The sequence below is a fragment of the Pholcus phalangioides genome, unplaced genomic scaffold (assembly GCF_987345545.1).
Source record: "Pholcus phalangioides strain wild (caught in Gottingen) unplaced genomic scaffold, Ppha-v1.0 ptg000003l_1, whole genome shotgun sequence".
NCBI classification, from domain to species: domain Eukaryota; kingdom Metazoa; phylum Arthropoda; class Arachnida; order Araneae; family Pholcidae; genus Pholcus; species Pholcus phalangioides.
Window position 1 is genome coordinate 42,072,774 of NW_028301596.1, and position 72,089 is coordinate 42,144,862.

General features: G+C 37.5%; 6 non-coding genes across 6 annotated transcripts; all 6 read right to left on the reverse strand.

The window, feature by feature from the left end:
* Positions 1–38,119: 38,119 nt before the first annotated feature.
* On the reverse strand, positions 38,120–38,191 carry TRNAA-GGC (transfer RNA alanine (anticodon GGC)). The gene has a single exon. It is a non-coding gene; the product is annotated as a tRNA-Ala (tRNA).
* A 227-nt stretch (positions 38,192–38,418) lies between these two features.
* On the reverse strand, positions 38,419–38,490 carry TRNAA-GGC (transfer RNA alanine (anticodon GGC)). Its single transcript has one exon. It is a non-coding gene; the product is annotated as a tRNA-Ala (tRNA).
* A 527-nt stretch (positions 38,491–39,017) lies between these two features.
* On the reverse strand, positions 39,018–39,089 carry TRNAA-GGC (transfer RNA alanine (anticodon GGC)). The gene has a single exon. It is a non-coding gene; the product is annotated as a tRNA-Ala (tRNA).
* Positions 39,090–39,916: 827 nt separating this feature from the next.
* Positions 39,917–39,988, reverse strand: TRNAA-GGC (transfer RNA alanine (anticodon GGC)). Its single transcript has one exon. It is a non-coding gene; the product is annotated as a tRNA-Ala (tRNA).
* Positions 39,989–40,216: 228 nt separating this feature from the next.
* On the reverse strand, positions 40,217–40,288 carry TRNAA-GGC (transfer RNA alanine (anticodon GGC)). The gene has a single exon. It is a non-coding gene; the product is annotated as a tRNA-Ala (tRNA).
* A 227-nt stretch (positions 40,289–40,515) lies between these two features.
* TRNAA-GGC (transfer RNA alanine (anticodon GGC)) lies at positions 40,516–40,587 on the reverse strand. The gene has a single exon. It is a non-coding gene; the product is annotated as a tRNA-Ala (tRNA).
* Between the last annotated feature and the right edge of the window lie 31,502 nt (positions 40,588–72,089).

Consider the following 72,089-nt stretch of genomic DNA (forward strand, 5'->3'; position numbering starts at 1 on the left):
CACGTGACACGCATTGTCCAAAGGTTCTTCGTCAATCGCCAGATTGAATTGCTTTCCTGGCCAGCTCTCTCTCCGGATCTTTCGCCGATAGAAAACATGTGGTCCATGGTTGCTCAACGATTGACCCAGATTACATCCCCAGCTGCCACACCAGATCAACTTTGGCAACGCGTGGAAGATGCTTGGTCTGCTGTACCCCAAGAACACATCCAAAGTCTCTTTGAATCAATGCCGAGGCGTGTGGCAGCGGTGATCTCCAACAATGGCGGCTACTCTGGCTACTGATTTTGGCAGGAACCACACTTCACAGAAGTCTATAAATTTAATCATTTGATGCTTGGTCAACATGTTATCCACAAACTAAATATTGTTGCGATATCTCTTGTCTTTCTTGGTGTTGCAATTTGGGTGGCCAGCAGTGTAATTATAAGTATTAATTAATTAGAGTCAGGAACTAATAAGTTCATAACGGTTAATTTATTCACAAAAAACTGTCTTTGACTTGATAAAACTCCGAAATGGATACGTTTACCAGCGTATTACCAGTCTTTGGCTAGATATAAATTGCATTAAATATTAACTAAATTAAATTTCAACAATTGCGATCAATACCAAACATTAAGGGTTAATGGATTGAGCATGGAATTTTTAATAATTTTTTGTTTGTTTAGTATAAAACTAATTAGTTATAAAGTTTATTTCATTTCCGAGCTTTTAGCCAAAAAATACGGTATTTTATACACTATGTACTCGTCCCTTACACACTAAAATTATCTCTTCTTTCAAATAAAAAGTCGTTTTTATCAAAGGAAAACTCAGTTTTCTCTATTTTTTTTCCGTAAATATATATAGCAAGAATAAGAATCCGAGTTCTCTTATTTACAATTTGATAAACAACAGAATCTGACATCTCTTTGTCTCCACGGTTTTAGAATTAAATTTAAAACCTTTGTATTTTTTTTCCCTCGAACTCTGTACAAAGGAATCATTTCCACAGTGAAGATTCTATTTTTTTTTCCTGTTTCCAGAAATGTAATAAAAACTGACGAAATGCACAGACACACAAACACAACCCCATGTTATTGGAATTCCAATAGAAAAATGTGCGTAGGAATATTTTCTTTCCGTTTCCACACTGAAAAGATTTCAAAGCATTTCAAGGGAACATGAATTACTAGTATAAAAGATCTCGAGCAATTTTCACGTTTTATTTAATTCGTTTTAAAGGCTCCCGAATTTTCTCAGTTTGGTTTTATTTTGTTCCCTGGAATCTCAGTCTTTACTTTACGGGAATGAAATCCTCCTCCCACTTCGCATTTGATTAAAACTTTCATTCAAGTGTAAAATTAGAGTTTTACTTCTCTTTCTTTCGATCTCCGGGACTGCTTTCTCGTTCTTCAAATATCTTTTTAAAAGCTTGGGAAATTCTACAGCGTAAAATCCGGGACTTTTGAAGCAGTAACCTTTCATGTTCATTAAAAAATATAAATCACACCCACACATACGCATACAAAGGTTGATTTTACATTTACGTATAAAAGGAAGAGAATCTACTCGATAAAAATAAAAAATAAAAAAAATTCTAGCGCGTATATGTTTGAATTTTAAACCTGAATAATTTCTATCAGTTATAATTTTTTGTTCTCTCTCTTTCTCTGTGTGTGTGTATTTCTCTTTATAACCATCATTTGCTTCTTCACGTATGTATTCGGAAAACAGAGAGAGAGAGAGGAATATCTCCTTCATTCCGAGGGGAAAAACGTATTCTGGCGTGAATATTTAACTTCAAACAATTTCCAATTAATTTTTACACCGGTGGATCTGTCTTCGAAGAATCCAATTAAAAAGGCTTGTTTACTTTGAAACTTTTGGAAATTAGCCCGATTCTGCTATGTTACGTCGGGTGGAAATGATTGCTGTATTGAAGCGGAAATTTTCTGGAATTAGGATTTCGGTTAAATTTCACTTTTTTTTTTTTCTAATCATTTTTCGGGCTGTTGACTTGTGAAAATAGCTATGAATACGGATGTTTTACATGTTAGTAGAGAGAGAAAAAAAATGAATTTAATTGTGTAGATATTGAATCAATGGGATGATGGTCGAGATATGATTTTTAGTAGCGGTGGGGGTAATAGATTTTAATTAAATTGGTTCGTGTCTGGAATGGTATCCAACTGAAGCTTTACGTTGATGGAATTGGTTGGAAAATGTTGTAAAGAATGGAAAATGGTAGTTGCGTGAGATTTTACAGGCTATCTTAATCGCCCCATCATAGTTTTTCCTGATTTTTCGTCAACGATGGCTCTTTTGAACTTTATTTTCCCTCGGGGAAGCCCCTTCCCCTAGCATCATCCAGTAGTGAAACACTTTCAACTTATTCAATTGATATTTTCAGTAAATGTATAGTCAACCAATATTTTACAGGATGATTCTAAATGCATGGGACAAACTTTAACGGGATGATAGAACGCGCCTAAACAAGCATTTTTCATCATGAAATGTGTGCTGGAATATGAAAGTGCGTAAGGTGAAAACTCTTTAATAAAATGCATTGATGACACATCAATGATACAAATTTTGAAGGTGAGGTCCACAAAAGGGACCCGGGACGATTTTCACCTTTTTTTGTTTTTTCACGCTGTAATTGATCATATGGGGGGGGGGGGCAGTGGAAATCTGGTTGGGGGCCCACATAAGATCCTGGCCTGGGGGCCCTGTTCCAGGATGTGGGGGGCCATGGGTGTCTTATATCACTTCTTAAAGTTTTTCTCATGAGTTTAGAATCCCCTTGTATGAATAGGTTGGCTTTTGAACCTACTATATCCAATGGCTATAAGTGATTATACCTTCTTCAGTGACGTCACGAGCTTCGCGCGGAGACCTTCGGCTGTAGGTGGTGTTGGTAGAGTGATGTTTCGGGTAACACCCGCCCCCGTCGCAATTCTTGATAATCACGCAGCTCAAGTATTTATATTATACTCTCGAAAATGTAGTACTATTTCTCATCATATATATGCCCATGATATCCCGGACGAGCCATTTCGTTAAGATGGTCCTGGTTCTATAAATAGGAAATTCTCTTGATTGAGAAATTAATCGCATCCCCCCCCCTCCCCATATTCAGATCAAATGACTCCGCCGGCCACATTTGGTCCATCGGGTGATAGATTGAGCGTACAGTAGAACCTCTCAATAACGGACACCCATGGGACCATAACTTTTGTCCGCTAACGGGGAGTGTCCGCTATTGGGGAGGTACGACAAACAGTACAACCTCGTTTATACGACGTTTAGCTTCGATCACAATTAATTCCTATGCATTACTATGTGCAAAAGTGATACACCGATGGGCTGTGCATAATCATTAATGGTCTCGATAAAGAAAGCTCGATTAAATTGCATTAAATTTATCACTTTTACCGGTGATTATGCATAATTCCAAAATAAAGTTGGAAAGTTTGATAAAAATATGGAAAAAATTATAACTTCTCTTCATTAAACCAATTTATTATTTTTACCCGTACATGATACGTGCACTGCACATATTGTTCAATAAAAATGAAATTAAAATAAGTGTGAAGAAGAAAAAAACGTTCATAGCAACATTATCAGAAGTCAGCATTCTTCACACGTAACAACATGTGCAAACAAAATAACATTACCGTTCGGAATCAGCATCTTGAACGATAATTATGTCCAGTTAATCAAGTAATTAATTGACGGATTATCATATCTACCAATATGAGCTTGAGATTATACATAATCACCGTTGAAATATGATCAATTCTCGATTTACAAGCATAAATTCACAAATTAGTGTTTACTTGATCGAGAGTATCCGCTAAAATGCGGAGTGAAATATATTATAGCCCTATTCCACGGGACCGAGGATCAGAAAAATATCCGTTAACGGGGAGTGTCCGTTAAGAGAGATTCCACTGTATATGTCTTAAATCACCCAAGGACCGCAAGTGAGTCATGTGACCCCATTTTGAGAACCACTTGTCTATCATATATTTTCTATTACGCGTAAGTGCTAGTACGCGTAATGAAATCTTAGTTGTCCAAGAATTCATCACTCGTACACCGAAAATATTTGTCTATAAAACTAACGATTGATAATTTTTCCTCTCATATATGCAAAATACATGCAAATAAATATTGTCCTTACAAATTCCCATTTCCCTACCAAAAACCATTAATGTCGTCAATAAACATTCAACTGATCTCCTTCCCATAGAAGAAGGGGAAAGAAAACGAAAATTCCTGGAGTTTTTAAGACATTCCTTGGCGACACCGTAATAACAATAATAATAGCTCACAGCCGTATGAGTATATTTCAGACAAGAATACATACATGGACACACAATTCCATGCATAAATATAAATATGTAAAAAAAAAACAGGAAATAAAAATGTTTGAATATTGAACATGGGGGGAAAATGAAAGAAATCGCTACACCATCCACACTGCCATGTGTCACGGAGGCGCTTCCGAATTTATAGATTTAGATGTATGAAGCATATATATACACACACATATCACATAAATTTCAATAAAATGTATTGAATCTGTCTCCCAGATGCGTTGTGTGTGTGTGTGTGTGTGTGTGTGTGTGTGTGTGTGTGCGCCCTCCCCATTGCTCTAACAAACGACATATATTGTGCGCCCGGGCGTTTACTTTGGCAGTCGCTCCCTCAGTAATCTCACTTCCCTCATTTTTTTCTTTCATCTGGGAGGAATGGGAGAGGGCGCCGCGCTACCACTCCCTTCACCGCCCTATCCGAAATCTGGAAAGATTTCATAACTCCGAAAAATCATTCGTAAATACATATATATATTTAAAGATATTTATTTATAAATACCCCCGTTAACGTGGACAGGGGGGGAATAATAATAATAATAATATCGTAAGGGAAAAAAATCCTGTATGTTCAGGAATGCGTGGAATTTTTAAAAATACATACGTATTACGAATCTATTTCATTTTTTTTTTTTCTGTCACTGGTATTTTTGGGGTTTTATGTAAGAATGTGTCTGTGGGATTTATTTCCTACATATATCACGGGGCTATTTATTTTCTTGTTTTCGACTCGGTATCCAGTTCTACCGAAAATATATAAATGGGATTGGTATTAGCCCCGTCACTTTAGGATACGGCAAAAAAAAATAAATAATGGGAGGAAATATTTGATATTGTGTAAAAAAAAATGAAGGAAATTATCATGTTTTTTTCCTGATATGTTAGGATGTACGAGTGTTGAGTATTATACGCAGAGGTGGGGTTTGAAAACATCCAATATTCACTTTTTGATATGGAAAGTACGAAATTCCAAATTACTTTGTTCGTATATGGCAAGGTTTAATTGTTGGGCGTCTTTGATTTTGGAATCGTAATAGGTGTTCGAAATGGCCATTATCATCATCTGCCGTAAGCTGCAGGGGCTAGAGAAATTTATTTGGCCAGTCAGGCATTGTAACTTGAAATTATACATGCCCAAATTAGTATTTTATATGCCAGTGTCGCGGCACAAGTGGTTCATAAAGACGTATGAGCGGGGAGGGATTTACGTGCTTCATGTCGGGCAATCCATTTTTCCAGCTGTGATTACACTGTATGAACTACGTTCTGTAATGTGTCCAGTGGGACACATTATGTGCGATTTTACGTGCGATTTCGATGTTTTCTTGTAGTGCATCTAGTGTGCAGCCGTGTCGGAAAATTCACTGACAACAATTCACCGCCATGCAATTCACCGCTAAGAAAATTCACCGACCAGTAATTCATCGACGGAAAATTCACAGCAAGGAAAATTCGCCGACCAACAATTTACCGACAACAGGTTTACACGAAGACACCGAGTCCGTGAGCGAGTGAGCTACTGAGTCCGTAAGCGAGAGCGTGAGTTAGTAAGTGAGTGAGTGGCGAGTGGGTAAGTGTGCGAGCGAGTGAGCGAATGACTGACCGGGAGAGCGAGTGCGTGAGTGAGTAAGTGAGTGAGTGAGTGGCGAGTGGGTAAGTGTGCGAGCGAGTGAGCGAATGACTGACTGGGAGAGCGAGTGCGTGAGTGAGTAAGTGAGTGAGTGAGTGGCGAGTGGGTAAGTGTGCGAGCGAGTGAGCGAATGACTGACTGGGAGAGCGAGTGGGTGAGTGAGCGAGTGATTTAACGGGCCAGTGGGTGGGCGAATGAGTGGGTGAGCGAGTTACTGAGTCCATGACCGCTTGAGTGGGTGGGTGGGTGAGCGAGTTACTGAGTCCATGACCGCTTGAGTGGGTGGGTGGGTGAGCGAGTTACTGAGTCCGTGACCGTTTGAGTGGGTGGGTGAGTGGGCGAGTGAGGGAGTGATCGAGCGAACTGCTGAGTCCTTGAGCGAATGGTTGAGCGAGTGAAATAGTGAGTGGGTAAGCGGGTGAGCGAGTGGTTGGGTGAGTTGATATTCTTAAAGCCCTTTTGCAAATATTAAACCAATCACAGAGAAAAAAGTAAATCGGCAATGTAAACATGTATAGGCAGCTTAGCAATAGGAAGGGTCCATTCGGCATAAACAATTCGGATAGGGTTTCAGAATACTGGACATAACGTGACCTCACGCCAACTCCACTGCATAATACAGGGAAATCTCGTTTATACTACGTTAAAGACACCGAGTCAAAACATCGTATGAATGTGTCGAATAACTGAGACATTTTTTTAAACGACTTTTTCCTTCCCCCCCCCCCCGGACACACAAAATATTATGCTGCGAGAAATACTAATCCCAACAGAAAGCCCGAAGTGCGGCTTATTCGGTGAAATTAAAATTTCGAACGTCCCTTTCTACGAGAAATGCAAAGCTCGACAGAAATTGCTAAGTGTGTCGTATATACGGTGGAACTAAAATTTTCAATTCGACTCCGTCGGTATTTTAAATCTGTTGGGATTTTGACCTGTCGGGAATATGACCCAGACCCATGTCCTACTACTGATACCGAGTATACGAACTCGGTAGCTCGCTCGCCCAACCACTCGCCCACTCACTTATCTGCTCAAGAACTCAGTAGCTCGCTCTCCTACTCATTTGCCCACAAATAGCTCACTCTTCAACTCACGCACTCTCTTGCCCACTCACTCGCCCAATCGCTCATTAGCACACCCACTCGCCCGCTCGCAGACTCAGAAGCTCACTCACCCACTCATTTGCACACCCACTCTTCCGTTCATTCGCTCACTTGCCCACTCACTCGCTCACAGACTCAGTAGCTCGCTCCCGCACTCATTCGCACACCGACTCGTCCGTTCATTCGTTCACTTTCCCACTCACTCGCTCCCTCACTCACTACTACACTCGCTCGCTCACGGACTCGGCAGCTCGCTCGATCACTCCCTCACTCAGCCACTCACTCGCTCCCTCACTCACCCGCTCACGGATTCGGCAGCTCACTCGATCACTCCCTCACTCCGCCACTCACTCGCTCCCTCACTCTCCTGCTCACGGACTCAGTAGCTCGTTCGTTCACTCAATCGCACTCTCATGCTTGCACTCGCTCGCCCACTCTTCCGCTCGCTTAATCACTCGTTCGCTCACTCGCCCGACCAGTCTCCCACTCACTCGCTCCCTCAGTCACTCGCTGATGGAGTCAGTTGCTCGCTGTCCCACTCATTCTCCCACAAACACGCTCATTCACTCGCTCACTCACTCGCCCACTCCCTCATTCACTCACTCATAAAGTTACTCGCTCACTCAGTTACCCACTTGTCCACTTCACTCATTCGCTCACGGACTCGGTCGCTTCGTGACGAAATGTTGTCGGATAATCGGATAATTGGCATGGCGGTGAATTTCTCGTAAACCGTGTACAACTATAGTTGCTAGGTTTCTCCAAAGAAAAACAGTTCAGTCAAACCGGGATGATGAACCATATCCCACATTCTTCGAGTTCATTGAATTTTCATAAGACTGTGCAGGTTTTTTGAAGTCCAATAGCATTCACATGATCGTGCAGTAAGAGAATCCCAATTATTATTAGTATTTTTTCAATACGCTAATCGTTGTTTTTCAACTTTGAGATGCGATTGCGTGTTCGTGCAAATTGATTTGCGTTCTGTATCGCGTGATATCGTGTGGTCATATTCTTATTATATTATTCTCGGACACTAAAGGTTTGAATGTCCATTTCGGGAACCACCTAGCGTTAGATTATAAGTGTTTTGAAAATCCACAGTGCTCCTTACTAGTAATTTTCGGGTGTGTATACCAAGAAGTAGTTCGGAATAGCGTCAGTATAATTAAACTGATCCTACTCAGCTTAAATATACTGATCCTACTCAGCTTAAATATACTGATCCTACTCAGCTTAAATATACTGATCCTACTCGGCTTAAATATACTGATCCTACTCAGCTTAAATATACTCACACTTCTCCGACCTGACACTTGTAGCGGTCCGTTGTGGTGGACGTATTTCATTGAAACTTCGTTATGTACGCTATTTGGACTACGGGAGAAAAGATAACTGCGATGAAAAAAGAGCCTCTTTTTCACCTGTTGGTGAAAAATTCAAATATTTTTTATTGAATCTTTATTTCCCCCTTGGTTCGTATGTTCTACCTTACTAAGTTTCTTCAAAATACTTCCATCATAATGGGAGCTTGATACGTCTGAGTAAATTCAGTTCATTTATAAAATGAATACCACATACTGGCTAAGGTCGTCGACCACAGAAAATCTATCCAATGACCATATTTGGATCGTTGGTAGCCGCGTTCGGCTACGAAGGAGTTACTAGTTCAGAATATATGGGCTGAGAATGTATGAGCAGGTCCTTTTTTGGACTGGTGGTGATAGTTGTACGTAAATTTTCAAGAGTTCTCCGGTGAGAGAATTATTATCTTTACAAAAGCACATCGTCAAACACCACACGCAATACATTGACATCGGTAAATTGTATATTTATTTATTTGCCGCAGAATTTTAAGAATAAGTTACGGTATTCCATGAGTCTGAAAATGGGAAAATTCATTGTCTTCATCATAAAATGAACATTTTTTTCCCAACTTCTGAATATCGACAATTCAATAAATACTCAACCTACGAAAAATTGTGTCTTATCCTAATGTACAAAAATTCATTTTATTTTTTATATAATATTAAAAATTTATATTCGTCACAAGTGAAACGTTCAATTCAAAGATTTCCCACCAACAACACACACACATACCTACAAAATCTATTTCTGAACGCTCTTTGATCACACAAACACCCACAGTGATCTAAGAAAAACGGACAGAAAAATTCCGATATCCTCCACCATCATCTAAAATAAATATAAAAAAATTTATCTCGTCTTTTATCTTTTTTTTTCCCGTTCGCTTAAGACGAATTTCAAAGAAAATTCGACATGGAAAAACTCTTGCGTCACAAGAAATTCATCTCTTCTTTCTTCAGCAGTTGCAGATTAAATGAAGGGTTACTCGTAGGAGAAGTCTTCAATGGGGGGAAAAAAAAGAATAAAATGAATAAAATACCAAGATTCTCGCAAAAATACCGCTATAGTATTTCTTTTCTCGTACGGCAAAAGAAGCGGTGGAGAAAAAAAAAAATGGCCCCATAATTATTCTCGGTAAAAATAAAGTTCCGCGCCATTAGGATTCCGAAACAGAAAAAGCCAGAAAATTTTAGAATCTTTATATATATATATATTTTTTTTTTAAACTATATCGTAAAGTTAATGAAGCATACACGTACACACAGGATTTGTTCGTCCCAACATCTTGAAAGACGCTACAATTTTAAGGTTGTTTTCTTTAAATGGCGCTTTAAGACCAGATAACTAGGACCATTGCTCTTTGCTAACCGCTGTTTCTCTCTCTCTCTACATCACTGTACATATATATCCACAATCAAATCCATGCAATTCAAAAGTTTGTCTACCATTTTTTTTTTCTTTTCCTCAATCTTTGTATTGTATGTTATTACTTTGGACGGGAAATGGACTTTCTTTTTTTGGTTAAGAGTGTACGTTTTGATAGGTATTCTTCTCCTCCTGTTGAGAATGTTTACTCTTTTCTGATGAAATCCATCACTTTTGAGAAAAAAAAAGTGCCATTAGATCGAGCTATTGGCAGTTTTCTTTTTATGCTTCTTTGAAAACATGTCGAAAACATGTATTATCTATTATAACCTTGGATGTATCTACTCGTAGGGATGTTCGAGGTCACATTAAAAAATAATATGTTAGGTAATAAGGCTGTTTCATACTGGAAATTTTTGGAATTACAGTAGAATCTCGACTATCCGGCCTCTGTATTATCCGGCATAGTTCGAAAACAATAATATAAGTATTAATACAAAATAAGTAATAATATAACTTTACATTAATGAATTACAATATCACACGTTTTCACGTTTGTGTAATCATTTGTCAGTAAAATGCATTAAGAAAAAATTTTTTACAACTTAGCCTACGTTTAAAGTTTATGTTTTGTTCATTAAGAAAGTGTGTGTGTGTGCATTTGTACTGCGCAGATAGGGCTATATAATAAGAGCTTTTCATGATGCGCCGGAGTCAGTTCCACTTGACGTCATGCGTGATGTCATTGCTCAAACAGAACCGAGTGTGCCTGCATTGCCACCCCGTCAATTACGATAGTTTGTAATCGTTGTACTGACCATTTCACTGAATTATTTCGAAAATTATTTTTTAGATTAAATCGTACTATCGTAAAATTTGTTATCATTATATCGGGGTCCGACTATGTTCATCACACATAGTAGACTTTTTTTTATATATTCATCAAATTCAACTATTACACACGCATAATCACAGATAAAGGCGATAAATTTGAAGTGTTTATCAAATTTGATCATTTTTGTCGAACCACGGTCACTTCCTGCACACGAGGGCTAATTAGACCGGGACCTACAATTTATCGCCGATTCCGAACGGAAGGCTTGTTTTTTATACTTCGCCGAGAGGTTGGTGCGCTAATCCCTCGATTGGGGACTCCCTGCGGTAGCAATTTTTTGCTGCGGTCAAGTCGCCGTTTCATGTTGTACCCCTGTGTCACCGGGAAGTTTTCCGACAAGGACGAACCGGGTATCGAACTCGCGACACCTCTAAACATCCTTTGGTACTTTAGGTGAGTATCTTACTGACCGGGCTACAGCGCCCCTATCAAATTTGAAGTGTCATCAAATTTGAAGTATATATATAAAATTTGTCAACAACGCTTGGTTAATGGATAACCGCCGGTAAAGATGATAATGCTTCGGTATTTTTCAAACTTACCGACTACGCTTGTGTATATGCAGAATCCCCGCAAAATGTTATAAAATTATCAAACTTTCCAAGACGATTGGTAAGTACGAATAATAGCCGGTGATTATGTATAATAACCGATTTATCAAATTTACCCTAAACACATTTTCCATTTCTCTATTTCTTACCACTACTCGTCCATAAGTATAAAAATAAATAAATAAACCTTGTATATCTTATGTTACGTGGAAAAAAGACGCAGAAATCAATGTCCAGAGAAAACGATCCACTTTGATCATGACAGTACACGAACACACAACTGAAATCATCTCGGTGAAGTAAGTACTCAAAAACATCGAAAGTCATCTCTATGTATATCTCCATCTCAACTTATATATATATATTTCTTCTCTTCCATATCCATTCAGAAACAACAACAAATGTTTTTGTTATCCGTTTTTCTCCCCCGTAGACCGAACGCTAACAGGCCATAATAAAAGGTAAAATGCCTTTTCTCTAAGATTATCTCAAGTAAATAAAAGCAAAAAGAGTATAGATTCGATCACAGGAAAAAAAAAAAACCAAAAAAAAACGCTTTTTGTTCCGTCTTTATATACAGACGTATATATACGTTCAATCGAAATCGAATGGGACCCCCATCAAGACATTTTGGAACGCCTCATTTGTACTTGGCTGGGCAACCCCAAATGGTCATCTTCATTTCGAGAACGAAGGAGCGGTTTTTTTACCTCTTTTTTTCTCATTTTCTCAACTTAAAAAAAAACGGTTTTTCTTTTTTCTAACAAGAATCGGATCTTTCTATGGCGGGGGATGGAAATCGAAATGGACGCTTCGATTCATTACTTCCTTAAAAGAAAGATTTCCCTTTACCAGAATAATCATTTCCAGTTAACTTCCATTTCCCCCCTTATTTTTATTTGTATCTGTATCGACTTTATATCCTTGCCTTGTTATGTCTTTTCTTTGCAGATTAACGACAGAAAAGAACAGTTGATTGCCGATAATTACGGAGATGGCACGTCGATGATCAAATTTTTCTTCGGAGCGTATGTTTGGAAACACGTCGTAGTTTATTTCGGTTCGATTTTTTGTTTTTGGTTTTTTTTCAGGGTTTTTAGGTCTCATTCTGTCTCTGTTGAGGCTATCGGTTCGACAATTAAGTTTTGATTTCTTACTTTAGTTAATTTTTTCTTTCTACTGTGTTTATTACGCTGTGGTTTCTGATGTGGCTTCTGATGTGGCTTCAGATCAGTTGTTCATTTTAGCCATGATATGAAAATGTCTCACTTTTTTTTGCATGTAATGCATAGCTGCCAAGTCTCCTGGAAAATCCGGGAGGCTCCCAAATTTCTACTCTATCTGCCGGACTCCCGAAAAATTCGCATATCTCCCGAATTTCGCCCGTGATTGTAAAAAGTTCCCACAGTTTTGTTATTCGTTTTTTAACAATTTTCCAACTTTTAGGGAAAACGTAGACGCGTATTTTTTTTTTTCCTTTCCCCTTTTGGGGAAAAAATTATTCCTAAAATTATAAAGAATTCCTAATCCCTAAATTATATTATTTATTCGTAAATCCCTAAATTATAAAGAATTCACTTGAAAAAAAAATTAATTTAATTAATTAATTTAATTAATTAAAATTTGCTGCTTCGTAAAGTGTTGTGTTGCCATTTCGTCAAATCCCAAAAAAAAATATTTCATTTTTTGGGAGAAAACACAAAATTCACCAATCAGCAAGCGTCAATCCGGTCTTTCGAAATCCAAAATTGGCACGATCGCGTGCATCTGCTTCATACATGTGTCCCGTTTCGGGCCCGACAAAAATTTTTGACTTTGCGACATTCGAGATTTTTGAGAGTAATTTAGCCTCTGATAAATTTAGCCTCTGTAATTTAGCCTCTGGTTATACTGGTTAGCCATGATTGGCGATGGCTAGCACGGTTTCACGGTTTTTGCAACGGGAAAATATCCCGAAAATTTCCCTTTTACTAATGAAAAATTCCTAAAATATTATATAAAAATAATATAAATAATAATATAAAAAATATTTTAATAATATAAAAAATATAATATAAATAATAATATAAAAAATATTTTAATAATAATACAAAAATATAATATAAAAATTCCTAATAATAACCACCCCTTGTTTTACACACACTTAAAATTTTGGAGTGAAATTACACTTCAAAATATTTTCGGCTAACACGGTATTGGACAGAACGTATCGAAAATCAGTTTTTGTCCTGAATTGACCATAATTATATTCACCGTAATTCATTCTACAGCCGACGTCCGTTATGGGAGTCATTCAAGTATTACGTTAGCATCGATAGGGGAGGGATGGGATTTCCGATTTGCTGTCTTCTGTTGATAAGAGGGAGGGAGGGGGGTGTTAAATGACGCTTACGTCATCAACCACCCTTTATAAAAATATTATTCCATTTATGGGAAATATTCTTAATATAATCTTACTCAGTGTGCGAAAAACGGAAAAACCTTTCACTGGATTTTGGGCACCTCCACGTTCTCCCTATTCATAAGTCCACTACAGAGTCACTTAAGTGATCTCCAAATGTACCGCGGATCCTTCACGTGACCTAAAATGTGTCCAGTAAGCTCAAGTGCTCTTGAAATCAGTCGCGGTTCACTTAAGTAATCTGGGAATGTGCCTCGGGTAACTTGAGTGATATAGAACTGCACACTGGGGACCGCATAAGTGATCTAAAAGTGTGTCACATGTCACTCAACGGATCCCTAAATGAGCCACGGACTGTCCTGGTACTGTGTTTCGGGCCACTTAAGTGCACCTCGGGCCTACTTGAGTAATCTCAAAATGTGCCACGGGCTGCTTAAATTCTCTTGAATTGTGCCATGGGGTCGCTCTATTGATCCGTAAATGTGCTAATTAATTTTATAAAATTAGGTTTAAGGTGGCGGGCCACATTAAATAATCCCGAGAGCCACATTTTGTCCTCGGACCATGGGTTTAGTATACATGGCTTAGAGAGTGGGTCGCAATTAATTTCTCCCGAGGTAGGGTGCAGAGCTGACGAAAATGGCTAAAAATCTGCTGACGTAATACTTCAACACCACCCCCCCCCCCCGCCTTAGTTTCATGGGAAAACCGTCTTCACAATCAGAGGTCGTTGTATTGAACGTTTTACAAAAATCACGAAATTTAGCTTCTCCGGGAATTATTATATGACAGGAATTTTAAAAGAAATCTTTAATTTTTTGTCATACCGTGGCAATAAAAATGAATGTGATTGAAAAAAAGAAATACATAATACAGTATGCACACTGTGCTTACAAAAATACTATGTAGGGTCAAAACCTACATTTACTTTTTACTACATGCAGCAAAATAATAAGCATACTTACCTGTATATTCTCCCGAGAAATTGGAGGGAGGAATCGACTGAATAATTGCGTAATAAAATTTAGAATAAGGTAAAAAAAATACACCGCGTAGGAAGTGGGAGTAAGGGGCAGGTCATAAAATAAACAGAAGTACAGGTAAGCAACGTTTCCCTGATAGCGTTAGTTGGTTTTTCTTAAAACTTCTCTTCCACCTGGTTTTTCTTAAAAAGTGACAACACTTTATCTTCAAACTGTCTATGTTTCACACACTTCCTTCTCCATGCATCGAAGGTGAAGGCCGAACTCACCCAAAGAACACTACGGATTTTGTCGATATCTTTCCTAAAAAATTGGGGCCGCAGATTTGCGTCCGGTCGCTGTAATGGATTGAATACAGTATTTACCGGTCGTTATATTGCGTAAAAATCACATTGTGGAAATGAGGAAAAAATGGGACTGGTTTTACAGGTCATTATAATGGAATTGTCTCTTTAATGGACGGTCGTTTTATAACGAGTGTCGATTGTATTAGCATAATTCATTCACTCTCGATAGGACGTTATTCGTTATAGAGATAATATGGCCTCTCCACTTGTTAATACAAGATCCCACGATAAATCTTATATGTAATATGTTATTAATTATTAATATTTCTTTATAATTCTTTCATACCATAACTAAAAATTTGCAAACTGTTCCCATAATAACACAATTCATATTGCCCATCATAAATTTGCGTCATTTTTCTTCAATATGTGACAAATTATTAATTAAATCATACGCTAATCATTTGTTGCTCGCTTCTCGTTACTCGTCACTCATCACTTATTTGATGTTATTTATGTCAATACAACTTTATTTTTCGTTGCTTGTACTCATCACATGTTACTCGTTTCTCGTTACTCATACACATCACTTATTTCACGTTGACCTCTTACTCATCAGTTATTTCATATTTATCGTGTACATCACTTGCTACTCATTTCTCGTTGCTCTTACTCATTTCTTGTTCTTCATCACTTATTTTACGTTGTTTTTAATCCTTTAAGGGGTATTCTCCTGATTCGCATGATAACTGAAACAGTGGAAATCACTAAAACTTCTAGAAATCACCACCTATTCTCAAGAAGAATATATATTTTTTCGATTGCGTGAGCTGATAAAAGCTTACTCCCTCCTCCCCCCCCCCCCCACAAAAAACCACAAAATAACAATAATAATGAAAACAAGAAAGTGTGAAAAAACTATCGTTCCCTTATTTATGCTATAATCATAAAGGTATTCCTCGAAAGGAAATGAAAAACATCCTTTCTCTTCCCCCATTCTGTTATATAACTTCGAATAAAAGCTGACTGCACCCACTGGCAGTTGATTGACATGGCGGTGGGTGGGGAGAAAAGCATGTTATCAGGAGAAGATAACTTACAACGATGTTTGGGCTCGGGGATGCCGAAATGAGAGCGTTCCCCGAGATATTCCGTGATCGCCGAAATAAAGCAGATCAAGTTAGACGAGATGTATATGTATCGGGATTGACGCTGTTACTCATAATTTGTCACTACATTTCTCGATGCTCGTACTCATCACCCATTCTTATTATGCATTTAAATAAACTCAATGTGGATTTATTCAATTTAGAAAAAAAACTAATTGAGTTATGAGCACAAACATAGTTACACTGACCAAATATTTGGGCAGACATCTCTACCCAAAAAATTATAAATCCAATTTCATTCGAAAAATTCCGCTCAATTTTATTTGAAACTAACATATCAATTCCCCTCTGGTAAGTTATTAACTTACTGTTCGAAATTTTAGATGACATCAACTTATTGCACCATAACAACCTAAAAATACGCCACAAATTTATAAAATACCTCAGGATTACGGTATTGTATGCGGACTTTACAAAGGAGAGTCAAAAGTTATTTGAACATATAAAATTTAAATTATTGTCGGTAGGAACTGGTCCATAGCTTAAAATATAAGCCTAGGCCGCGGGGCAGTTCTAGCATGGAGGAGAAATATAATAAAGAAAGGCTTTTATACTGAGGCCACGAGCGATTATACTCCTATTTTTATATTTCACTACCACCGTCATTACATGAAATAATTCGGAATTATGCAGAGAAGCACGGGGTGGGGGGGGGGGGACTTCGCCGGTGATGAAATTAGCCTTGGAAGTAACTCAATAGCTTCACAGCATCGGAGATGGTGACTGTCTTCCCTTCTTCGGCTTCTATGTAATTCAAATTTATTTAAATTTAATGAGCGTGTGTTAGGATTTTCTCGATCTCTTTAGGGTATTTCGCATTAAAACCTCAACCAACGCATCTCTAGTCTCTCTCTCTCTCTCTCTCTCTCTCGTTCTTGTAAAAGGTGTTTTGTGCAACACAATATCTCTCATTTCCCGTACCATTAGTAAATTTAACGAGAATGTGTGTGGGTTTCAGAAAAGTTTTTGACACGAATTTACTTAATAAAAGCTTTATCGGATTATGTGCGTTCAGCGTTTTGGCTCGTTCTATACTATACCGTAGCAGCAGCACGTGACAAACAACGTGAATTACATATAATTTTTGCGGATGTTGTCGGTTCGTCTCTTGTTCCGCGGGCAATATTCATCATGTTGAGTAAATTAAAATGCATTTCATTGATGCATGTTGATCAGTATTTCACGTATTTAGATTTATTCGAATGTTTTAGGAGGGAAAATTCTGGAACAGAGATGTTTATCGAATTTTATTGGCAGTAACTCACGCGTATTGCATTATCTATATCTCCTCGAATATTCAAATGCCGTAAGGAAATGTTCGGTGAAATTTAAAATTTTCGGTTAGAATGGAAAGAAAATTTATTTGAGACGTATTTCTTTGAACGTAATTCACTCGATTCCCATTTTCTTTTTCAGTTTGAGTAATTTGAATAAAATAAAATTTTTAATTTTTTTTTAATAATAATGTATATATATATATATTTCCAATTTTTTGAAGAATATCTTTTTTTTTTCAAATTTCAAGAACTTCGTTTTTTTTTTTCAAAATGTGATAATTCTATTATTTTCATTCATTAGTTTATTTGTTTCAATTCTTTTTGTATTTCAATTTTTTTTTTTACCAAATAACAATTTTTTTTCACAAATTATGTTTTCAAACTACAATTATATGATATTGAAATTATAAATTTAATTTTTTTAATATTTTTTTCCTTCAAGTTATAGCATAAATAAAATCATCAATATGAAAGAACGGCGTTCATATTGATGATTTTATTAAATTAAAGGGTAATAATTTTTTTTTTTTTAATTTGAAAAAAAAAATCTCTTCACCTGGTCTGTCATATTCTAAACTGCGAGTAAGTGTCATGGTCGGTGAAAATTACTTCATCAGGTATTTTATCGTTTCTTTCTAGAATTTCTTCGTTTGCAACGTAATTTTTAACTGCTAAAATGGCCGTTCACTACATATTTGTCTTCATAAGTACGATCGTATTTCTGAAAAAAAATTTTGGGACTTTTCTTTCTTTTTTGAAAATACGGGAACACGTGCATTGGGCCGTTTAAACACCAAATAGCTTCTGTTATCGAAAAACAAATCCATGACCAAATGACACGTGTGTCGCACCTGCACTTTGAAGATCACGATTTTAGATTCAGCTTCTGAAGGAATGAAAAAGCTCACGCGCGTGGATTTGGAAGACAAGTCCTTTCCGAGAATAGTGTTGTTTGAAACCCACGCCCACTGTCGGGATGAACATCATTTCATGTTGTTTCCTCATTCTTTGTTTCTAATGATCAGAAAACAGCAATAACTTTTTTTTTAATCAATACGCTTGTAAGAAAATGCTTGCTAAATAGAATTAATTCTGAATGGCTGGAATGTAATTTAATAAGTTAATATTTTAGTGTTAAGGGTCACATACCTCTTAACATGGGGAAAAATTAAAATATCATTAAAAATACTGTTCAACCATTAATTTATTAAAAAAATTTTCACATTTTTATGATTAAAAATGCTATCTTATGCTGATATAAAATTTTACATGTCTGAATTCTAAAATTTTCAAAAAATAAATTAAAAACAGCTTGCGCGCATGATAAAATGACACAACAACAATGTAACCATACAATATTAAAATTAAAATGAAGAAAATAGTTCATTTTATGAAATGAACTACTGTATTTTGTTTGTTAAGTAGTATTTTTAATGATATTGAAATTGCACTAGACTCATTCTTATTTAAAATTTAAATTTTCAAAAATTGAAAAAAAATAAATTTATATTTCTTATAAACCAAATATTTATGAATGAATCTGAAATCTTTTAGTTCATTTTAGGAAATGAACCGTTTCCTTCATTTTAATTTCAATAAGGTATGGTTACATTGATGTCGTATCATTTTATCATGCCAGTGCAAGCTGTTTTAATGGGGTTATTTTTTGAAAATTTTTAAAAATTTATTATTAGAGATATGTAACATTTTATACCAGCATAGAATAGCATATTTAATCAAAAATATGTGAAAAAAATGCTAATAAATCAATGGTTAAATAGTATTTTTAATGATATTTTAAATCCCCCCATGTTAAGAGATCCCTTAAATGTGACTCCTTAAACGATAATACAGTAAAACCTCCTCTTAACGGACAACTCTCGGATGCGATCACACCTCTTTTACGGCCAAATGATAATTCCCCTATATATAATAAAAGTATGCTTTTCAAACCCTTGATTAACGGTCTACCCCCTCTTTTACGGTGAATTTCTTTGTCCCACCGGTGTCAGCAAAAAAGAGGTTTCACCTGTATTTTTAATAATTTCTTGTGCGTGCGTGCGTGTGTGTGTGTGGAAGGGGAATGCTTTTCTTTTGAAGAAAAAAATTACCGTTGGTACTGCCGCGAATCCCCAAAATTATGTTTTCATATAATCTATGTTCTGTCACGGACAGGAACAAAAATAGGTAATCGCGATCTATATTGATCACATTCATTAACTTCACCGAATTCTTTCTACCCCGAAAAATTGACTAATAATATTAGAACTCGAAAAACGGAAAGATGAATGTAGTTAGGAAAAGTAAATCATTCTTAAAACCCCCATAATGCACAAAATGAATTCCTGATGAGCCCAAAAAAAAGCATCAGTCAACAGTCTATTAGTGGTTAAATAAGCATAGCGTGCATGAACGAATCTCGAGAAACACCACGCAGCCACAAAAGAAGCCGGTTGATAAACTGACCGGATATCATCATCAATCATTATAAAACTTTGCGCGGTCGAAAAACGGAAAAGAATTATCGGCAAAAATCTCACCATCCCCCTACGGGAAAGTCGAACACCAGCAACCTCCCGTATACACAGTAGTATAGTTTCCTCATTCAATATCATGTTATGGCCAAAAGTAAAGGTTTAATTTCACCGCTGCCGCGTGATTATCTCATTAAAATAGCTCTCCGAGAAACATCCACAACCTCTCTTATCTCCAAAAACTAGAAATATATAAAAAAAACTGTGCTTAAACTTTTATATAATGCAGTCATACAACACTCTTTTGAAGGCTATTACGTTTAAGCAGGGAGAAGCAATCTTTGTCCATTACAGTAATGGTTCCGAAATATAGTGAGTTTTATATCTACACACACACACCAAAATGTAATTCTTTAAACCTTAACCGTAATCTATAAGTAAATCCTGTGTACTCAGGAGCCTTATAATACGAATGTTGCGTGATAGAATACATTTTTTTTCCCCAAGTAGAGGAAAATATGAGAGACAGAGAGAAAGAGATCAATTTTTCACAATTCGGAAGTTTTCGTGCAACTCTGAAATAATAAGAATGCATAGGAAAAAAAGGGGGGATATAGACGTATAAAATGTGTGTGTGGGGAGGTATAAAAGATATATAACTACATAAGAGCTAAAGAGTTTCACTTAGTAACAACATTTCCTGCTGTTTAGCGGTGGAAGGGAACAGTTGAAAAATACTTTCCATAATGTTGCATCATTTGGGAATGTTTTAGCTTGATGGTCATTATGGCCATCGATTTCGGGTCCGCAATCAGTTTGTTTTCTCCTTCGGAAAGAGAGTATAAAAGAAAAAAAATATATAAATAAAGGCTTTAGAGATTAAGGTGGTTGCCATCGTGCTTAAGAGGCATTGCCCGAAAAAAAAAAATTGGGGTCCTTAATACCTTCTTTATGGGCAATGGCTTCCGTCATGTCTGTATAAATTTTTTTTTTCTTTTCTCTTATGTGTGTATTTCCTAAATGTTCGCGTGCTATGCATGCACTTTTTTTTTTTACCTCTTTGCGTGCATTTTGTTCTTATTTCGGCGATCAGTTGATACGTGAATCAATGGCTGTTGAATAGATTCCCCCCCCCCCCCGATAACCTTACATGGTTTTTATAGCTTATAATGCTAGAATAAAACAATTTATAAATCACAGTTTCTGTATCAAAAAAGCGATATTTTCACGCTCTTATCGAATTAGATGATTGTGAAGTGTGTATTTGTATATTGTCACCAGATAGCCGGTTGAGTATCAATGTCTTTATTAGATGATTTGTCTGAGAGAGTATTTTTTTTTTTATTTTAATGGCGTGATCCTCACGTATTCCGTAGAGATTCATACAGATTTGGATTCTGTATATTCATGGTTTTCTTGCAATAAAGTTCGAAGACCCACTTTTGCCAAAAAAAAAAAGGGCATCGTAGTTTCTGGATGGTAGTAACGTATCGTTTCACGTCATTATTTCATGGATTCTCCTTTGACTAGAGCTCGTCTTAGCACATGGACATTCTTGACTACGGCTGGGGGATCTGATAAACTTGCTATGCAACAAACATTAATCGTGTTGGGTTTTCAGGCAGGGGGATTAGTGCATTTTCTGGAACCGGTACCGATCCGCAGGAATTCCCTAACGGTCCTCGAAACATTTCGCCAAATTCTTAAAGTCACTACATGATTAGGAAGCTGTATTGTAGAATGTTGAGGGAGAACATGCTTTTGAAATTTCTATTCATATGAGGAAAAAAAATTGGAGGAATCGAAGAGAGAAGTTGATGCAGAACAACACTGAAATCACGTATACAAAAATTTCCATCATAGAAAAGTGCACTGAAGTCATGATTGTTATTAAAAAGATAAAGATGATGAGAGAAACAGTTTAAGAATCCTCGCACACCATCCAATAATTCACTAAAGTTTAGAAGAAATTAGAATTCTAGCCGAAAAGTATATACATTTCAACCCCGGGATTAGCCCGACTCACCTTCTTCTCATGAGCTAAATTTAAACATGAGATAACAAGAATATAGATATTTATGATACATGAATAAAATGCTTAAGTCAGAATGATAAGTCCACATGTTGCCTTGAACACTGATGAATGATTTTTGAATTCTATCTGGTTTTCCGCTCCGATATTTTTGTGTAGAAGAGAAATACGCTCAAAAATCGCTTGAGGTGGGGAAGCTATGTGCTAAGATCTTGCTGAATAAATGAACGTCAGAACTTTGCCAGTGCACTTATCCCGTTGCCGAGATCTCTTCCAGCCCAATTTCGTGACAGAGCCCGGAATACTTTATTTTGAGACGAAAAAGAAAAAAGGAAAAGAAAATATAACAGAAATACAAAAGTTTTACAACAAATTTTTCCTGACAATTGGGTACTGCCGCGATTAGCAAATATTTTTGTGGTGGTTACAGACGAGATGGGGTTGGCCGTTGGAGAAAAGTTCCGGCATTTAGTTAAGAAGGATGAATGTACATATATTAGAATGAAGGTATATTTTTGAAGCAATTGAAGGAGGAGAGGCATTCCATCTCATCTGTTATCTTACACTTGTCATATTACAGTCAAATCTCGATAAGTCGAATGTGCAGCAGCCGACAAAAACTCCGAGTTATAGTTCGACTTATCGGAAATTTCGATTTTTCAGAGTGGTAAAAAGAAAAATTTATAAAAATAACAGTGCTTTTAGTAAAACACACACATTTCCTACAACTGGAAATTAAAAAATTCGAAAAAAAGTTACTCTAATTTACTAATATATAATTTATTGAATGGAAATTTTTAGAAATATACTAGCCGTACATACCGTATTATGGAAACAGACTCATACATGAAACTCGTATAAATGAAATGACTATATAAGGAAATTTTCTGTCAAAAAATGCAGCGCTTTTTAACTGTCTATCTCTTCTTTCGTGAGAAACTCATACACATTTTGTAAGCATAGAAAAAAATGAATCTGCTAAATTCCATTACAAAATGTTGAATTCTATTACTAAATGCTAAATTCTATTGCTAAATGCCAAATTCCCTCTATTAAATATTCAATTCAATAATATAATTCATTATTGAATAAATATATACAATGTGGTGGTCGAGTGGTTATAGTGACGGACTCGCGATGCGAGGATCCGGGTTCGAACCCCACAGTGGTGGTCGGCTGAAGTTGGTTTTCTGTGGTTCCCAACTTCAAGGCGCTAATGCGAGCCGATCTCCCCGTTAAAAAGTCTCGCCACAGAGAGCAACAGTCCTACAACGATAAATCATTCAATCATAACACTTCACTCATAGTTAGAAAAAACTGGTGGCAGATGGCAGCACTACACATAACAAACATTACCCAGAAACAAACTTTACGTCAGGTTGCACTACACGTACACGCACATTCCCACATGTACCGATTCATTGGGGGGTTCCGCGGGGGGGGGGTTGCATTTGTGGTGTAGCAGTAGTAGGTAGGGCCTCCAAAGAATGGCTCGGGGATCCATGATGTCTTAAGTCAGCCACCTCGTTGGGCAATTTGCCTGTTGTGGCGTTGTATTTGTATTTGTATTTATTTGTAATACAATGCTGAGACTCTGATGCCACCTATCAAATAAAAACAACACTATCTCTTATAAACTCGATTAGTAAAATTCATTTTCAGTTTAATCCAGTGCGCAGCATGGAAATGAATATGTGGTATGATAATACCTTAATACATTTCTAATTTTCAGGCTGCATTCCGATTTAACAGAAGGTTCGGAAAGTTTCCTCCTTTTTCTTCACCTATTCGCAAATGATTTCTCCTATTTACGCCGGTCCGTGAAATTGTTGACATACTTTCATGGGTGCACTAGTAGAAAAAGGCCGAAAAACACTGGTAAGCGTCTTGCCTGTGAGTTGTTCTGCTGGTGAAATGTATCTGGGGTTCCTAACTCAGTTATAGAGTGGGTTGTGGGATGCCATCTACGTATCTTCGAGTGGTAAGAGTTCCTAAAAGCACTACTAGAGGTGATATGTTTTCGTAGTACACGGATCTTTATACTCTCTCACCCAGCTCTTGGGGTCTTGTGTGTCGCGTCGTTCCACTTCGACAGCTGGATTGTCGTGTTGAATAGATTACCCTCTTCTGCGCCGTACTTTATACCATGATCATCTTGAGCAAAAGAGAAGATGCATTTACTCACTCAACACGAACATTACCAGTTGACACCACCAAGCACTCGCGAGCACGACATTAGGTCCAGGTGCTGCATCGAATCCATCCGTTTGCATCCATCATTTTTTGCTGCATCTAATCCAATGTAGTGCTAGGAACGTAACTCGGTTAGACCCAGGGCTATATAATAACTTATATTTCATGACGCGCCGGAGTCGGTACCAGCTGACGTTTCGGTTGCCGTTAACGGTTCCAGATTCGAGCCCGGGGAAGAATATAGATAAGATATTTTCCCTAACGAGCTTGAGACGACCATCTATAGATGGCGTCTTCATTTCCAACCCAACTCATTAATAGCAGTACATTGTTGTTTGGTGAAGAGTAGCTGGCATAATATGTGCGTGTCATCACTGCTCTGACATTAACGAAGACTAATCCTGCTTTGCTAGCTTGTTAATTACCATAGTTTGCAATGGCTGTTTTGCCCATCTAACTGAACTATTTCTAAAATTTTATTTTCGATCATTGTCAATGTATCTGCGTACTTCATTTTGGTATATATTCGTCTTTCGGCCATTTTAAAATATAAATTGATAATTTTTATTTTTTCTATGGAAACCGTTTCACCCACATTTAATTCAGTTTTTTTTCACAAATTTCCCCCGTTTTTTGAATTTGAATATCTTAATGAATATTGCACTTAGAAAGTGACATCAGGAGAGACACGACAACTACTTTCTAAGTGGGTTTTGGGATATACGGGTATTGTATAAAAATTAATTTTTTTTATCAACTATACAACCCCTTGAAACATGAATGCCATATCTGAGTACTACACGTTATTTGAAAACTTTTTCCAACTGGAAGTATGCCTCTAGGATCGACGATTCGCCAGTAAAATTCCATACACCCCATTTGCTATGCACCCTGTATAGCCCTGGGTTATACCACAACATGTATGACAGTATGAATGAGCTCAAGACAATTTATCCATCTGTGAGTTGGACGGCCTCGCATGTTACAGTACGGACAATGATTGGTCTATCGGCCATCTATCTATAGGCAACCACTAATAGATGGCACCTTCATTTCCGACCCAACTCTATCGGTAAATGAGTAATTATTCTATCTCTAATCGGTATATATAAGTAAATTGTGTTGCATGGCGATATGACCGGAGTTGGTGTGCGATAAACCTTTCTGGTCATAGTGCCACTAAAGTCCGGGTTGCGTTTTTTCTCACTGTATACTTTTTTTTTTTTTTTTCCTTTTCACCTCAGGGAGTTAAGCCGTGGCTTAAAACATTATGAGTTTTGAGTAATAAATATAGTGAATATGAACTTCGAGGACTTTCATCAGAGGGCAGCACTCAAAGTTGAACTTTCTGATGGTTTTTAATGTCCAGGAAAAAGTGCCTCCGGGGAAGTGTGATTTATTGCATAAAATTAAGCTACAAAATTATTTAAAAAAATACATTTATATGGGAAGTTAGACATACCCTGCATTTACACACACAGCTTGACTGAAAGAAAGCGAAAAAAAAAAAGATTTGCTGGCATTTATGTGTAAATGCATTTTTTTAGCATTAAAAATGCAAAAGCATTTTGAAAATTCCAAGAAAATGAATGTTCGTGTCTGAAAGGGTTAAAGTAGTGCCTAGTAGTACAGACAACGATCTTCTATCAACATTTAGTTTCGATCCAAAGTACTTTAACAGCTCACAATTACGTAGAAATAGTTTTAGATTTCCTATTTGTTAACCTGAGATCGATCGGAGGTGCCACGAGTTAGTTTGGGAATAAAATTATATCTACTGTGTTGTAATGGTGAGAGGATTACCAACCATTATGTCATGGATGTCCATGACGTTTTAGTGTTCCCCATTGTGAAAAGAATTACAGTCAAACCCCGCTGTAACGCCACCATCCCTTCAAAAGAAATTTGGCGTTATAACGAGTTTGGCGTTATATCGGATCATGGTCGGAATAGCGTTTCAGAGCAGCTCCATTGCATAAATTCATACATTTGTTATGAACTGCTGTGTCTCTTGCAGTGTCTTATTAGCGTTACTCCATAAATAAAACAACCTATTTTATCTGCACTCAATTTTAACTTGAATAAATTCATTTCCCGTTTTTCAGGTATTGAAAGAACAACTCCTTTCGGCATGATTGAATGGAGCAAATCGAGGGAGATAACAACACTGAAATTTAATGGCAAGAGAGTAAAAACATGCACTGTTGAACATACGGGCGGGGGGTTGCAGTCACCCCTTCCCCCCCCCCCCCCCGTATCCACCTATGGTGTTGAAAAATTTATGTTGGCAACATTGAACACAAACTGATGCAGTACGCTCATTGTACACTTTCCCTTATCAATAAATCTGTTTCTTTGAATACGTTGATTGTTTAGCTCTAAGCTGAACGTGTGTAATCAAACACACATTCAAGCATTCTCAATGTCCAATTGACTCACCAATGTCCAAAATTCTGTTTCGCCGGCCCCTACATATCGATCCCTATGGGGTCATCGCTGCGTTGGGGTATTTTTTGTGATAATTATGGCAATTTATAATTTGTCATAGCTAAACATAATTATTATGGTTAGTTACGGCAACCCTAACGATAAAAAAAAAAAAGGAATCTTAATATCAATATCTTAGTGATACGTATATGTATAGAGATGTTTATAGGGATCGACACATAAGGACGCCTGCGAAAGTCCACATTTCGGACAATTTCGGGATTTGGAAATAACACACTCAAACAACAACAGTTGGCGTTATACCGAATTAGAGCTAAAACGAGATTTTTTTACATTATAATCACTATATGGAATATATTTTTTCACTGAAAATTTTCACGCTAAGCAGGGTTGGGGCTATAACAGAGTTCAACTTTATTTGAAAATCTAATCTTTTTCCAAAGGGAGCTTGAAATGCTAAAATTCGGGTTTGTAGAAATATTATAAGAGTCGATCCCTCTTCCTTAAAAAGTCTCAGCACCGATAGATCCCGACCGATAGAAATATCTAATCATCACAGTTCAATCATATTTTGAAAAATAGGTATCGGCACTAAAATTTCACGCACAACACTGGATACGCTCTCGGGCTTTTAAGTATTCATGCGCACTGTCTGGCACAACTCATTCGGTAGTAAATGTCCCATGACAATAGACCAGATATATGCGAGGTTTTAGAAAAAAGAAAGGAAGATCTGTATCGAAATAATAGAGATTAAAAGACATAGAAAGTAAATACCAGCTCCCAGAAATAATTCAGTATCTCCTGACAGCAAACAAATACTAATTTCTCTCTTTTTCTCACTCTTCCCTCTTCTTGTCCAACATCTACGGGGTCGTATATCTTAATAAAACGAACTTCCAGAACGTCGAGAAAATTAAACGTATTACGTCCCGCATTCCACGGTAAACCAACAAAACACTTCTTTTGAAATAGCACCTTCTACTGAGTGGCTAAACGCTCGGCTCATAAGTGAACCGAAAACGTCTCAAGTATAATTCATAAAGTAACATACACACACACGCTCTTTTACGTATCACTCAACAAATTTATGTACCGTGTGTGTGTAAGTATTCTTAACTCCTTTTTTCTCTCTCTTTTTCTTTACCCTTCCTTCCCGTTAGCAGTTATGTGTTCATCTCTTCGAATGTTTCTGAACTGCAACGCTTACCGAGTTACTTTGATGTTTATGGCAACACGTACGAAAAATAGAGGAGCAAGCAAAACAGTTATTATAATATTATTTTTCTTTTCATTATTATTATTAAGCTTTTATGCGCCAAAAAAGCTTTCAGAACAAGCAGCTTGACCCCATTTAGCGTCGCTGTCCTCCCGTAAATAACCATGACTTTGCCTCAAGTCGCCTTTTTACACGTACAAGATATTCTCATGTCGCGTGGTTGGTTGGTGCGCGGTGGCCATTTTCTTTGCTTATTTTGTGTTTTGATGTTTTCTGTGTATTTTTTTCTCTTGAAGGAAACGGGAAAGAAAAATAACAGAGAAGAGAAACGTCTTCATTTACTTTCCCTGGCTCGTCTTCGAGATTTCCTGGGGGCCATTGGCTTGTCTACGGTATACGGTCGCCCTAAAAACAGAACGTGTTCGCCCACAGAATCGCTAATTCCTTTTCTTACGGGTGGAAAGAGAGAGAGATACTCTCACTCTCTCTCTCTCTCTATTTTTCTTTATGTGTATGGGTACAACACTAGAGATAGATAGAGAGAGAGAAAATCTATTTGTTATTTTTCGTTTTGATAACGAAACATCACACGAAAATCTCGTTTCTCTTGGATCAAGATGTGTTAGTTTGTTTATTTTTCTTTGGTCATGAGGGTGCTTGAAATTTGATTTGTTCCTAAATACTTGAGCGTAACGAATTTGATGATCTAAGGAAAGGAATTGTTAGTGGGATGGAAGTAGATTCAGGTCGATGAGATTTTTTTTTTTTCGGGGGGCGTTTGGAGGATTTCAAGTGTGAGTTACATTCAGTTTCATTTTGAAAGAGCCGCCCTTAGGGATGTGCTACTGGTTCCGACGTACCGGGCAATGCATTTGTGATAACAATTATTTATTTCATAGATTCTGCATTTTCATCTCTCTCTCTCTCAATTCTGGAATTCTGCATTTTCATCTCTCTCTCTCTCAATTCTGGAATTCTGCATTTTCATCTCTCTCTCTCAATTCTGGAATTCTGCATTTTCATCTCTCTCTCTCAATTCTGGAATTCTGCATTAACATCAATTCTGCATTTTCATAAATTCTGCGATTCTGCATTAGCATCAATTCTGCATTTTCATAAATTCTGCGATTCTGCATTAGCATCAATTCTGCATTAGCATCAATTCTGCATTAGCATCAATTCTGCATTAGCATCAATTCTGCATTAGCATCAATTCTGCATTTTCATAAATTCTGCGATTCTGCATTAGCATCAATTCTGCATTAGCATCAATTCTGCATTTTCATCGATTCTGCATTTTCATCTTTCTCTCTCAATTCTGGAATTCTGCATTTTCATAAATTCTGCGATTCTGCATTTTCATAAATTCTGCGATTCTGCATTTTCATAAATTCTGCGATTCTGCATTTTCATAAATTCTGCGATTCTGCATTTTCATAAATTCTGCGATTCTGCATTTTCATAAATTCTGCGATTCTGCATTTTCATAAATTCTGCGATTCTGCATTTTCATAAATTCTGCGATTCTGCATTAACATCAATTCTGCATTAACATCCATTCTGCATTTTCATCAATTCTGCATTCACATCCATTTTGCATTCACATCCATTCTGCATTCACATCCATTCTGCATTCACATCATGCATTTTCATCAATTCTGCAATTCTGCATTCACATCATTTCTGCATTTTCATCAATTCTGCAATTCTGCATTCACATCATTTCTGCATTTTCATCAATTCTGCAATTCTGCATTCACATCATTTCTGCATTTTCATCAATTCTGCAATTCTGCATTCACATCAATTCTGGATTCCGCATTTTCATCAATTCTAAATTTTTTATGACTTGCAAACGGTTTCCGGGTTATTAGGCCATGGTCTAGGAGATTTTTATAATTTGTGTTAATTGCATTTTTAATGGGGTTGCTGTATTTTTGAAACATATGACATCCATATTTTTATGGGCATCTTTTTATCAGCCACCTCGTTGGGCATTTTGCCTGTTGTGGCGTTGTATTTGTATTTGTATTTTCTTCCTGACGTTTCGCCCACATCTGTGGCAAGCATCATCTGAGGTTAATTCGACGTAAGTATCCGCGGCAAGCGAGAAAGGCTTCGTACATCTACTGTCATCGACTTGTTCTCTATATGCATTTCTGAGACTTGATCGGCCGCAGAAGAACCGCATTGGTTGGCTTTTGTGGCGGTTCTTCTGCGGCCGATCAAGTCTCAGAAATGCATATAGAGAACAAGTCGATGACAGTAGATGTACGAAGCCTTTCTCGCTTGCCGCGGAGACTTACGTCGAATTAACCTCAGATGATGCCTGCCACAGATGTGGGCGAAACGTCAGGAAGAAAATCTCCTAGACCATGGCCTAATAATCCGGAAACCGTTTGGAAGTCATTTAACGCCGGCCATGAAAGCCTCAGACAATATTTCTAAATTTTTTTTTCAGAAAGAAGTAATATTTTCGAACTATCTCCTTCATAAATTCTAAATTTCCACCATATCTGAAAAAATTCGTTTTAATAAATTCTGAATTTCATCAATTATGGAATTCTGAATTTCTGTAATTCTTAACTTTCAAACAGTTCTGAAAAACTATTTCTTTCATTCATTCTCAATTTTCATCAGTTCTGGAACTGTTTCTTTCATGCATTCTGAATTTTTTTCATGAAATTTCATGGGTGCTAGGATTATTTCTTGTATTTATTCTGAATTTTCATGATTTTCATTTTCTGAATTTTCGCTTCCACCCCCCCCCCCCCCCACACACACACAGAAGAAAAAAGTCAGAACTAAAGGCCCCATTATTATTTCCGCAACAGGGCCCGTATCTGTTAAGGGTGGCCCAGTTCGGTCGAGGACAAGAAGACACCATAAATGTGTGTAAAGTGTGCATGAATTCGTGACACTTCTTTACAACATGAACTCAATGTGCGATTAGAAGAGTAGGACTTAAAAAGGTCATCGTGGCTAAAAATAGTTTGGATTGTTTTCCACGGGCAATGTTTAGGACGTTGTACGCTTTTGTACCAATCACTTTGAATGCATCAGCTACTGCGTGAATACCTGGAACTTCTCTCATTTTCCAGCTATATAATGCCTTGAGATTGTTGGGCGAATGACTGCTTCTTCGCATTGGACTATCAAAATTAATAAAAATTGCTCTTAGCAATACAGGTATCCCTCGATTTACGCGATTTTGCTATAACTCGATTTTTAAAAGTAGATTTTGGGAGTTCCAACCCGCAAATTTCGGCTTGGAGTTTAACTTCAATTCTGGAAATAGGCTTGGAAATTGAAGACAGAACATAGTTAAATCCTTGGACGACGAAATAAATTGGATTTGATGCTGTAGCTGTGAGGCAAATAATGAGATAAATAATTCTCAGGTACAACTCACCAGATCTCACTGATGAACAACGTATGGTAAAACATTGACAGTGAGAAATTTAATCAAAAATACGGGTTCAGTGAAACTAGTTTGTTTCTAACAGTTCTCTGGCTTAGCTACTAATGTTTTTATAAGGAGACGAAAAATGTTGCTTGTCAGCCGAATCTCGACTGTTTCATTAAAAAACCTTATCAGCCTATCATACCAGGCTCTTTGAGGAAAGAAAACATCCACAATTACTAAAATCAATCAGAAGTAGTAAAGACAGAAAAAGTACCAATTTACTTCATTGGCATTGCCTATAAATTCGCGGTATTCATTCGCAGTATTCGAAAGGGAACTCGTGAAACTCACTGGACGATTGGACACGGCTTTTCTACTACGCTTTTTAAATATCGTAATAACATTAGCAAGCGTCCAATCCCTTGGGACGATACCCTCCATAGCACTGCTCCAATAATACAATAAAAATACATTGAATCACTATATTTTTTTCATAAAAATACGGTAAATAGAAAATCTTTATCGATACAGTATATCACAGATTATCGATAAAAAAATTGCCGATAAAATTGCAAGTAAGTTACTAATTACAGCCAAAAAAAAATTTGAAAAAATTTGCCAATTACAGTCAAAAAAATTATAAAGAGGCAAGTAAAGTTGCCAACTCTCACTGAAATTGCTGAAAAATCGCCAATAGTGGGAAGTAGGGAAGCCTCCCAGAAAACAAAGAGGGAACGGGAAATTTTATAAAGATGTCGGAACGTCCAAAATTACTTAAATGTCCCATAAAATATATCATATGGTTGCACTATGCGTAGAAGTTCTGTCACGCGACGGCAGAAATACTGCATATCTAGCCCGCGAACTGAAAAGTTTGCGCACACCTTGTCCTATTCTATCCTACCACCTAATTCAAGGATCAGTCAGTAACCTTCATTGCTAAATGGCTACCTAAAAGTCCAAACTGATAGCATTTTCGACACTGTGTACGAAGAACTGCAGGCACGTAATAAAAACCATTCCTGATCTATCGGTACTTGCTGCTCATGTTTGTCAAGAAATACCTCTCGCACATTTTCGCAAGTTGTGATTAAATTCATGCTCTGTTATGAATACTAGGAGTCGCATTACTACCATTTGGTAGGAATCCCTATTCAGTGCACATCATTGGATTTTACCATTTGAGCATGCGTAAAACATCATCCGTCATAGGTTGTTATGCTCTCAGCAACCGATATCTCCGAGCGCTTAAAAAAATGAGAGAACTATAACATAAAATCCTAAATAAAAAACAATAATATAGTCATTATAATAATTCAAATTTGCATGATAGTGTTTAAAAGCTTCAGTCTTACATTGGCATGGCAGAGAATTTCAATGAAAACTATCGAAAAATAATGATAAAACAACAACAAAAAATTGTCTCGGTGAATGCTCTGATCGTTTCTAAGTGCTTACATGCTAAAATCATAAACGTAAATCAACGTTGACCCCGCGGAAATTTCCGAAAAAGCTCGATATGATAGTGAAGATAGAGGAATCCGAATTATTAATCCCTCACACACACAGAAGATCTCATTATTTTGTATATCTCCTTAAAATTAACCAGTCTTGATAACGGGGGGAGAAAGCCATTAAAATCTCTTCCTCCATCGAATATCAATTCTTTATACATGCGTAGTAGCACTAACGTCATCGAGATATAACTATTGACAGTTCTCTGCGTTGCTAAAATTAATACTATTAATTATTTTCGAGTTGGTGGTCCTAAATATAACCCAGCGAACACACACAAGCTCTCTTTCTCTCTGTTGCACTAGAGTAATGCAATAAATAGCCTCGAGGTGTATATATTTGGAATTACCATAATCCGTTATTAAGTTGTCCGATTAATTTCGTGGATATATTTTCGATGAAAATAGATTCAGTTTTCATTTTTACCTTTTTCAGAAATGTGTATAGAAATTACCACATTTACTGTTGATGGTGACAAACTATTTTTATCTGAGTTTATTAAAGTATGTTTCGGAAAGCTATAATAAATCCGATTATTTTCTTTATGTTACTAATTTTAAAATTTGTGCGCAAGTTTGAGAGAAAAAAATCATTTACCCCTATTTTTTTAAGTTAGTTTATTTTTTCGTTTTTTTTCTAAGTCGTTTAATTATTTAAAAATTAATTCCGAATTTTTAATTTTCTTCATGATTTATTTTTATGCTTTCTAAGTAATCATTTGGTTTGTTTTTGTAATTATAATTCTCGTTTTTTCGGGGTTTTTTTTTTTGGCATTTTTAAGTTAAGTATCGGATCATAATGCTTTCTTAGATAACAAATTTTCGCAATGCTAAAATTTTTATAATTTTTTTTTTAATTTTATTAAAAACATATTCAGTTTTACAAAAAAATTTCTTTAAAATGAAATTGATGGAATCCAGTCTTATTTCTTAGAATTTTAAAGAAATGAAAAGTGAAAGTTTGAATTCTAAGTTTTTGGATGATTTATAGTTAACTAAGCTTTAAGCAAAATCTGTAAAAACCCAAAAAATTCTATAAGGGTAGATCAAATGAAAATTAAACAGTTGTTATCGTTTGGTTTACCCAGTGACCAAAAAATAAAGAAAACCCTGCTACTCACCTCTAATATCCTGTGGGACGTCTTCTGTCTTTGATGACAGCAGATATTCGGCTAAGCATGGAAAGCAAGTTGCTGAAACTGTTGAGGAGGAGTATTAGCCCTCGCTAACGAAATGGCAGCTCTTAATTCCATCAGATTAGAAGAGGGTGTTTCGGAGCTTATAACATACCCTTTCAAACCTCATCCCAGAAATGATCAGTTGGGTTGAGATCGGGTGACCGAGGGGCTATTGAAGCAATTGCGACTCTGAATCATGTTCCTCAAATCAGTGTAACATAATTCCAGCCACGTGGGAGGGTGCATTGTCTTGCTGGAAATAGCCATCACCAGGGAGCATTATGGCCATAAACGGGTGCACGTGGTCAGCAACGATGTGGAGGTGTGCGATGGTATTCACGGATGTCTCCAATGGAAATACGGGACCAAGGGTACACCAAGAAAATTGGGAGGTCGCTCGCAGTATTGTCCAACAGGCAATCAGCTGGTTTTTCAGTTGCGGAATATTTGCGAGTAAAGAAGAGTAACGCGGTGTCATTCGTTTTTTAGTGGCAGATGAAGTTTGAGTTCTCTCGTGAAATGCATCGGCGAACGAACTGTCATTGACTTTTATGCGGGCTACTACAAATGTTTCTGCGTGGGCCGGAAATCTGTGAATGATGATACGTGACCTGATCTAAGTCACCTCGCCATCACAGACGCTTTGGTGAAAGAAGCTGACCAGATAATCAACCAAAACAGACGTAGCACGATAAGGAGCATCACCGAGAACGTGGGAGTGTGTTTCGGTTTCGTTCATACTATCATTGCAGAGAAACTTCACTACAGGAAAGAGAGTGCACACAGTGGAAACGCTTGTGCTAGTCGTGCTCTCAATGACAGCGCATTTACTCCGTACACTGCCTTCGCCCACCAATAAACGCGAACAAATTCACGAACTCAAACTCCTTCTGCCATTAAAAAAACGAATAACACCACGTTACTCTTCTTTACTCGCAAACATCTGGAAAACGCAGATTAAAAAACAACCGATGGGCTGTTGAACGATGCTGTCGGCCGACCGCCAGCACATGTCACGTGATTCCGCGCGACTACCTGGTGCAAGTTCATTCCGCAGTAGGGAAGTGGCTTTCCTTATATCCCACCCTACGTCTACACAATGTTTCGCCATACCAGAAATAAACCAAATTATAACAACTGCTCCGTTTTCATTTGATTCACGCTTATATAATGAATTCTGATAAGAATTTCCTACCAGCAATACATTTGAAAACTTAACGTAAGAAACAGAGAAAAGACTATTATAAATATTGGATATCAAGCTTTCTCTACAGCCTAGTTTTGACAAGAACTTTGTTATTCTTCCACGTGGTGACATGTTTTCCTTTCAACTATCCTTGATCCTCGCTGTCAACTAAGACTCAACGCGAGATGCGGATTCCTTTTTTATTATTATTTTGAATTTAAAAGAAACACTACGTAGACTTCGTAAATCCGTTTCTCCATGCGCGAGATCGCCGTTTGAAAAATTTCCAACGCTCCGGAAGATTTTCTCATAGTACATAACTGAATAATTTCTTTTCAAGGATTTATGCATATTACGTCGGATATCCCTTGCAAACACCAATACATTTTCATTCTACTTTATTCCATTTCCTCGCCTACGTTTTATAACTTGCTAAACCTTACACGTATTCGTATCTCTAGAAAATGTTACGGACGCACAAAACAAAAGGGATTTTCTGAAATCACGTTAGCTGCTTCCGCGTAAAAATTTACGTTTGCATTGCTGATTAGATTCTTTCACGTATAATCCACAACTTTTCTCTATACCAATCATGTTTTCTGCTGTGATACGGCGTGTTCTCCATGGGTATACATCTAGTATGCATTGTCTATATTTGACAAGTTAAAATATAATAGTTTGGAAACGTTATATCTCTCAATATGTAACTCAACAAATGCGTTATTCCCTGGAATTGTTCCACTCGATGGTCCATTCCCATGGATAGAAATGAGTCACCATTCTCTGATAAAGAGGCAAAAAAAGCACCACTAAATATGTAACTCATTTCTAGGGTTGTAACAATATGACAACAAGCCTGTTTTATTCTGCCCACCATTTCTACCCCCGGATATCATGATCACTTGGTTTAAGAGCGTTTTCTGAATTCCGACTGATTGTTTTTGAACCGATTTTTGACCTTTCTACTAATACGTAACAAAATTGCACCGGATTTTAAAACCAATTAGAGTTACTTAACCCTTCACAAGGAGCACAGAAGAAATCGCTAAACCCTCGTAACATTTCATTTTTTTTTTTTTAATGAAGCAGGCCAGGCATCTTCAACCAGTTACTCGTGAGCACCACGATGCTCTCTGAAGTATCCAGAGTGCTCGATGCTCGTATCTGATTTCGTGCTCGCGAGCACTTGCTCAACGTTCCAATTAAACACCTCTTACAAATTACATTCAAAAATTGAAATCATACTGATTTTTTTCATCCATTCGTATGTCAAACATGCCGTAAGGGTGCTGTTCTTTTGTTGATGGGTACAGGCTGTGCTCGCGACTGCAAAAGGGTTGAATACCTCTGAAGTTCGTGAAATGAAGTAAAAGACTGAGACTTCATTGACATAATCTTATTTCAAATATAATTTTTAATTAAAATTTTTCTGAATTCCAAAGTTTAATAGTTGGAATTTAATTTCAAATGTATTGAGTCAATGAAATCTCAATCTTTTGCTTCATTTCACGAACTGAACAGTTTCCTTTATTTTTAATCAATTTTTATTCAATTATATTGATACAATGGTATTTTATGATGCACGCAAGCTTTTTTCAATGCTTTTTTTTTTGAAAATTCAAAAAAAAAATTAAGTACCTAAAATATTTAAAACTTTATACAAGCATAGGATAGCAGCACATACAATCAAGACCATGTGTGAAAAATGTGAAATAAATCAATGGTTAAATAGTATTTTTAATGACATTTCTACTATACCATATGACATGAATGTCGCTCTCCACTTGTTAATACAAGATATACAGGAGACTGGATGTTGTGAAGATATTTATTATTTGAGATGTTCATTTTTTAAGGAAGGAAAAAACTCATCTCTGCCTCCACCGGGATTCGAACCCGGATCCCTCGATTGCCGGACGAGTGCTCTGACCACTAAGCTACAGAGGAGATAGTGATTTTCCTTCGCTAGAGCGTATATATGCCGAACGGAAACGTGCAATGGACGGTGAAACCGATCAGCTAATAGCTCATGGACGACGAGCCACCAGAGGGCTATATATATGACATGAATGTCGCTCTGCACTTGTTAATACAAGATATACAGAAGACTGGATGTTGTGAAGATATTTATTATTTGCGATGTTAATTTTTTAAGGAAGGAAAAAACTCATCTCTGCCTCCACCGGGATTCGAACCCGGATCCCTCGATTGCCGGACGAGTGCTCTGACCACTAAGCTACAGAGGAGATAGAGATTTTCCTTCGCTAGAGCGTATATATGCCGAACGGAACCGTGCAATGGACGGTGAAACCGATCAGCTAATAGCTCATGGACGACGAGCCACCAGAGGGCTATACCATATGACATGAATGTCGCTCTCCACTTGTTAATACAAGATATACAGAAGACTGGATGTTGTGAAGATATTTATTATTTGCGATGTTAATTTTTTAAGGAAGGAAAAAACTCATCTCTGCCTCCACCGGGATTCGAACCCGGATCCCTCGATTGCCGGACGAGTGCTCTGACCACTAAGCTACAGAGGAGATAGAGATTTTCCTTCGCTAGAGCGTATATATGCCGAACGGAACCGTGCAATGGACGGTGAAACCGATCAGCTAATAGCTCATGGACGACGAGCCACCAGAGGGCTATATATATGACATGAATGTCGCTCTCCACTTGTTAATACAAGATATACAGAAGACTGGATGTTGTGAAGATATTTATTATTTGCGATGTTAATTTTTTAAGGAAGGAAAAAACTCATCTCTGCCTCCACCGGGATTCGAACCCGGATCCCTCGATTGCCGGACGAGTGCTCTGACCACTAAGCTACAGAGGAGATAGAGATTTTCCTTCGCTAGAGCGTATATATGCCGAACGGAACCGTGCAATGGACGGTGAAACCGATCAGCTAATAGCTCATGGACGACGAGCCACCAGAGGGCTATACCATATGACATGAATGTCGCTCTCCACTTGTTAATACAAGATATACAGAAGACTGGATGTTGTGAAGATATTTATTATTTGAGATGTTCATTTTTTAAGGAAGGAAAAAACTCATCTCTGCCTCCACCGGGATTCGAACCCGGGTCCCTCGATTGCCGGACGAGTGCTCTGACCACTAAGCTACAGAGGAGATAGAGATTTTCCTTCGCTAGAGCGTATATATGCCGAACGGAACCGTGCAATGGACGGTGAAACCGATCAGCTAATAGCTCATGGACGACGAGCCACCAGAGGGCTATATATATGACATGAATGTCGCTCTCCACTTGTTAATACAAGATATACAGAAGACTGGATGTTGTGAAGATATTTATTATTTGAGATGTTCATTTTTTAAGGAAGGAAAAAACTCATCTCTGCCTCCACCGGGATTCGAACCCGGGTCCCTCGATTGCCGGACGAGTGCTCTGACCACTAAGCTACAGAGGAGACAGAGATTTTCCTTCGCTAGAGCGTATATATGCCGAACGGAACCGTGCAATGGACGGTGAAACCGATCAGCTAATAGCTCATGGACGACGAGCCACCAGAGGGCTATACCATATGACATGAATGTCGCTCTCCACTTGTTAATACAAGATATACAGAAGACTGGATGTTGTGAAGATATTTATTATTTGCGATGTTAATTTTTTAAGGAAGGAAAAAACTCATCTCTGCCTCCACCGGGATTCGAACCCGGATCCCTCGATTGCCGGACGAGTGCTCTGACCACTAAGCTACAGAGGAGATAGAGATTTTCCTTCGCTAGAGCGTATATATGCCGAACGGAACCGTGCAATGGACGGTGAAACCGATCAGCTAATAGCTCATGGACGACGAGCCACCAGAGGGCTATATATATGACATGAATGTCGCTCTCCACTTGTTAATACAAGATATACAGAAGACTGGATGTTGTGAAGATATTTATTATTTGAGATGTTCATTTTTTAAGGAAGGAAAAAACTCATCTCTGCCTCCACCGGGATTCGAACCCGGGTCCCTCGATTGCCGGACGAGTGCTCTGACCACTAAGCTACAGAGGAGATAGAGATTTTCCTTCGCTAGAGCGTATATATGCCGAACGGAACCGTGCAATGGACGGTGAAACCGATCAGCTAATAGCTCATGGACGACGAGCCACCAGAGGGCTATACCATATGACATGAATGTCGCTCTCCACTTGTTAATACAAGATATACAGAAGACTGGATGTTGTGAAGATATTTATTATTTGCGATGTTAATTTTTTAAGGAAGGAAAAAACTCATCTCTGCCTCCACCGGGATTCGAACCCGGATCCCTCGATTGCCGGACGAGTGCTCTGACCACTAAGCTACAGAGGAGATAGAGATTTTCCTTCGCTAGAGCGTATATATGCCGAACGGAACCGTGCAATGGACGGTGAAACCGATCAGCTAATAGCTCATGGACGACGAGCCACCAGAGGGCTATATATATGACATGAATGTCGCTCTCCACTTGTTAATACAAGATATACAGAAGACTGGATGTTGTGAAGATATTTATTATTTGCGATGTTAATTTTTTAAGGAAGGAAAAAACTCATCTCTGCCTCCACCGGGATTCGAACCCGGATCCCTCGATTGCCGGACGAGTGCTCTGACCACTAAGCTACAGAGGAGATAGAGATTTTCCTTCGCTAGAGCGTATATATGCCGAACGGAACCGTGCAATGGACGGTGAAACCGATCAGCTAATAGCTCATGGACGACGAGCCACCAGAGGGCTATACCATATGACATGAATGTCGCTCTCCACTTGTTAATACAAGATATACAGAAGACTGGATGTTGTGAAGATATTTATTATTTGAGATGTTCATTTTTTAAGGAAGGAAAAAACTCATCTCTGCCTCCACCGGGATTCGAACCCGGGTCCCTCGATTGCCGGACGAGTGCTCTGACCACTAAGCTACAGAGGAGATAGAGATTTTCCTTCGCTAGAGCGTATATATGCCGAACGGAACCGTGCAATGGACGGTGAAACCGATCAGCTAATAGCTCATGGACGACGAGCCACCAGAGGGCTATACCATATGACATGAATGTCGCTCTCCACTTGTTAATACAAGATATACAGAAGACTGGATGTTGTGAAGATATTTATTATTTGAGATGTTCATTTTTTAAGGAAGGAAAAAACTCATCTCTGCCTCCACCGGGATTCGAACCCGGGTCCCTCGATTGCCGGACGAGTGCTCTGACCACTAAGCTACAGAGGAGATAGAGATTTTCCTTCGCTAGAGCGTATATATGCCGAACGGAACCGTGCAATGGACGGTGAAACCGATCAGCTAATAGCTCATGGACGACGAGCCACCAGAGGGCTATATATATGACATGAATGTCGCTCTCCACTTGTTAATACAAGATATACAGAAGACTGGATGTTGTGAAGATATTTATTATTTGAGATGTTCATTTTTTAAGGAAGGAAAAAACTCATCTCTGCCTCCACCGGGATTCGAACCCGGGTCCCTCGATTGCCGGACGAGTGCTCTGACCACTAAGCTACAGAGGAGACAGAGATTTTCCTTCGCTAGAGCGTATATATGCCGAACGGAACCGTGCAATGGAAGTTGAAACCGATCAGCTAATAGCTCATGGACGACGAGCCACCAGAGGGCTATATATATGACATGAATGTCACTCTCCACTTGTTAATACAAGATATACAGAAGGCTGGATGTTGTGAAGATATTTATTATTTGAGATGTTAATTTTTTAAGGATGTTCATTTTTTAATAATAAATATCTTCACAACATCCAGTCTTCTGTATATCTTGTACTATACCATAGTTTTTCACCATGTTAAAGGGTATGAAACCCCTTAATTTCTAAAACTGATCGATCTTTTAAAAATACGTAAGAAAATTATTTAAAGAAAAATTTTTTAATGCTTTGAAACGCACAATAATAGCTCCGAGCAATGTCACGCGTGATACTGTAATATAATACTTTTCAAGATGAACTGAAACGACACCGTGCACACAATGGTTAGCTGTCCAGTATAGATTTTCCAGCATGCTAGCCTGATATAGGCCTTATGGGAAATGTTTCGGGACAGTTCAGTACAGTACAGCTGTGTTGCATCATTGGAGCGAAACATTGCTTGGCATCGTCTTTAAAGTCTTTTCTGTTTGAAAAATAGATTTTTTTTATCTTATTTGATGAATTGGCATTGATAATTATCAATAACTAAGCTCATCAATTTAACCCTAGAATGCTTGCACAGCGTCTTCGTACAGTTTCATCGTATCTTTCCACTGGCGAGCACTACAAGGTAAACCAGACTTTGATTTGCATGCAGTACCACTAACCACTTTTCTTGCGTTAATACAGTCAAACCTCGTTAGTGCGTCACCCTGTTAACACGTTACTCCGCTTAACGGGTCACTTTTTGGAAATCCCAATTGTCCTCAGGCAGGAATTAGCACAGCTAGGGCTTACTCCATTTAACGAGTCACTCCGCTTACTAAGTCATGTTGTTGCTCTCCCAAGAGTGATTCATTAACGAAGTTTGATTGCATACAGGATGTCCTATACGTGCTATCACGGCCTTTATCTCATCAATCATCTCTAGTAGAGGTATGATTCCAGTTTAAAAAAATGCTTAACAGGTGTTCGAAAATTAACCTGTACCAGTTTTGAGAGCCAATGACAGATTGCAGTGTGTCACCAAATGAAAAAAATCTAAGTTTTCATACGAACCAACTTCCAGTTAGAAAGTTGTTGCCCTATCTCTCCTGAAGCCACCAAAAATAATTCCAAGTTTGTAAGGGATATTCGAATTCGAAAAACGGAGGAAATTTGGGAAAGAACAGCGTTAAATGCGGGTAAAACGGTTTTTCCGTTCTTCCCAAATTTTTCGAATATGAAAGTATGAAAGTGCAACAACTTTCTAACTGGACTTAGAGGAAGGATACACTTACAGGACACCCTGTATAAATAAAAAGAAGGATTTAATACTGGAAATTCCAACGTTAATTTTCTATCCTCTGCTATTTTAGAAATTGAGAAATCGTACTTAATTTTTAACATGAATTTGGTAGATCTATACGTATGTGAAGCGCTTTTCTTTTCCCTTTTCAAACCATGCACGGCCTAAGCTCCGACAATGTCTGTTGACAATGTGTGAAACACTGTATGTGGATTTCCTTCTTTTCAGAATTATTCTATTATCCTTCGATTATTGCCGATTCGAAACCCAAATGAAACTAAACCCGTGATAAATTACCCTTTCTTTCAAGATGCCACGTGTTATACCTAAAGCATTGACGAATGCATCCGGGATGTGGTGTGAGACTCTACACGTAAACATCGTGTTCTCTAATTGCCGATAAGGAAAATACCGGCCGAAATAGATAGACCTTGGCAAAAAACTAATGCAATAAGCGGTATATTAGTGGATATTTCCACGTTATTCCTCGTTCGCGTTGTCTTTATGTGAATTCGATTCTTCATCTGATGAATGACGCGGTGAGGTCATTTCCGGTGTCGTAAGAATGTTGAAATGGTTCATGGGAATTACGTGTTGTCAAATTACCATCCAATTTAAATTTTTTTTTTTCTTGAACGCATCCACTTAGTCACCATATACAGCCAATCTCAGTAAGGACGGAATCGAAGATTTGCGGAAATTTTGTCGTCATAACCGAGGCATCGTTACAACCTAGGGTTGTTTCCAACAACCTACGTTTCCAAGCTAATTTTTGGCGGATAATATAATCAGAGGCAGTCAATAATACTTTTTTTTTTAAAAATTCTGAAATACAAAAACATACATAAATTCTAACATATACACAAATACAAAAACATACATAAATTCTAACATATACACAAATACAAAAACATACATAAATTCTAACATATACACAAATACAAAAACATACATAAATTCTAACATATACACAAATACAAAAACATACATAAATTCTAACACATACACAAATACAAAAACATACATAAATTCTAACATACACACAAATACAAGCATATAATGCACAAATACAAGCATATAATGCACAAATACAAGCATATAATGCACAAATACAAGCATATAATGCACAAATACAAGCATATAATGCACAAATACCAATACAGTGAAAACGCTTTCAACGAGCAGCCATGTTAATTTTATTTTCTTCGTGAAATACATTTCAGATCACTGCATATTGTCAAATACTGCATTTCTGACCAAGGCCAATTTCTACAGTTGTTCATATTTTTGGTGAGAATTAATGATATCATATTTTTATGACCCCAGTTAACTATTTTCTCCCGATCAAATATATTCGGCCCGCTTAATCGGATATCAACGATTCCAGCACACAATATCCAACAAAACGTGTTAGCGGATTATACGGAGCACAATTCAATTGTCATTTTACGTTAGAACAGTTTGTATATTGAAAACTAATGACGGATCAATATTAATAAAGCTTCTCGAATAAATCAGACATGAAAAATTAAATGAAAATTATATTTACTTACAATGATTAAAATACCTACTTTTCATTAGGAAAGTTAGCGCCGTCTATTGACTCAACTCAAGTAATTAAATGTTGGTATTGAAGGCACATACACAACTTAGATACTTCAAGGCCAGTACCTACTCTCGCTTGACCTAGTACTTGCAACATATTTCCCATTTATTCCAAATGTTTCATTCAATAAAAACGTTATGCGCATAGTAGTTGATGTGTATTAACAGTAGACACGTGAAGCGCAATGCTGGATTAAGCGGGGTAAAAGTCGTTGAAATTACCTTATTAAGTAGTTAACTTTAACATTGTGTGTGTCTATGGCTGGCAATACACAATAAAATGTTTAGAAAAGTTCTTTTATAAAACTTGGGAAAATGTAATCAATTAGCGTATCGGTTATATGTATTCGAACGATTGCAACCAATATACTTATTGGTCGTTTTTTTTAATCCAAGTTTTGTAAAAGATGTTTCAGCAAACATTTATTGTGTAATCCCGGCCTATGGGGAAAATTTTGGAGGATTTTATCTGTTTAAGCTGGGCCGACTGTATCATCCTAATCATTATGGAAATAACAGCTTCTTTCGCAGCGTTTGATTGCAATCGGATTAACTTTTTCGTCAAAAAAGGTCTCGAAAATGTCATCCGCGGTTGTTATGATACTTCTCTTATAACGACAAAAATTCACGAAACCTTCGATATCGTTATAACCGAGTTTGACTGTGTACCAGAAGACTTTTAAACCTACTACACTCGTCAACATGACGGAATTTCTCACACTGGGAGGCACTGTTAATTCGTTTCCACGAAACAACACACAGTTCTCTTTTGAACGATAACATGGCACAAACGATGGATGAATTCCCAAGATATTTTAAATCACGTCCAAGTCTCTTTCTCTCTCTCTCTCTCTCTCTCTCTCTATTTTCGGGGTAATACTTGCGTACTTTACTTAGAAAATTGCGTCGTGAGACATTCCCCAGACTTTAGGTTGAACGAAATCGAACAGCTGCTGAACTGTTCTCTCTCTCTCTCTCTTTCTATGCGAATGTACGAATTCGTAGATTCCTAGAAACGTTGTGAGAATTTGCTTTTGGGAATTCCTGTTTGTTGTTGATGTTGTTGCCGTTTCGGACTTTCAGATGTTCTTCCAGTGTTGTATCAGGGGTGTATATCTTTGGGAATCTCTCTCTCTCTCTTCCTCCCTGTTTTGGAATCTCAACGTTGAAATTCGTTTAAAACTCTCTTGATGAACAAACAGTTGGAAATACGTTTCCCTTCATCTCATGAATAGGAAGCGTATCTGTCAAGTTGACGGATCTGCTCGAAAAGTCTTTGGCAAACTAGCTATCGTCCGCCTTATTATCTCACTCTACTTTTGCAACAACTTTCTTGAAGTCTTTTCTGAAAGGAAATATAGGAGAAAGATACTTCAGGAATAGAACTCAATTTTCGTGTATTGCATGAATGATAGGACTGAAATGAGGTGAATACTTGAAGGCACATTTATGGTTTTTCCGCCTGTGGGGCTACAAGAATTTTGCCCCCATTCTAGTCTAATTTTCTTGACTACTCTGTTCCTCGAATTCGCCCCCCTGTGTTATAACCCGATTGGCGTCCCCCCGCTCTCTGCAAGTACAACTGCGTGAGTCACTCTTTTGATCACTTTTATGCTCACACACTCTTCAAGTCACTCTTTTGGTCACACGCTTGCACACTGTTTTGGTTAATTACACACGCTCAAGGTCACTCTTTTTGTAGCTCACCGAAATGGTTCTTTGCTTTATGGGTAGCTTTTCTGACCATTTGTATGTTAACATATGCTCTAGGTCAGTGGTTCTTGATCGGTGCTCCGCGGAGTCCTTGGTGCACCCTGGGCTTCGCGGCCGCACGAGGAAAATAGAATTAATCAGTTAATTTGATGAATACACAAATAACGAGCCCTAAGAGGTTCCTCTTTTATACCAAAGAGAGCTCAGCAAGTCAAAAAAGGATGAGAATCACTGCTCTAGGTCATTCAGATGCTTGCACGCACACTAGGTCATTCTTTTAATCATTTACATGTTTACACATGCTATAGGTCATTCTTTTGGTCATTCACATACTACCCCCCCCCCCGTAGGTCCTGGTTCCTTGCTCCGAGTATCGTCAGATACTCGAGCTTGAGATAATTCACAAGCTTGCTCACGCTCCAAGTTACTCTTCTGCTCACTCGCGTGCTTGCAAACTCACTATATCACTCAATAACCTAGTCCCTTGCTGTGTGAACATAAGTGGATTTATTGAGATTTAAACAAATTTTACCGCCCTTCTCTTTTTGTACAAACTCTTGCAGCTAAAGCTTCAAATTTGCCCATCCTATGAATTTGCTTCCCTGGGCTACAGAAGCTAAGTCAACACCTTCTATCTATACCAGAAAGACCTCTTCGCGAAGGTTTGACGTCACAGAAGTCATCCATTTCCTCTGTAGCCATTGAATATAGCAGGCCGACGTATGCGAAATCTTTACCCTTTCTTGCTGTATATTCAATGACTATAGGTGAAATGGACGACTTCAGTTACGTCACGACGAGCTTCGCGCGGAGCCTTTCTGATATAGAAGGGTGTTGGCCCGGCCGCCAACCCCCCCCCCCCTCCCAGAATTACGTCACTGCTTGAAACTATTTATCGACGGCATATGCGACTAAAAATGATTTATTCATATAGTTATTGTGATTTCCAATTACAATAACTTACATTGACTTCCATTTATTTACGTAAATGCACATTACTAGCACTAATGCACATTATAATGTAAATATAGAATCATAAAAAGAAAAGAAAGAGGCAGAAAAATTCGATTAAATATTGAAATTTTTTTTGGAAATTATAGAAATTCGAAAATTAGAAAAATTACCGAATTTTGAGAGCTGGAAATTTTTGAAATTTAAAAATATTAAAATGATTGCAATTGAATTGCTCAAAATGTTCACAGACTTTTAGATTAACTTATTACAAATTATGAAATTATTCCATAAATCACAAGTTTTTTCCGGATTCAAAATAACAAAACTATTCTGGATTTACAATGAATGAAATCAATCGAAAACGAAAAAATTTGGAAATTTAACTATGGAGAATATTTAAAAATTCGATACAATTGAGGAAAGCAAGCCAAAATAAAAGAATATGAGCAAATCAATCAGAATTCAAGAATCGGAGAAATAAAACCTATCAAACAAGAACCTCTTCCAAAATTAAAATGGTAAAAATGGTATAAATAAACGACACTTTTTAAAAAAATTAGTGGAATTAACCGAAACCTAAAACTTGGTGGAATTTACCAAAATTTGGGAATTCAAAAACATTCAAATTTTATGATTCGAAAAAAAATCGTTTGTTCATTTCTCTAGCTTTTGAATTCGATTCTTTTCCTATTATGTACGATAAATAAATATATTTTATATAAAAATAAATTTGAAGAATTAAAAAAAATATCCTATTTTCAAAAAAAATTAAAAAATAGTAAAGCAATTACAAGAATCAGAAAAAATAAAATAATCACGGGAATCAAAAGCCCTAAAAATTTAAAAAATCGAAAAATAATAAAAATTTCAAAAAAAAAGTAAAATCCAAGAATTTAATTAAATTAAGAAAACATTTCGGTCAATTACCAAAAATCTAAAAAAAAAAAAATTAGATGGAAAAAATTTAAAACAAATTTGAAGGATCACAAGAAAATCAATCATTAAATCAATCGACGAAAAATTCAACCAACCAAAAACACATACTTAATAATAAGCTTTATCTAGAAAAAAAATCACGAAATTTTCCAAGAAAAATAACATTTTGTAACGCATTTAATTGATTTTCAATAAAGAAAATTCTACGAAAAAAGGAATAAAAACCTATTTTTGTCTTTACAAAAAACAAAATCAATTTCCATCCGAAAATATTCAATAGATTCAATACCGGTATTATTTTAAAAAAGGTTCAGAAATTTAAATCATATTTCATTTCTTACTCTCAAATAATCATAACTAAACATATAATTTCTTATTAACGCATCACGTTTTATCCACACACACAAAAAATCAAATCCCATGAACTCCCACATTTCCTAAGATCATTCCCCCCTAACAAAATAAATCGCACAGTGCTCTTAGAGCTCACGGGACATTAAAAAAATAATAATAATAAGATAAAACATATATATTGCTCCATCCCTCTTAATATATATTCATTTAGCTCAGCACTTTCAACGGGGGCCCCATGCATGTAATCAACTCACTATGACTTGATACCCTCTCTCTCTCGAGCTATAAAACGCTTTAATTTGGTTAAATGGGATACGGAAAGAGTATGGGGGAAAAAAAATCTATAATTTACTGAGACTTTTCTCCATAAAAGTTCCTTTTATTTCTTAAAGGTAAAAAGGACCAAGACAGACACCTTGCGAGATCCCCTGTTTCTCCCTTCCAGTCCTTGAGGCCCCCCTTATGCTATTAACCTATTCGTTCTTCGTGAAGATAGTAGAAGATTCTTACTAATCACCGTATTACTCAATGAGCAAAGAGAAAAGGCACCATTCTTTGCTATAAATCACGTTTTAAATGAGGTCATTTACGAGAAACTCTTTTTTTTTTTTTTTTTTCTATTCCAAGAGCATGTGCAACTCATTTAAAAAGCTGTGGGAAACTCTGAGCTCGGTATTTTTTTGTTAAGGATCTTTTCTTTTATAGGAACAGATGAGTGCCGTCATTGCATTTTAAGAAAGCTTTTTTTTTGGGGGGTCTCTTAACTTCATCGGGACTGAATTTCATTGAAGGGAGAATAAAAAAAACTATTTTATTATTATCCATTTTATACAGTTACTTTCATTCATATACGAATGAGAATTGATATCAAGATGTCGTTTATTAAGAGAAAAAATGCTCTATTTCAATCCTCTAAAAGATGTTTTATTTCTGAGTTTTTGGGTGGAGAAAAGCCTGTATCGAGTTTCGTTTGAATGATTACGCCATGGCTATGAATATATTTATAGTCCGTCCGAAGACTCGGAACGTATTGAGACGTCGTGCTCTTTTATTATGAGATCGTGACTTTTTCTTATTCTTACCTCTACGGCCCTGTTACTTGTTCTTTGATGAATATGTGCGAGCACGAACTAAATCCTTGTTGGTTTTTCTGTATGGTTTTTTTTTTTTTTCAAGTGTTGGGTTGATGAACCATAGCAGCTGTAGCCCTGGGAATCGTATTCGAGTCTGGAGTAAGTTGCTTGAATTGAATGATTGCAGTCCGATCGGTATTTATGGACACCGACGTGCGTGACCTTCGTACTCCTCAATCATATGAAAGAGAAGCAATTACTGTCTGCACAAGTAGATTCAGAGTTGGAATGTGCAGTGACTTCATATAGTTTCTGTATTTCCGGATTAAATATTGATTCTCGAGTGAGAGACTTCTACTTATTTTATATCAATGTCTGAGACAGTCGTTTTCAATATGTTCTCTCTTGTCATTTTACAGTGCTGCCTCAAACTGAAGCTATGTAGGACCTCATACTTGACTAGGAGGTACCAAGCTCGTTCGTTAATCCCCGGTTTCTACTTGTCATATTTGCGTCTGTGTCCTGGTTCAGAGCGCTGTGGTCGTTTATCATGATTGATCGCCGAGGTTTTTGCAGCAGTAACTGAGCTATCTGTTCGTCATGATCAACTTATGGTGGCCAGATATGGTACCTGAGAAATCGTGACAAATCAACTTAATTCCTAGATAAAAACCGGAACAAAACATGGAATTCATTAATAGGAACCGGGACAAAATCGGGAAATTTCATAAATTCATTTTTGAGGAGCATCACAGTATATAATTGCAAACTTACAATTTATCACGAAAATACAAAAGGGCCAAATCGAGTAAAACATGAGAATAGGGCTATGGATATCGGACATGCCGTATATACGGGATTGAAAGGCGTTCTACGTGAAAGGGGGAAATTTGTTTTATTGCATTCAAAACTTTTCATTTAGTTGCACAAAGAGAAACTCTTTCTTTTCGCGATCATTTTTCTAATTTCAATATATTTCATGAAGCTTTTTATATATAAACTGAACAGCCAAAAAAACTGGTACAGGCATGCGTATGCAAATAAAGAGATATGGAACCAATCAAAGTACGGCGCTGCGGTCGGCAACTCCTATATAACACAACAAGTGTCTGGCACAGTTGTTAGATCGGTTACTGCTGCTACAATGGCAAGTTATCGAGATTTAAGTGAGTTTGAACGTGGTGTTATAGTCGGCGCACGAGAGATGGGACATAGCATCTCCGAGGTAACGATGAAATTTGGATTTTCACGTACGACCATTTCACGAGTGTACCGTGAATATCGGGAATCCGGTCAAAAATTAAATCTACGACATCGCTGCGGCCGGAAAAAGATCATGCAAGGACGGGACTGGCGAGAATCATTAAACGTGACAGACGTGCAACCCTTCCGCAAATTGCTGCAGCTTTCAATGCAGGGCCATCAACAAGTGTCAGCGTGCGAACCATTCAACGAAACATAATCGATATGGGCTTTCGGAACCGAAGGCCTACTCGTGTACCCTTGATGACTGCACGACACAAAGCTTTACGCCTCGCCTGGGCCCGACAACACCGACATTGGACTGTTGAGGACTGGAAACACGTTGCCTGGTCTGACGAGTCTCGGTTCCAATTGCTTCGAGCTGATGGACGTGTACGGGTATGGAGACAACCTCATGAATCCATGGACCCTACATGTCAACAGGGGTCTGTTCAAGCTGGTGCAGGCTCTGTGATGGTATGGGGCGTGTGCAGTTGGCGTGATATGGGACCCCTGATACGTCTAGATACGACTCTGACAGGTGACAGGTACGTAAGCATCCTGTCTGATCACATGCACCCATTCATGTCCAATGTGCATTCCGACGGACTTGGACAATTTCAGCAGGACAATGCAAAACCCCACACGTCCAGAATTGCTACAAAGTGGCTCCAGCAACACTCTTCTGACTTTAGACACTTCCGCTGGCCACCTAAATCCCCAGACATGAACATTATTGAACATATCTGGGATGCCTTGCAACGTGCTGTTCAGAAGAGATCTCCACCCCCTCTTACTCCTACGGATTTATTGACAGCCCTGCAGGATTCATGGTGTCAATTACCTCCAGCACTACTTCAGACATTAGTCCAGTCCATGCCACGTCGTGTTGCGGCACTTCTGCGTGCTCGCGGGGACCCTACACGATATTAGGCAGGTGTACCAGTTTTTTTGGCTCTTCAGTGTATATATATAACGTGATCATTACGTATTTCCAGGATATCATTACAGTCTGTCCAAGGAATTTAGTGTTAGTAGACACTCATGTCCGAACCGGGATTCGAATCCAGACCTGCATAGTCAGAGACTAGCTCCCCAACCACCAGTGGGGCTAGTCCAAAGCTATGGCGTTAGTGTAGATTTTTTTTGAGATTTTTTCTTTTATTGAAAATGTTAGCGCTCTCTATTGGCTTTGCAAAGAACAAAATTATGCTAAAGTAATTAAATATATCGAAGACTACTTTGACAGTTGAAGTAAAGTACAGATTTTTATAAGTCTTAACTGTAATATATTTTTTATAATTTTTAAATGTTTTATTTGAAATAATTATGTATACTAGTGATTAATATGCATTTACAGTAATAATGTATAATTTTTAATTAAGTATGAAAACTTATATTCAGTTCGGTTAAAGAACTTCGTTGTCATAAGATTTCCCCGTCATCCAATAGGGGGAAGTGGACTGTATTTGAAAATGGTTCTATGTACTTCGTTCGACCTTTGACTACGCATGAACAAACAGGCGCCCCGAAATCCTTTTCCGAGACACATAATTTCATAGCGAAAAACCGAGGCTGTCCCAGAAATCCAGGGCGTCTGGCCATCCTAAATTAACTGCATCTTCCCTTTTTGCAGACTTAATTTTCCGAGTTAAATATATTAGCAATAGTGATACCTCGGCTAACGAACATTTTTTTCCGGGTTTTTCAGCCGCGGCTAATGAGTTTGGAATCGGCTAACGAACTTTTTCGTTGAAATGACTGTACATGCTAACATGACACGGGCATGTTGTGAACTGAATTTTCGTCCCCACATAATTGGTTGCAAAATGTTCAAACACACCATTCTATTCTAAAACGGGGTTTTTTTTTTTAAATTTTGAGCTAAAATTCTACATTTTCGTTTTTCAGCACTTGCGAGATGTCAGAATAAAACTGACTGATATACTGTATATCAGGAATTACGATATTTTTTCAAAGTACAAAGTACGTTTCATAGAACCCTTGAGAAAGTCTTTGGGAAAAAGAAATTTGAATCACGTCAACTCAAGAACTTAAGGCAGGGGTTCTCAAACTGTGCGCCCTGTTGCACCTCCACCTTTTGTCAAGGGCACCGCGGAGTGGCGACCCTCGCAAAGGTTTTTCGAAAATATTACTTGTTAAAAAGCTCTGGGGAGCGTGCGGATAAGCATTGAATAGGGGAAAGGGTCGCCACGGCTGGAAAAAGTTTGAAAACCCCCTGACTTAAGGAAAAAAAAAGGCTTTCTTTTTCTTCATACATTTGCTTTCATTAAAGGAAGACCATTGCAAAAGCAGCTCCACATGTACCATGGATCACAGCCAATACCACGAAAATGTATCACAGGCCACTTAAGTGATTTATTTGATAATGTTTCGTGGGCCGGCCACTTGAAGGCTTTGGTTATTTGTCACGAGCCACATAACATAACTCCAAGGGCTACATTTGGCTCGCGAGCCATGGGTTGAGCATGTACGTCCTAACAGAAAGCGTTTCACGTAGAAATAGCTTTCACCCGTATTCAAATAATAAAACAGGCAAGAAAATGAAACCACGACCAACCATAACAGTTCCGTTTCCGTTACATATATAAAACCCTCACGATCATTTTACTTACACACACACAACAGGCACTGTTATATTTATTTCTCATATTCTAACACTAGTAAACGTAAAATGCAGAGTATATGTCTTCACAATCACTCCGTAAGGGTGTCTAGAAAACCCATTTCGTTCTCCTTTGAGTTAGGCCTACAGACCTCGTTACATAGAGAGGAAAATCTTTCTCAAACTACCAACGCAATCAAGTTACGAGGTGCAAACTGCCAAAGACTTTCATCCAAAAGTCTCAAGAACCAGGAAAATATATATTGAGAAAAATAGAGTTAGTTGAACGTTCAATCCAGAGGAACGTAGAAAGTTCAACGTTATACAGTTCCTCACTCCAAGTTTTACGCACTTCATCCACAGCTTTTCCTTTACACTGGCTGTAATAATAGTAGTAGTGGAGAGCTAGAGGGCTTTATACTCTTCCCTCTCTGTCTCTAAAACTCGCAGGAGCCGCTTGGAATCTTTAGCTTACCTCTTTTTTAGATCCACCATGAAAACCTACTTGAAGAGCAAGCAATACAAGGACTTCTCCACTTCACCATAAAAATCTCCTACTAAAGTTTTTGCCTTTTATTTCGTTGTGCTGCTCCTCGTAAACCTTATATAAAAAACTCCCTCTCCGTTGTTATCACTGTTTACTGGAGTTTTACTGTTTCGGCATGAATGTCAAAAAGAATGAATTTGCTTGTGCTCTGAAGAGAGAAATACTCCCTCATTCATACAATATTCTTATATCCGAGGTATATAGCAATCTTGTGTAAAAATGTATTACCGAGTTCGAAACGCATACAAGCATAAAAATCTATCCGTGAGACTTGAAACTGATGAGACGTTATGTCGAGAATATCTTTTGAAGAGTCGCGTTGGAGGAATATTGCGGATTGAAATTTTATTAAGTGATATGTCCCCATCGAAAAATCACTTATGCGAAGAAATACAAATACAAAACCAGAAGGTACAATTGGCAATTTGCTCAACAAGGTGGTTGGAAAAAATAATGAAAAAAGGTAGAAAATAAAGAAAAGTAAGAAACTTTATATGATCTTTAATAATGATCCATTTCTTATCAGCATTTCATGATTATAGGCCTTTTAAAATTATTAAATATCAATAACTCCCTTTTAGTCACTGATATCTCCACATTCGGTTTCAAACTATAGATCCGGTTCGAGTTCAAAATAACAACCATAGTGTGACAAAATGAAGTAATAACCGTCATCTCATAACTCTTAAAAGCACACTGATGTTCAAATATAAGGGGGTAAGCATAGATTCTTGAATTTTCCAAAATCGTTCGGACGCAAAGTATAAGATAACAATTTCTACAACAACAAACGCATACCCTTTATGGTCATGAGTATTGCTCATAAGAGTAGCAATGTCAAAATCTGATGTTGCAAGATGTCAACTAAGATGAGACAAAAATAATGTATGTTCACCTCTGATAGACACACAGATGGTAGGCATAGCGAGTCATAATTCCACTAACGAGTCAGTTGATGGGTCTCTAGCATTTTCGCACCGAAGTAGTTCTCATCTCCTGATGGTTCTGGAGGCGGTTGATGATTCTCAATTTTCCTCGCAAGTGTATACCAGGCATGTTCAATCAGTTTCGGGTCTGAAGATATGCCTAGGCAATATCCAACCACCGAATACCATCTTTTTTTAACATATTTTAACACCTCAATGGGTGGACGATTCTGTTGCTGTCTTTGTAAATGAACCTGTCTTTCAAAATTCTTAGCAGTCAGAAAATACATTAAGTGGTATAACCATGATATGATGGCATTATCACTCCATCAGAGGAGTGGATGGAGAAATGATATCGGGCCCCAGATTCTTCCTAAGTCAAAGCAAGAATGTGTGTCTAGGCTGAATCTAACCTCATCGCATGGAAGAGAAATTCGGCAAATTCAAGTCGGGTGCAAGTCTGGTTTTCTCTTCACCATTTCAGAGCTCAACCTCTTGCACGAAAGAAACAATCGAGTATTGTGCCAAAAACCTTCTTTTATGAAGCGCTAGCCACCGAACTAAGGTTCCAATGACAGGGGAAAGCCCACAAGTCTGGCTGTATAAATATCCAGATGAATGTCCAGAAATGCCAAATATTCTCTTAATTCTAAACAGTAATGTAAACAGCTCGTGAAATTCAAATCATTAGTGGGGTACGCTCATATGGGTAAGTAACCGAAACTTATATGGTCCCTTTTGTCATCCTATATATTCTAAGGGTAACACAGGTGAAAACAAAGTGAAAGATAGCAATGATATATAATTAAGGGGGGAGACACGGGGTGCTAGCGAAAAAAAGTCGGATATATGAAGTATATAATAAAGTTTTCATGTGAAATATGATGAGGATATGTGGTACTTTGTACTCAGAATCCTCTGTCAATAGAACCAAGATCATCTGAACTCATGGCCTACCTGATGCTTCATGTCCATTGGTGGGGGGAGGCTTACATGGTGAGATCTATATTATTTCCGAGAGTAAATATGTGAATGCGTGTAAGCTGCTACGTCCAACTAAGAGTTCCCAAAACATCGTCGCAGGGAAGGGTGGGGGGCGTGATATTTAGACGGACCCACACATAGTCCCTACGAAAGGAAAGCTTACTGAAGTCTAGTCCAGGGAAGATCGAGCTTATTTATAAAATTTTTGCTCACTATAAATTTAGTCAACAACTCAATTCATAATAAGTAGAAATAAATACCGGTAAAGTCGGTGGGGGGGGGAGGACACGAGAAAAAAAATATGGTTCAAAGGAGCTACTGCCGAAAAGGTCAAGAATTGTCCTAAATATTACGTATAACCATCACAAGATTTCAAGAGCCTTTGAGAAACAGACCGAAATCTTCTCAAGACCGACCTCAAACTTCCATAACGGCATACCAAATACTGATCGGCAATTTCTTTTTGTTTTGACCTAGTAATACACAGAGCAACAGCACAGAAGTCGACCAAGCGAAAATATGCGAGACAATTTCGGCACCACATCCCTCTATCTACAGCACCTCGAACATTACAGACCAATTTCTAAAGACGGTACTGGAAAAAGGAATAGTTCTTTCTTTTCAAATACGAGCATGAAATCCTCTCCTCCATCACAAAACAAGACATAGTAAGAAAAATAATAAAAATAGAGAGGATACCATGAAGGATTTCCTACATTCATCACGGAAGCCTTGGACAAACACCCCCTTGGAGGTAATGACGCGAGGCAATGAAAAAAAGAGAAGTAATAGTTTGTGTGCACTTACATAGCTCCTCTTCAAGCCAAGAAAAAAATAGTTCTAGAAGATTCGTCCATACTTATTATACAGTACACGGGAAGGTCAGAAAACCACAAAAGGATTTCGAAAGTGCCAGGAAATTAAAAAGAACGATAATAATAATAAAATAAATATATTTCTCTTTTTTTTCCTTAAAGGGCTTGTCACACACCACTCTCATTTACATCATAGGGAGGGAATATAATGGACAGATTGTCCATGTTCGAAATCTCCCATGGAAAAAGAAAGAGAGATGGAGGAGAGAGAGAGAGATGCCCTTTCATTATGTGTAGTTAGAACTAGATGAGTTGTAGTCTATAAAAATAAATTAGTTCTTGTTCGTATCTCTGAGGGTTATTACATGCTTTGGATGTGGTGGACAGGGTCAAGGTGAAGAGAAGATTCTTGTTTTTTGGCTTCGTTCTCGACCAATCACATCTTTAGAGATGGGTGAATGGATGTGAAGATGGATTTTTTTTTTTTATCTGGGATGGGCAGCAATGGGTTCCTTGATATGAGGTTATTTTCTACTTGTTTTTATTTATTTTTTCCCCCCCGTTGGATTTAGTTATTCATACTATGGTATTGTATTTGAAATGATTTATGCTCAAAAATTTCCTGAAATTTTTTTTTTGAAGTCTGTAAACGGTTTGGAGTATCACAGACTGCTTTGAAAACGTCATTTTGGAAGAAAATATCCATTTCTATTAATTTTTTTTTATTTTTTATGAAAGCCCTATACTTTGTAATTCCGAAACAGGCCTTGTTTTATTTATATGACTCTCAGAACCAAAGTTACGTCCACTTTAGTGATATAATTTTTTTTGGACTTGGCACATAAAACTGTCAAAATAATTGAAAAAAAGAAACTACACAAAAAATAGCATTACGACGACTCGGATACTTTGTCACCCCAAGGGACTAGATGTCCTTCCAGCGAGTCAACATAAGTTAAATTAAAGAGTTAATTATGCAACAGCCTTGTTACAGTACGAATTGATTAATATTCTATAATGTCATCTATATATATATACGGTAGGCTATATAGAAAAATGTACAATAATTTCAATTTATTTTTCCGTACATGAATAAGTTATATAAGTCTCTCAAGTATCGATTAACAAATTACAATCAGTAATTTTGTAATAATTGCATGATGGTTGTACAGTCGAACCCTGTTATAGCGAAACCCCCCAACTCCCCAATGTCAAGCCAAACCCGCTTATCATCAAAAATTTTCAGTAAGAAACTTCCATTTCTAGGCTTGACACGTACTAAAGCGTGATCCGATGTAACGCCAAACTCGTTATAGCGCCAGAATTCTGCGAAACAAGTGGTGGCGTTAGAACGGGGGTTCGACTGTATTTTGCACTAACTAGCAGAACACAATCAGCGCTGCTAAATTAAAGGGCATTTTAGTCCTGTAAAATTTAGTACTTTAATTGTTAGATGTATTCTAATGTTATGCACAATAAGAGTATCGTTTTAAGAACCAATGATTATCTAGATAATTTAATAACAGAAATCAGCATTACATATATGATGTAAAAGAACTGTTCTCAAACACCCATGTGTTATAAAAAGAGTACAGCAGATGTTTATATCTATACACATGTAGAGATTTCGGAAGGTCGAAAATCATCTTGAATTGAAGATTATCAAATAATTCCATAGTTTCCCTTCAGATTTTATGTCATGCTCTATTTAAATTGTATATTTTACAAAAGATAATGTACATATATAGTCAAAAATAATTCTGTAAGGAGCAGAAAACTATTTTACAATCATATTAAGTATTTATTCTTTGTATAACAGTGATTTTAAACATGTATATAATTAGTGTGTGTATTTCCGATGGGAATTTTTATGTTGAAAAGCAATACTTGAGGTATTTGATAGTATTTTTCGTCAGAGTTTTTGACGGGACAGTTTAAACCACGGTTCCAACTGTCAAAACTGTCATGCGTCAAAAGCCTGCCAACCCTGCCTGGCTATACATGTGTTATGTGATGATTTTGTTCGACTTATGTGATGATTTTGTTCTTACAGTTACTGAGAATACGGCCCCAGAGCTTTCAATGTAGATTCGGTTCCAAATGGTTGAGAAAATCGTGTTGAAAATAAAAACACTTTCCGATTAGCGGGAAAATATTGACGAGTCCATACAGCCATGGAAATGAACTAATAATTGGCATTTTTCGGTTCGCAGAATAAATCACTTTGATAGTACGAAATTATATGCAAAAAATGTCTTAATTAGAGCAAATTTAAAAAAAAAATTCTATTTTCACTTAATATCTTCTTAAGAGAATTAACTTGCCGTAAGACCAAAATTTTAGTTTTTTTAGCTGGGATTCTGTTCATTCGTTAGAATGAAATGATATAAGAATGAAATGATCTAAAAGACGTTTTAATGCAGATAAGGCATCAATTTCAGCAATTCTACACGCTGATAGAGCAAAAAGTGTTAGGTCAATTATAAGGAGAGGTCCGTTATAACGGCAATCTTGTTTGCGTTTGTGAACTGTCATTATAACGGACTTCTACTGTATATTCTTGTTTTAACGTAAGCACCGTATCCACCGGTTCTTTCCAGAATATGGATTGATTTTCATGTAATTATTATTTTCTTGTATCCACACAAAAGTACTTTTTTTCAGAAATACTTGCTAAATGATCAGAACTAGTTCTGAAAAATTTAAATTTAATAACTCAAATTTGAATGTTACATAATCTTCCAGACTGTTTTTTCAAATAAAATTTAGTATAGACTAAATTCGTGATATAGACCGGACTCGTGATGCGAGGATCCGGGTTCGAACCCCACAGTGGTGGTCGGCTGAAGTTGGTTTACTGTGGTTCCCAACTTCAAGGCGCAAATGCGAGCCGATCTCCCCGTTAAAAAGTCTCGCCACAGAGAGCAACAGTCCTACAACGGTAAATCATTCAACCATAACACTTCACTCATAGTTTGTATAACTGGGGGCAGATGACAGCACTACACATAACAAGCATTACACAGAAACAAACTTTACGTCAGGTTGCACTACACGTACACGCACATTCCCGCATGTACCGATTCGTTGGGGGGTTCCACGGGGGGGGGGGGGTGCATGTGTGGTGTAGCAGTAGTAGGTAGGGGCTCGGGGGGGGGGATCCATGATGTTCTTAAGTCAGCCACCTCGTTGGGCAATTTGCCTGTTGTGGCGTTGTATTTGTATTTGTATAAGATAGGTAAATAAATATGGTACTTATTTAAAGGTCTTGCTATTTCACATGTTTCGTGATTTTGCTGTATTATATGCTTTAAAAAAACTCGAGAAAAAAAGGATTTTCATGAAAAGAAATTCAATAGCATAAATGAACATTTTTGTTTATTTTTGAAGGAATCGCACGTTGTTGTGTCGTGTTATTTGAAAAAGAATAACCAAAACAAAAATTGCCCTGTCCACTATATATTAAAAGGATCGTAATATCGAGCGCACTGGATAATTGGCTGCAGGTACACACGCATAGACGTGACACAATAATCATCTCAAGAATCGCAAAAACAGTAACTTCAATTCCAACATTGAAATGTTCCATTGATGAAATGAAATATAACACAAACACTATGAGGAAACACAAAACGTATATTTCAACTTTAGGACTCATCCAACAGGAAGCTTTAATCGCTCTAAAACCAAACAACGCCAACTAGATCCGCTTGGCGCATGAAACGTATCCAACTAAGCGTTACGTCCGTCGGAACCTTAACTACAATAAAAGATGACAGAAAAGTTATGACAATAAAAAAAAATAATAATATCCTAAATCTCGCAGCCAAACATTGAAAGTAGTGCGTGCAGAAGCAAAGCAGCAACGTTACATCGATACAACGTATTAAGTGCGTACGTCCTCACCTTCCGTTGTCCTCACAACGCAGTACCATTATTAATACGCTAGGAGTGCATACAATCCAGTCACCATAGATTATAATCTTCATAAGTGAACGGAGGTATGGAAAAAAAATAGTACTTATATAAGGACTTTTTTTTTGGTGAATAAATACTTTATCAACAATTGAATGGATGTGACTTTGTGTGACGTGTAAAGGCTCAGTAAATAATCTACGATGCGAGTCTGGAATTAAAATGGCGATGAATGGAAAGTTCTCGGGTGTATTTTTTTTGGAGAATGAATACGAATTGATGATGATGATGAGTACGTACGTGATTATGACATGGCTTCCTCTTGTGCTGCCATTCAGAAGAAAAAAAAAAGGATGGGAGATTAAAATTTTTGGTCGAGCAACTTCTCATTTTTATCCCTCCATTACACATTTCATTCTTTTCACAAGCTTTGGTTTGTGCGTATTGTGTGTATGTGTGTGTGTGTGTTGTACAATCTGCGCGTACGGTAGTGGTCGTACGCATACGCCGCTGCCGTCGTCCCTAACGCTTTTATCCTCCCAGTAATTGGAAGCATTGTGCGAATGACAGCGACGCGCGATTTTCATTCTTTTTACATTCTTTTCTTGCCATTGGATAACAATGGTGCGCGTGATCATACAAGTTTTAATGACACGTATTATTATTGTCTTTTGTATATATTTTTTTAATCTTTCGAGATGATGATGATGATGCATCGACGCGGAAAATCTATGCTCAGATGATTAACCTGTGTTCTGTATGACCTTATGATTTGCTGATTCTATTGACGTTTATTATGTCAGGCCGGATGCTGTGGAGGAATATTCCGGCCGTGTGGTTGAGCGATGGTCATTCTGGTGTCTGATTTTGTTATTTGTAGGATTGTTGTACAGTTTGGATTTAATGGGGAAATTGATTTCAGGACATTGGATAAAGCTGTCAATGTTTGTCGAATAGAATCTTGAACGGCTATTGATCTAGAAATTTACAGATTGGATGCAGAATTGTTTTTATTTATTTTATTTTTTATTTATTTATTTTTTTTTTGTCATTTGTTGTAATTAGCTGTAGGTTCAAACAAGGAAGTTTCAGTTTCAGAATTCTATCAAAGAATTTACAAGTTGTATCGAAACCCAAAGTGTAGTGGGTGCCGAAAAATTTGCAGATTTAACGAGGAATTGTAGCAAATATAAGCGGCAGATTTAGCACAGAGTTGGTAGGAAAGATATACAACAAACCGACCGAGACCCCCCGCCCCCCAGATTCCCACGAAGGATATAAGCTGGTTCTAAGGATATAAGTTTTGGTTACAAAATTTTACGAAATTTTACCCAAGAATTTACAGATTATATTCCAGAACTGTATTCCAGAATTTGCAAATTGTTCAGTTTTGTGTCCACGAATTTACAAATTGATCAGAGTTGTAAATCGTATCCAATAATTCACAAATTGGGCGAAAGGAATGCATCTAAGAATTGGCGTATTGAACAAAAGATTGTATCTAAGAATTGGCGTATTGAACAAAAGATTGTATCTAAGAATTGGCGTATTGAACAAAAGATTGTATCTAAGAATTGGCGTATTGAACAAAAGATTGTATCTAAGAATTGGCGTATTGAACAAAAGATTGTATCTAAGAATTGGCGTATTGAACAAAAGATTGTATCTAAGAATTGGCGTATTGAACAAAAGATTGTATCTAAGAATTTGTGAATTTTACGTACAATTTCGAACCAAAATTATCAGAATCAACGCAAAGTTTCAACTAAGAATAAGCAGATAAGGCACAAAACTGTGTCCAACAAGTAGCAGATTAGGCACAAAACTATATCCAAAATTTGGAAACTGGACAAAATATTATATCTAATAATTCGAAAATTAGATGCAGAATTTAGTCTAAGAACTTGTACAAAACTGTATCAAAAAATTTGCGAATTAGACAAAAGATAACATCTGAGAATTTGCAGATTTGACGTAGAATTTCATCACTATAACTGAACTATGATACTATGAGTTCATGTGACTGTGTTTTCGTCAGTTTCGGGTACACTTTATAAAGTACAGTTGACCCTATATATATATTTTATATTGTATAAACCTTGCAGTTGACCGTCATCCAATGTTCAACAGCTCAGTAATGCCTTTAAACATTAATTGCAAGATTATTTCGCGGATACTCTGGATAGAACGATGCATCTTTATGGATCAAAATTCAGATTTTCAGCGTATTCACAATGAAATGAGCAAGTAATTTTTTCAATGGCTTCGTATAATCAGTTTCTTTGTTTCATTTGAATATTGCAATCTTTTGAATGTGTAATTCGCACAATTTTCATTTAATTAGGTCAGTAGGAGTGACTCATGAGATAAAATTCCAGGAAATGATCAATTTCTTGTTTGAACTGAATCAGTTAGTCCCAATCGTCGCATATTGAGATATTAAAGCACGCACAAACGAAAGCCGTGGTTCTTCGTAAAGAACTCCATACTAATAAAGCGTATCTCACGGACGTATTCAATGATAGCTTACAAGTAGGCATTAAAACAAGAGTCGCTGCGAGCAAACTATCACCGTCATCCATGATCCTGAATTGAACAATATTGTCGATGTCATATGCGTATGTGTGTCGTTCTAAATGGTCGACCTCGGTTTTCTCCTTTTTCATCAGGATAGGTCAGCAGAAAAGGGTAATGGTCCATTGTAAAAATGTACTAAAACACATTTGAGATCCCGTAAACGACTGTGACTCTTTTATATCATATCATAAGAACAATGACCGAATGGCTTTTTAACGTTTCGGCCCACGTATAATGTCATCCGGTTGAAATGAACAGTACTGTATCCGATAACCTGTATCCCTCTTTCGTTCTCTATAGCGTTCCTTTCCTCTCTTACACGCATACGCACGTTTGTGTGTTTGTTTTATTCATTATATTATCTCCTTTTCAATATACGAATGGAGAGTACAATGGGACAAACGCTCGGGAACAAGATACTACACCAGATTTCTAGTTACAAAAAAAATGAATATATATATATATCTGAAACAAAACACAAAAGACTGTTTTGTCTTTGGCTTTGACTTTTGGGTACATGGACACGACGACGTCATTGAGAAACTGACTGTCATCATCATGATGGAAGATGATTGAGACACGAAAATTTACATTCGAAAGTGGCGCTTATTTATCCTCGTGGACAATTTACTTCTTTCCTCTCTCTCTCTGGGCTATCTATTTTCTATCCTTCCTCAGAAACCAATCCAATCGGAAAGTCTTTATTTTCTCCTGCTACAAACTCCGAAATTATACCACATGGCCGTGCATCTTAAGTGTGATCTCGAAGAACTTTAATGGTTTCTCGTGAATGGCTTTATGTTGTACTCTCGGATCAGATAACTCGGCATTATACATCAGATAAGTCAGAAAGTATATTTATAAGTATGTACATATATATGTAATTTTTTTTAAGGCAAAGCTTGAATTATTATTGAGGAAATACCGTGAATCATTTCTATAAGCCAAAGAAAGACTCTCCCATCTCTCCGTAGCTTTTCTTCATTACTAGTGAAGCGTTCATATCTGCGTGCGTAATATATGGGCAGAGTATGGTACCGTATAATTCGGGTTTCGAGTACGTACTGTTCGTGGAAAAAAGAAAGTGTTTGCAGAAGATCCATTACCTCGTGCTCTGACGGAATAACAAATGAACGTATAGGTAGAATATAAACATTCCTTTAATTACTATAATCTCTTCTTTTTCTTCTAATTTTAACATCTTCAACTAGCACTGAAGAATGAGTTTGCGCTCGCGAGGTCTTGATCGAACTCAAATAGCATTCAAGAACTCACGTTAATGCTGTTAGTTTATGTCAGAGTTTCTGTGTGAGAGATTATTGTAATGTTAAAATATTGGAAAATCCCCTTTCTCGAGAGAGAGAGAAGCACTTTTACAGTACCTGCAAAGCAGATCAATCACTATATGGAGCCTTACCTTCTTTGGAACTGGGAAAACATACTTGAAACATTTGAATTCGATTGAGATTTTGAGAGCGTTGATGCACGTAAATTTTCCAAAACCACATTTTTTTTTCAATTTTTGAATACTATAAAATTTTCTGTATCTAAATGCGTTCGAGTTTTTGTCCTACTAGAACTAGAATTACTTAAAAAATATTTTAATATAAACCACTGACAGGCAGAGATGGATAAAGGTTGATTGAGGCCCGTTGGTCAGAAGAAAATATTGGGCCCCCTTAAATTAAAAAAAATTGTCAGGTTGGGGTTTTGCAGGGCCCCTTCAGAAGTTGGGGCGCAGAGAGCGTGCCCAGTGCACCCACTGTTAAATCCGCCTCTGCTGACAGATATTACATAGGGTTCATAGGCAACGGAGCGTATGACACGCTGTCTTACAGGCATACTTCCAATTAGAAAAAAGTGTCCGAATAACGTGTAGTACTCAGGTAAATGTCGGAGAGCGTTGTATCCTCGAGGGGGTATCCTCCTAAGAGGGGTTCTGTATAGTTATTAGTCGCCGCTGTGGTTAGTTGCCGCTGTGGTGGTCGAGTGGTTATAGTGCCGGACTCGTGATGCGAGGATCCGGGTTCGAACCCCACAGTGGTGGTCGGCTGAAGTTGGTTTTCTGTGGTTCCCAACTTCAAGGCGCAAATGCGAGCCGATCTCCCCGTTAAAAAGTCTCGCCACAGAGAGCAACAGTCCTACAACGGTAAATCATTCAACCATAACACTTCACTCATAGTTAGAAAAAAAAAACAAAAAAAAACTGGGGGCAGATGACAGCACTACACATAACAAGCATTACACAGAAACAAACTTTACGTCAGGTTGCACTACACGTACACGCACATTCCCGCATGTACCGATTCGTTAGGGGTTCGTTGGGGGGTTCCGCGGGGGGGGGGTGCATGTGTGGTGTAGCAGTAGTAGGTAGGGCCTCCAAAAAATGGCTCGGGGATCCATGATGTTCTTAAGTCAGCCACCTCGTTGGGCAATTTGCCTGTTGTGGCATTGTATTTGTATTTGTATTGTATTTGTAAAATACAAATGTTAATTTTCTATACAGTCCTCGTGTGCCCAAAAATCCACACACAATTAGAAAGTTGTTACCCTGTCTTTTTCTTGATGCAAACTAAAAAAAAACCCCGCGTTTCTAAGTTCAATATTCACTGACATATTCGAATTCAAAAACAAAGAAACAGCATTAGATGCGGGAAAACCGTTTTACCAGAATTTTTAATGCTGTTTTTTCCCCAACTTTCCTCCATTTTTGGAATTCGAATATCTCAGTGAATGCTGCACTGAGAAGCATCGAATTTTTTTTTTAGTTGGCATCAAGAGAAATAGGACAACTTTCTAATTGGGTTTTTGGGCACACGTGGACGGTATAAAACGTTCATTTTTTTTTTTTGTATTTCAATAACTACACGACCCCTTGTTACATGTGAATGACACATCTGAGTACTAAACGTTATTTGGATACTTTTTCTAACTGGAAGTATATCTCTAAGACCAATAGATCGCCAGTAAAATGTCATACGCCCTGTTACTTATTCACACTGTATATGCTATAATGTTTCCATTAAAATGTTCTTTTCACAAAATCATATTTTTGTCAGATAATGAATATTTATTGAAACACCACTATCTCACTAGGGTCCTGAAACTTTGCCTGTTTCTTGGCACTGAGGTGTTATATGCTTTAACGATGAGATTTCTCATTTAAGTAATTTAAAATTTTTAAGGTACAAAGAAAATACGAGTGCTTTGGTAATTTTCGAAAAAATTACTTGAAGTTAAAATCTGAAAAACAAAATATCCAGCAACTAAAATCTTAAAAGCACTCGTTAAATTGTATAAAAAGATCCGTGAAATTCGAGAAAAAATATTTAGGGCCTAAAGTGAAATTGAAATTTTCAAATGTTTCCTAAAGGCAAAGAATTATTTCCATAAGAAAGCTTGGGTAGCCATGATCGTGTACCTACCCTCTTAAGTTGAAACCGTATTGGCCCATTTTCATCAGTTCAAAGAACCCATGTCCTCGGAAACTGGATACGCGTGTTATTTGAATGTAAGTTAGGTTTTACGATTAATACAAAGAGAAATTCCTCAATAAAATGTTCGGAAAAAAACCTCAATAATTATTTACTTCTTTCATGATATCGGCCTTGATGCTTCCGATGTATCTAATATTACACACAATTATTTTAAGCAACGTATCTTGTATTAGATAAGAAATTTTGAAAAAAGTTGTTCTATTCACATCGTTGTGTTGGCTATTGGTACCGACACGAAAAAAAATTGAAACTTCAATTTGAAAATTGAATGAAATTCATGTAACTTTATAGAAGAAAAGACAAGAATATCGGAGTTATTATACACTCATGTCCATAAATTCAGGATAATGCCAGCTCCGGCAAATAAAGGTTCAGAAACAAACAAACGTTACTTAATCATAAAGCCCATTTATTAAACAAAAGATAAAGAACAAAAACGATGGTGTATGTATGATTCCAGTCATAAAAACTACGATTCTTGCTCCCTGGAGCAATTGTAAAAAATATCTCCTTTACAAAAACTTACTATTACATGGTTGGTATGATGGTTGGTTACATTGTATGTCTCCCATGTGATGAAATACAGTCCGTACAACGCCTAGGCATGCTGAGTATCAAATTATCGATCTGATCTTGGGTAAGATCACTCCACTCAGCAAGCAATGCTCTCCGAAGTTCCGGTACACATGTAGGAGGTGGTTGACGGGCTGCAACTCGTCGGCCAAGCATGTCCCACACATGCTCTATCGGATTCAAGTCAGGTGAAAATGCTGGCCATTCCATACGGGTTATATCCTCAGATTCAAGGCATTCGTTTACGATGTTTGCTCGGTGAGGACGGGCGTTGTCATCCATAAACACAAATTCTGCTCCCATGACACCCCTAAACAAACGTACATGTTGTTCCAGAATGGTGTCCCGATAAATTTGGGCTTTCATGGTTCCGGTTTGAACATGCAAATCTGTTCTGGAACCCAGTATAATTCCACCCCAAACGAGCAATGCTGCACCACCGTAACGGTGTCGTTCAATTATGTTGTCTTGGTGGTAACGGGTACCTGGCGTTCTCCATATGAAAGTCCGACGTGAATCAGACTGCAAGCTAAACCTGGGCTCGTCGGAAAACATCACACAAGCCCACTGTGACGATGTCCACATTGCATGTTCTCTACTCCAGGCTAATCGCTGCCGACAGTGAGTTGCCGTGAGTGGAACACATCTGACAGGCCTGCGAGCATATGGACCAATATCTCCCAAACGTCTGTACATGGTTTGCCTTGAAACTGTGGTACCCAGCTGTCGTTAGCTGACCCATCGTCAGCTATCTGCAGCCACTGCAGATAGCTGACGAGACAGGTCGGATGCTGTGCTCCGTCTGCTTCTTTCGGCAGTCACTGCCAAATACCGGTCTTCATTCGGCGTTGTAACTCGGGGGCGACCTGTACTGTAACGTCTACTGACATTTCCGTTATCTTGGAATCGTTGTCAAAGCCTAGAGATGACACTTTGGGCAATTCCAAGTTCCTCGGATACTTACATCTGAGTACGCCTACATTCCAGGCGGCCGATAATTCTACCACGTAAAAAATCATCCACATGCGTCCTCTGTGTCATAACTATTCGCTTATGGCACTGAGCGCCTTACAGAACTCTTGTGAACAGTTTCACTTCTTTGCCACCATTCCTTATATACCCCCCCCCCTCTTACACTCTCGTCATTGTGACGTACTATCGGCATCATCTGGTGGCTTCCTGAAATTTGCATATCATTCTTGCAGATGTGTGTGATAATTCTACAGGTGAAATTTTTACTTCAGATTTCGATTTCCGTGTGATTCTGAATTATCCTTAATTTATGGACATGAGTGTATATTACGATTGCCTACCTATGTTCAGAGTTACTACCTACTGCAGTAAACTAATATTGAAGTGAAATAGAACTAGAATGTATTGAAGGGCGCAATAACGAGGTGGTGGTAATCCCATTTATGGCTTCAGTGCTACTGACAAATAAGGTACACGAGGGAGCACATTGACCCTCAACGTCAGGGCTGGCACCTTTCAGCCCTGGGTCCCCGAACGATTCATATCTTTTTCTCTTTTTTTCACACTATAAATTCGCTTTTGAGGGGCCCGTCAAAGATTCCGTCCTGAATGCCCACCTGCCGGATGTGGGGACCACTGCAGTGGTAAACGGAGTACGTGCCCAGGGCTCCGAAATTCGACACTTTTTGTATATGCAGTGAAACCTGTCAAAGGGGCGGACACTGTATGGGACGAAAACCGGTTTAAAACGGAATCAAAATATAGTCTGTTCAATGATTAGTGCTTTGATTTGCACCATTATGAAATGGAAATCTCTCCATAATGGACTATTATTTCAGTCTCTTGACGTTCCGTTTCATATGGGTTTCACTGTGTATGTATTCTCTGCCTCAAAGAATATAAGAGGGCCCCGAAATTTCATATTTTCCCTGGACCCGAACTTAATGAGGAACAGGCTCGTGACCACTAATGACTATTTTCTTTCCTCTAGTGAAGTCATAGTTGTTTCAAGACGATGCGTAGGGCCTATAGCAGAGGTCTTCAACCTTTTCCTAGACGCGAGCACTGCCTGTACTCATCATCAAAAGAAGAGCACCCTTACAGCAACTTTAACATACGAATGTATGAAATTGGGATGATTTCAATCATTGAATGCAATGTGTACAAGTTGTTTAACTGGAACTGCTGATCAAGTTCTCGCGAGCACAAAGTCGGACACGAGCATCGAGCACTCTGGGTGGTTCGGAGAGCACAGTAGTGCTCGCGAGCAATGGGTTGAAGATGCCTGGCCTGTAGAATAGTACTTCGTAATCAGTTCTCGCCCAACTTTCCAAAGATAGTTTTCAGGTTTGCCAACAGACCACGATTATATCAGTACTTCACACAGAGAGTGAAGTTCCCTAATTCACTTCGTGAAAGTGAAATTTTCTGTTCCAGAAATATATTTGCATAGCTAAGTGATTCTATTACCTGAGTTGCTTGTTATTTTGATTTTCCGTGGGTTTTATTTCTTTCTTCAATGAAAGAAGAAGACGAAACGTTTCAAGTGGAGCAGAAAAGGGCAAGAAAGAAAGAAAGAAAAGAAGATGCCATGAGATGGGAGACCGTGCGGATCCTTCGCCTTTTTCTCATTCTTTCAATACAACGGCAGTCTTTATGTTCTTAATTAAGGAGGGTTTTCTTAGAAGTCCTTTGGTTCAGGGAAGAAAGAATGATTTCTTTCTCTTTCTTCCCTATTTTTCTTTCTCATCTTTCTAATTTTCTCCAGCTTCTTTCATGTGATGTCAGTGAAACAGGTGCTAGGGAAAATGCTCTAGTGATCTTTTTCCGCGATCTTCATTTTTCTGTAAGTTAACTTCCGAAACAGATATTTTCCCAAGCTTTCTTACATTCTACTTATTATGTTGTGAATGATGTTATTACCGTCCCGGAAACCTCTACATATCGCCTACAAATATTGATCGCTTAGGGCATGACCAATGAATATAGCTTGAGATCAATAGAAATTACAGAAATAAGACGACTGACTGACCGATGATATTGAGTCCGGTAGAGGGTGTGTGTGTGTGTGGCATGAGGAACGGCTTGTGTCCAAAAAGCAAACTGACCAAAACGTTATCTCAAATGAATTCAGTGAATGAAGCCTTTAAATACGGTTTTTAGATAAGAAGTACTATTTGAAACGTTAGTAGCTCTTAACTGGTTATCTCATATAAGTACAAAAAAAATGGTAGATAGTGCATATAGAAAGTAACTTGGCATCATACCTCAACATATGATGGACCGGGAACAGTATCTAGAAGATACCTCAACATATTCTACTATTTCTCAACGTAAGCTGATTGGTCATTCTCATTGATTAAATGTGGCTTACGAAGCCCATAAGTCAGTGTTCTCCAACCTTTTCCTGCTTGTGGACCAGGGAAATTGAGGACAATTTTGCGAACCGGCATAAATGGGATAATAGTTCTATGGCTAATCTGAAATGGTGCTTGCTTTGTGAACCAGTCTAAGTCCGGGATTACACTATAAAAGTTTTGTAAAAGCTCTTTGATAAAACTTGAAAAATTCAACCAATAAGATCACCGACCTCTGTTGCCAACCATCAGAAGAAGAAAAAACCATATCTGAAGTGAAATCGGTTGTTGGTTTTAAACCGTGTGCATTTTCATGATTTGAACAATTTGTAATCTTAAACAATCTTGTAAATTATATGCGCCAAAATACCGGTTGATATGCATTTATGTTTGAAGCAGAATTGCATTTCGATGCTTACAAAAAGTTATTTTAAATAGAAAACATAAAAACACAGTAATCGGTATTATGGCGCATACTATTTATACCATATGCAACATAAAAATGAACAAACACTATATATGATATCTTACCACATTCATTTTTACACACTGTGCACACCGGTTTTTTTATATAATCAACATTCAATTTTTATTTGAAAAATTGTATCACACAGTTTTGATTATATTTGATAGGTGGCGTCAGGTGTCCCAATACAACGCTTCTCTTATTCCAAACAAATATTTATGCGCATTTCTCTTCTGCCAAAAAATATCGGAAGAGAAAAACGAATAGAATTTGAACTAATCAGTGTGTTCAAAAGCATCATAATTTGTCCCTTTCACACTTTGGAAACTTTTAGAGCAATGTTTGACAAAATTCTTCCATTCGCACTCGACCGCGTGCCAACAAAATTGAAGCGACAAAAATTTGGTTCACTACATCCGATCAAATAAGACACATCCGATAGAAAAGTATCAAAAATTATATTCACCATAAAACGCGTTTCCGCTATAAGCGGGTTCGATAGAATACAGTCGGCCCCACTTAATCGGGTAACGGATATTCCGCTGAAACGGACAAAATCCTCCGGCACCAAAACTTCTCCCAAAGAAACAATGTCAAAGTTCCCCGCATAATATGACAAATTCCCAGCTAAATCCAATATTACGCTTCACACGTCAACTGTCAGTGCACATCAACCACTTTACACATAATGTTTTATTGAATGAAACATTTGGAACTAATGAAAAATATGTTACTAGGTTGAGAGAAATACATTTGAGAGTAGGTACTGGCCTCCGAGTATTCAAGTTGTTTTCAATACGCACATTTAAATATTTTTATGTTTGTTCTCTCTGTTGAACCAATATAGGACGCTAACTTTCCAGAGGGAGAGAAAGAGACGTGGACGTGATTTGAAATATTTTGGGTATTCATCCATCGTTTGTAATAAGTTTATCGTTCAAAAGAGAACTCTGTGCTGTTACGTGGAAACGAATAAACGGCGCTCTAAATATGAGAAATTCCGTGAAGTACAGTAGGTTTAAAAGTCTCCTAGAGTAAAGTCAAATTCGCTTGTAACGATATCGTAGGGTTTGCGGATTTTTGCCGTTGTAACCGAGGTGTCGTAACAACCGTGCTTGCCGTTTCCGAAACTATTTTTTGACGAAAAATGCAATTAGATGCAAACAAATGCTGCGCCAGAATCAGTCATTATATAATGATTAGAGTGATACAGTCGGCCTCGCTTAGTTGGATATATAATCCTCCTTCACTTTGGATATATAATTTCTCCCATAGAGACAATGGTGGAGTTCCCCCACTTAAGGGGGTAAGTGCACGTAAATATTCCAAAAACCACATTTTCCACTTTTTTAATTTTTTAATACTGTGAAATCTCTCTTTTACGTCTATGATAACGTTTTTATTCTACCTGTACTAAAAATAGTTTAGTATAAACTGCTGCAGGCATTACACATGCTAATATTTTTCGCTAAAATGCTTTTTTCCTCAAAACTAAGTTTTTTGGTAGATAAGGAACATTTTTTTACTACTCATTCAAATGTCTTGAAATTTTATGTCTCAACACTGTGGCGATGCATACTTCAACACGAGGATTTTTTATTTAAAAATTTATAATAATTTTATGGCACAAAGTATTAATAAATTTTGGTGATTTTTGAAAAAGTTGCATGTTGTTAAAGTTTAAAATTCAAGAAAAAATAACTAACAATTAAAATCCTAAAAGTTCGTGTTAAAGTATGCAGTGTTGAGAGACGTGTATACAAAGTTTCAAGACATTTGAATGAGTGGTGTTCAAAAAAACGTTCTTTATCTAACAAAAACTTAGTTTTTAGAAAAATAAAAACATTTTAGTGAGAGAAAAACATTAGCATATCTAATGCCTGCCAACAGTTTTTATACTAAAATATTTAAAAAATATCTTTAGTACAGGTAGAACAAAAAACTTCAACAC